This window comes from Vanellus vanellus (genome assembly GCF_965231255.1).
Source record: "Vanellus vanellus genome assembly, chromosome: 1".
In the NCBI taxonomy this organism is placed as follows: domain Eukaryota; kingdom Metazoa; phylum Chordata; class Aves; order Charadriiformes; family Charadriidae; genus Vanellus; species Vanellus vanellus.
The window spans coordinates 219,845,316-219,916,795 of NC_138905.1; the positions used below are offsets into that span (position 1 = coordinate 219,845,316).

At 47.6% G+C, this 71,480-nt stretch overlaps 1 protein-coding gene across 1 annotated transcript; it reads left to right on the forward strand.

The window, feature by feature from the left end:
- Nucleotides 1-14,491: 14,491 nt before the first annotated feature.
- WNT11 (Wnt family member 11) lies at nucleotides 14,492-37,791 on the forward strand (the record flags this gene model as incomplete). Its single annotated transcript, XM_082498569.1, has 5 exons — nucleotides 14,492-14,574; nucleotides 23,974-24,209; nucleotides 24,968-25,245; nucleotides 26,713-27,005; nucleotides 37,414-37,791. 5 exons carry the CDS (start codon nucleotides 14,492-14,494, stop codon nucleotides 37,586-37,588), a joined length of 1,065 nt encoding a protein of 354 aa, XP_082354695.1. The 3' UTR covers nucleotides 37,589-37,791.
- Nucleotides 37,792-71,480: the final 33,689 nt, after the last annotated feature.

A 71,480-nucleotide genomic window follows, 5' to 3' on the forward strand; every position in this document is an offset into this window, starting at 1 on the left:
GGGGAATCTACCTAAAATGGTTACAGCACCGAGCCCTCAGCCTCCGCGTGAGAGCAAGTGCATCCTTTGGGATGGCATCCCGGTTTGGTGGGTTTATAGACAGTGTGGTCCTTCCCGACCATGACTGTTAAAGCACATGCACACGCAGAAGTGGTACCCGCGGCCCTGCAGGATTAGGAAGCTGTCAATCTAACGGCTGGGGATAATGCAAGGAGGCCTGATGCCTTGGTATCCCTGTTTAAAAATAAAGAGTACTATTTATATCGCAGCAGAGGTGTTTGGGAGCCCTGGCTTGCTTTGTGCGAGGCAACTTGTGTGCACATAGTAAGAGGGATTTTGTACTCATGACAGTCCACTGTCCCCAAGAGAAGGACAGGAGAGGAGACAAAAGCAGTGAAAACTGCACACAAACAAGTAGGGAATTGGAGAAGACCTAAATCAACCCACCCATTTCTCTCTGACATCTGTCAGCCACAACATTTCAGAGACAACAAGCCAATGCTGACTCTCAGTACCACCTCCACACCACCACATGCTTCCACCACTTAAACCGGCAGTGGCTCAGTGAACCTCATGGGTTGGCTCTACCAAGCTGGTGTACCATAGTCCTATAGCCCAGTCTACAGGCCAGATTTGGGGACTGCTTGCAGTTTGGTTGCACTATTTCTCACTGAATTTAGGATAACGACCCTCAATTCCAGGGAAAACAGCGTATTAGGCAGATGGGGTGGGATGTCCGCTGTAGGACACAGGCTCCTAAGCCTCTGCGAGCTGATGAAGCAGCAGTACAATCCCAGCTAGGACATGCCAACACAGCCACCCTCTGCCAGGCTCATCCTCTGGAGGTATCCAGAATTCTCCTTAGATCCATCTCACAGGGCTTGGTGGGGACCAGGGATGGGATGGGATCACAAGAGGGGACTTTGCATTGCTGTCTTCAGACTCTTGTGGCTGCTTCGCATACAGTTCAGCATGGGAAAAGTCTGCTGGTATTTTGCCTTCCTTTTATACGCACATCAGCACCGGCGGGCTGCGGGGATGTGCCCAGGTAAGGCGGTTCAAACAAGACCCCATTTCTCTTCCCCACTGCCTCACCTTAATGAACTCCCCGCCAAGCCCTCGACCTTTTGAGCAAAGTGACGAATGCCTTTCAAATCTGCCTTGCGTGTTGCTGAGGAGAGAACGAGCTTCGTGAATATTTACCCTGCAGATTTCCTCAATTAAAATACCTTACTGAGTATTTGTTCTGTGGATTCCATGCAATTAAGTGAATAAGCAATACGTAACAGCCTATGTTTTCCAAGAGCAGAACGGTGTCCAAGCGATAGCGCAGCAATGTTACGAGGAGGCAAAAGGAACAAATGCCTGCCTGTGTTTTTATGCCATCCTGTAATTAACCCCTGGAATGGCTCTGGAATAAAATTCAAGTAATTCAGTGCTAAGTCAGGCCCTGAATCCATACCACAACCACAAAAGCGTGACAACTTGCTCAGCACCTATTTCACAAAGTTTTTACGGTGGACATACTCTATCATGAAAGAGGAACCAAAGCCCATACTCAGGTGTTTGTAGGTAAACAGAAAGCCTAACTGAGCCTTTAAGGTGGAATCAGGGAGAAAACACATCAAGATCAGAGAGAAATCACTCAGGAAAAAAAAAAATAAATCACTGCTAACAACACAAAGGATTAGTCTCCAAAGTTTTCCTGGCAGTTTTATATAAGAACACAACAACCAAGCCGGGGTGTCCCTGGGAAAGGATGAAGGGTTTTCATAGCATCTCCTTGAAGACCATTCTTTAATAAAACCAACTGGAAGGAAAGATAATTCAAGCTGGATGTCTTAAGCATGTCTTAAGAATCATAGAATCATAGAACTGTCTAGGTCGGAAGAGACCCTTGGGATCATCGAGTCCAACCATCTACCCTACTCTACAAAGTTCTCCCCTACACCATATCCCCCAACACCACATCTAAACGTCTCTTAAACACATCCAGGGATGGTGACTCAACCACCTCCCTGGGCAGTCTATTCCAATGCCCGACCACTCTTTCTGTGAAAAATTCTTTCCTAATGCTCAGTCTGAATCTACCCTGTTGGAGCTTGAAGCCATTCCCTCTTGTTCTGTCATAAATTACCTGTGAGAAGAGACCATCACCAACCTCTCTACAGTGTCCTTTCAAATAGTTGTAGAGAGTGATGAGGTCTCCTCTCAGCCTCCTCCTCCTTAAGGATGCCTTAAAAGATGTCTAAGAAAATCAGAGACCAGGCTTTTGGAAACTGGGACCCCAAGCAGACCAAGAAGATGAGCAGCTCTGTGTTCCCACAGCTGTAACCCAGCTGGGCAGGATTTTAGGATAAACTAGCACCCAGAGCTGAGAGAAGAGCCATGTATTAGCAGGGACTAAATGGGGTGTGGATGCTTGAAAATCATCCCCCACCTGAGCTGTCCAGAGGAGCTTCAAATTTACATCTGCAAGCTAGGGAAGGGGTGGGTGGGACAGATGTATGAAATGACTCCTATGAAGTTTTAGGTAAAAATATAAAAGCCTGGTGTTACCTAGGGGTTATGATTACATAGAGGAGAGTGTATCTGCAAGAGGTTTTCCTTGTCCGAATAGTTCCAGACTGAGTTTCAAAGCGTGGTACTTTGTCTGGTACCTTGCCATCTCCTGTCAAGTTAGGTGATAAGATGATTATGCCATTAGTCTCCTTGTTGTCCCAATGTCCATCAAAAACCAGCTTTTCCTCACTGTTGCAAATAGAGATACTTGGCTAAGATGGGGCACTGTGGGTTGCTTTGGGATCCTTCCCCAGTCCGGAGGTTGTATGTTCTCCACTCAAGGCCATGGATTGCAACTAACCAAAGTGACCCATGTCCCATCTTGGTTTTGCTTTGTTTTGCCTTGTCTGAAAGTGGATTCCTTCAGCAGAGCATGTCTGGCTCTCCAGGAATGTTCTGGTCACAGCTGGGTTTGCAGAGGTGCTCAGCTCCCACGTAGGCAGCAGAAATCCTATTTTTGAAGGATGTTTGCACAAAATATCTGCCCAGGAGGTGTGGCAGCAGGGATGGCTGCCTTGAGCCCTGTGAAAAGTCCACCTTCTTTTCTGCAAGGCAATCTTCTCTGAAAACCTCTCTAAAAGCCCTTTGGATAACCTGGTCCCAATGCTGCTTTGCATGAGATGGTCCCCAAGACCCACTGAGTCAGAGCAAAATCTCTCCCCTGCTCCCTGCTTCCCATCGCAGACTCGGAATGAATGTTGGGATCAGGGACTAGATTAAAAATGGGCAGAAATAGGGATGTCTAACAAATATCTTTCTCACAGATGAGGTGTTTTTACTCTCAGACAGCGTTTGCAAAGCCGGGACCATCATGGCAGATGTTCCCCTGAATATTTTACATTATTCCTCCCGTTCCAAAAAGGCTGTTCAGGCATTTTATCCTTTCCAGTTGGTCTACATCTCTCCACTCATGCAAATCGCTGTTATTTACGTACCCACTGCTAAGCCCCCCCTGCGAGGAGGGTTCCAGCTCCGGCACCGCAGCAACGGAGGGGTTACTGGACTTCTTCGTAGGGAAGAGAAAGCGCTACCCCACCCTGAAGGGATCGTTCAGCTTTGGAGAGAGGAGCTGACAGCTGGTTTTTATTAGGATGGAGGCCTTTAAAAGGTAGTGTTGGGGTAGGGGTGGGACCTTTGGTCTGGAGGAGAAGCGTGTTCTGCTCAGTCCCTGGGCTGGAAGGTCAGGCTTGTCTGGTCTGCAGCCAAATGGCACAAAAGTTGAGAAGTTCTGCTTTGATTTTTCTCCGGCTGGTGATGGGAGCTGGACCGGTGCAGTGGGACGAGGGTTGGCCTCTGCTGTGGCTTGGACTGGGCACGGACTGGGCACTCCTGCAGCATAGGTGGTGAGCGATGATAGCAAAGACAAGGTGAGGGAGACAAACCCCACCGAAATTTAGGAACAACGAGCTGTGGCTACAGCTCCAAATCCTGCCCCTTTACAGGCAGGTGAGCAGGATGTTAGTGCGCAAAAGTCTCGGTTATTTAAGAGCAAGGTAGGGGGACAAAAGAGGCGGAATCAAGCAGAGCTGTGAGGCTTCAGGCTGGCATTTCATGATGGAAAATGCTCTGATCTTCTGCAAGATGTCTGGTGGGAGAGAAATCTCGGGTTGCTACAATCTTGCTGCTTTACAAGGATGGCCTTGCATGCCAGAGGAAGGGCAAACGGTGGCCTCATCCCTTTTTAAAGTTGTCCGTGCTATAGGTACAAGGGAGTTTGCATATGGCCTCTGTACGACCTGGACGCCGTCACCAGGGTTTGGGCACTACAAGAAAAACCACAGAGCTTTCACCTCCCTCTGACTGCACCTTCTTGGGACAAAAACCTCTTTTCTGTTACTTGCCTTACAGCTGCCATACACCACCGAGGCATAACCGGAGCTGCATCCCACCCATGCACGTGGCTGTGGGGTGTGATAGATGCTCACATATTGCTCTTCCACACCCCGGTCCCTGCTCCATCCCTGTCAAGGTGTATTCTTCTTTTAACCCCTTGGCTGGCTCCAGAGCAACCTCATGTTAAAAAAAAAACACCAAAACATGTCAGAAGCTGACTTCCTCTTCCTAGAGAGTTGGGCAGAGAGTAACCTAATGAAGTTCAACAAGGGCAAGTGTAGGGTACTGCACCTGGGGAGGAATAACCCCATGCACCGGTACAGGTTAGGGGGTGACCTGCTGGAAAGCAGCTCTGCAGAGAGGGACCTGGGAGTCCTGGTGGAAAAGTTGCCCATGAGCCAGCAATGTGCCCTGGTGGCCAAGAGGGCCAATGGTCTCCTGGGGTGCAATAAAAAGAGCATACCCAACAGGTCAAGGGAGGTCATCATCCCCCTCTACTCTGCCCTGGTGAGGCCACATCTGGAGTACTGTGTCCAGTTATGGGCTCCCCAGTTCAAGAGAGACAAGGAACTGCTGGAGAGAGTCCAGTGGAGGCTATGATGATGCTCAGGGGACTGGAACATCTCTCTTTTATGGGGAAAGGCTGAGAATCCTGGGGCTGTTCAGCCTGAAGAAGAAAAGGCTGAGAGGAGATCTCATCAATGCTTATTAATATCTAAAGGGCGGGTGGCAAGAGGATGGGGCCAGACTCTTTTCAGTGGTGCCCAGCGACAGGACAAGGGGCAACGGGCACAAACTGGAACACGGGAAATACCATCTGAACATGAGGAAAAACTTCTTTACCTTGAGGGTGGCAGAGCACTGGAACTGCCCAGAGCGGTGGTGGAGTCTCCTTCTCTGGAGAGATTCAAAACCCGCCTGGACACATTCCTGTGCAAATGCTGTAGGTGCCCCTGCTCTGGCAGGGGGTTGGACTGGATGATCTCCAAAGGTCCCTTCCAACCCTGACCATTCTGTGAATCTGTGATTCTGTGGTTCCCAGAAATGTGACATTTCTCCCTGGATCCTGTACCGACCAGAACAGGCTGTATCCAGTCTTGTAGCAATGTATTTACCCCTCAGGACCATCAGTGCTTGCTAAGAGGCAGTCTAGAGAAAACACTCCTTAAGTATATGCCCTATTCTTGATTTAATTTGGAGGAACCTCACTTAATGAATCCTTGCTTTTATATATGCTCCTGCCTTTCAGCATTTTGCAGAAGATTTTAGCATCAAATTGTCCTTGTTTGTTCTCCCTGTCAGAAGAAAAAGCACGTGGGTGTATATTCAAAACTTGTACGATAATAATTTGGCTCTTTTTCAGTAGGTGGAGGAGCCTTAAAAAAAAAAAAAAAGTCCCTATTGAAAATCGAAACTGAAACTTTGAGACCCAGTGAAAAACTTGTATCTGCTTAAACTAGTAACCAAACAGGGTCAAGGGCACAAACCTGCTCACTTACCCATAATTTATTATTAATCGGTGTTGTTCATCAGAAAAATACTTTCCAAAGTCTGGGCAGGGCTGGAGGGATTTAGGAGAGATGTTTCCCAACGCAGAATGTGGATGTGGTCACCCTGTTTTGGGTAAAGGAGCTTGGCTTTATGTATCCAGATGTGCGGAGCCAGTTGTGCCTCAGGCCAGTAAATGGCCACTCGTCCAAAGGTATTTGTATTTATAGCTGGAGCCCGTGTCTGAAGATGGCCAGAATACTCGTTTAAAAGGGAAGAAGGCATCTTGTCGCAGGGTGTGCTGTCACATGTCCTGGCACCTTCCAGCCACCAGTCCCAGCTAAATAATGAAAAAAAAAAAAACACAACCAAAAAAAACCAACTCCAGAACATTTATAAAAGGCTCCTTTGACTGTCACACGCAGAACACACACTAATGCTGGGTGAAGTGCTGTCCTAACCCCTCCGCGGGTGTGATGGCTTTCATAGCTCATTCATAGCACACGGCATCTTGGAACTCACTGATAAAACCGTAATACCACACCCCAGAGTATACATAACTATGTCATATTAATAAATATTTGCAGGGTACCATGACTTGGCACAGCGCTTCAGAGATTTTTTTTTAAATAGAAGAGCATGGCCCCCTGCTCCAGGAGAGTTTACACTCGAGTCCTGGTTCTGCATATGTTTAATGTTATCCTGAGTCATCCATGGAGGGTCTTCTCCTCTTGCGGGGGGGATGGAAGAAGAAGAGAGGTTGAAGAGACACATGCATAAAAATAAATGATAAATGATGCTACTGACGGCAGCATGGGTGGGCCTGGGGCATTAGTAATGGAATATGTCTTTGTTGCATCGATGTGGTTGGTTGACATCCAGTTGAGCTCCTCAGAACCTGACTGGTATCCCTCTCTCAACAGCAGCGTGGTGGGTTGTGTAGCGTGAGTCTGATGAGGTCTGTGACGGCATTACGAATTTTGCAAGGGGTTGCAGGACTCATTCCCTCTTGTTATGAGTTACGTCTGAGGTCAGGGACCGATGTAGCTGCAGTCTGGGTGAAGGGAGCCTCACCTGTGCTGCTGTGAAGACTGGTATCTCATCACCGAACGCGCTCCTGGTAAATCCTGCAAGGACTTGCTGGCAGATTTGGGGAGGGGTTCAAGTTTCGGAGGTTACCACACCTGCTGCGACAGAAGACAACAAAACCTTATTTTCCAGACCGGTATGTTTCTGACATGCTAAAAAATTTCTTTATACTGCTCAAAGATATTTCTAAAGATTCACAAGAAGATGATTCACATGAAGATGATCTGAGGGCTGAAGAACAGCCTATGAGAACAGCCTGAGAAAGTTGGGGTTGTTCAGCCTGGAGAAGAGAAGGCATCAGGGACACTATAGTGTGTCCTTCCAGTACCTATAGGGCCTACAGGAGAGCTGGGGAGGGACTTTTTACAAGGGCATGTAGCGATGGGACAGAGAGGAATGGCTTCAAACTGGAAGAGGGGAGTTTTAGATTAGATATTAAGAAGAAATCTTTCACTGTGAGGGTGGTGAGCCCCTGGCACAGGTTGCCCAGAGAAGCTGTGGCTGCCCCATCCCTGGAGGTGTTCAAGGCCAGGCTGGACGGGGCTTGGAGAAGCCTGGGCTGGTGGGAGGTGTCCTTGCCCAGGGCAGGGGGGTTGGAACATGGTGATCTTCAAGGCCCCTTCCAACCCAAACCATTCTATGATTTTCCAAACATTTCTTGGAGTCTAACAATTAGGTCAATTAGGAAATGCAATCCAGAAAATATCATCCCACTTCCTCCACTTCTAAAAATGGACAGATACATCCATACCCTACATAAAGACTGTGTCTTTGCCGGCTGCAATGCCAAAGAGGGTCGTTTGCTCAACAACTGCTTGCTTCCCATGGGGCATAAATGTTTTTGGAAAGTCCCAGCTCTGGTTTATACATTGTCACACTGGTGTGGCTGGTTTCTTTTATGAAAACCTTGTGAAAAACTGTGAATCGGGTTGTCTTCTGCTGATGAAAATGGTAGCAGCTTTGACACACAGAAGCAGCAGCAAAGCTAAAGATTGCTAAACTTTTAGATTTAGGCCCATAGTTCAGCATTCAGGTCCCGTGAAATAAAACTCCATATGCACACCGAGGCAGACCCCGGCTTCCCAGGTGCCCAAAAAGCATCCCCACTTTTCCACCAGACCCACAGCCCAATGTGTGCGTGAGGAGCAGGAGACAAAGACTGGCAACGTTTCAGCAATGGACATGCCCGATGCATCAAAGCACTTAGAGCCCAACGTGTCACATAGAGATTAAGAGGATTTAAACATGTGATGAAATATTTTGACGTATCAGGGCCTGAGGGCTTGTCTGTGCATGAAGTTGTCTCAGATGAAAGGTTTGGGGTGGTTGTAAAGTTCCTAAAGCTCCTCCTGAATAACTCCCTATATGCATGCAGTTAGTCCAGAGCATATTTATCCTATAGCCTGTATGGATACATTCTTTCTCACCAACCTTCTGGTTTCTTTCTCTTTATCCCACCTTTTGACTTCTGTCTCCTGTGTCCTTCTGTCCTGATGAACACCGTGGACAAGCAGCTCTAATCAACGCTATGAGGAGTAGATACTTGCGCTCCCAGTGCTATTTTTTAAATGATTCTCCAGCATGTTGTCCTGTTGTAAGAAACCGTAACACACTCTTTAGGGCTCAAGACAAGCACGCAAACTGGGACCGTCTCCTTCTTTCCATGTTCCTCCTCCACACCATCACTTTTGGCCATTCTACTCTCACCGCTGATATTTAGACCGTGGAGGTCCGGTGGTAGGACTCGCCTTGCTGTGTTGTGTTTGCACAGCTCCAAGCACAGCAGGTGCCTACTGCAAAATCGTGAGTATTACAACTACTGCTACTTACTGCTTCTCCTCCTATTGATTAATAACAACTACATTTTCCCAACAGCCCTTTAAAAATTAAGGTAATTTGGAAAAAAGCTATTCATACAGAAATCAGGGCATTTGCACGGCAAGCTGAGCTGCAATAGATATTCCAGGCAATTTCCTCATGTAAATAAGTCCTCCTTGGAGAACCCTGACAAAACCTCCTCCTCGTAGGTATATGTTTCTGGGGGACAGTGGGGTGGGAGGGGGAGTGGGGAAATGGGAGTCTCGAGCAGATTGAGCACTTATGGGCAACTTTGTCACACAAAGAAAAATGGACACACTGTGCAAAGCTGCTGGCAAAACTGGGCCTTAAACAAATAATATAGTGGCTTTGGGAATTTGGGATTGTGTACACAGAACTCTTTGCAATTCACGTAGGAAAGCCCATTAGCGACCTGTGTGTATGAACATGATCTTTCCGGCACAGGGACACATACATAAAAATATTATCCGATATAAATAGCCGTTCCGAAAATAGACCTTTAGGAAATTTATTCTGAGTCCCGGGACTAAAACATTTATTCTCTTCTTTCTTTTCGCCTGAAACCCACAGCTGAACTGAGTGAGAAAATGGCACAGGTACTTTTGCAACCAGCACCCATTTGTCCACAGTCCATAGATGATATAGGTGGCTTAAATACAGACTCATGAGGCCTGAGGTTTAGAAGCCAGTTGTGCTTTTCGTTCTTAAGGGTTTTTTTATTAAACCTTTTCCTTTCCTTTTCCTTTTCCTTTTCCTTTTCCTTTTCCTTTTCCTTTTCCTTTTCCTTTTCCTTTTCCTTTTCCTTTTCCTTTTCCTTTTCCTTTTCCTTTTCCTTTTCCTTTTCCTTTTCCTTTTCCTTTTCCTTTTCCTTTTCCTTTTCCTTTTCCTTTTCTCTTTTTCTTTCTCTCCTTCTCCTTCTCCTTCTCCTTCTCCTTCTCCTTCTCCTTCTCCTTCTCCTTCTCCTTCTCCTTCTCCTTCTCCTTCTCCTTCTCCTTCTCCTTCTCCTTCTCCTTCTCCTTTTTATCTTCCTTTTTCTTCTTTTTCTTCTTCTTTTTTCTTCTTTTTCCTTTTCCTTTCTTCTCTTTTTCTTTCTCTCCTTCTCCTTCTCCTTCTCCTTCTCCTTCTCCTTCTCCTTCTCCTTCTCCTTCTCCTCTTCTTCTTCTTCTTCTTCTTCTTCTTCTTCTTCTTTTCTTCTTCTTTCTCCTTTTTTCCTTTTATTTTTTTTTCTGGTTCCCTCCCCCCCTTCTTTTCCTCTTTTTCCTTTTTTTTTCTTTTTCTTTTTCTAGCAGGCAACCATCGAGCCTCCATCCCTGCCACTGGCCCGTAACCAAAAATCAGATCTCAACATCTGAACGTTCCACCCATTAAAGAGAGACGGGAGAAAAAGAGGCTGCGGAAGCCGCGGGCTGACAGCGGGACTGCGCGCTCGCAGCCGCCCCGGGACCGCCGGGCAGTGATTTCTGAGCCTCTCAGGAGAGGGAAATCCACCTGACAGCCCCGTGCAATGAAAAGTATCTTTGTCCTTTAATTGGGCAGTCGGTCGCGCAGCCCGGCGAGCGCTAATCACCCTCCGGAGAGCCAACGTTTAAAAGTTTCCGGTGAAAACACGCACTGGCTATTTTTGTTGCTAATCATTAACCGCTCATTAGAATAACGCCCTTCACAGTCGCCGCACCGAGTCCAACCAGGTCCCTGCCATCCCCGGGGGCCGGGCACCCCCCGTCCCCCTTCCTCCCCGTCCCGTCCCTTCCCCCCCCCCCTCGTCAGGGCAGCGCCTCCCCGTGCGCGGAGCCCCCGCGGAGCCCCGGCCCTGCCCGCGGGGGGATGCGCGGGGCGCGGAGCGCTCCTCGCGGAGCCCTTTGTTATGCTAATCCGGGCTGACATCACGCCGCATATCAAAGCCGGAGGGGCCGCATATAAGGCGGCTCCGTGGGCCGCCCCGCCAGAGCAGCTCCGCTCCCCGCGCAGCCCCGGCCCCGCCGCGCCCGCGCAGCACGGGCGGAGGTAAGCGCGGAACCGGAGCGGGGGTGGGATGCGAGACGCTGCCGGGGGCTGCGGGAGGGGAGGGGAGGGGGTAGGGGGCAGTGCCCCGGCGGGAGCCCCCCACAAAACAACGAAGGTGCGAAGGAGGGGGTGGCCAAAAGGAGGAGGCTGAGGGGAGAGGGGAGACCCGGGGGGGATGCAGGGGGAAGGGAGACCCGGGGGGGATGCAGGGGGAAGGGAGACCTGGGGGGTGAAGGGATAGAAGAGGCTTGGAGGCTGCGAGGGAGAGGGGAGTCCTGGGGGGATGCAGGGAGAGGGGAGACCTGGGGGGATGCAGGGAGAGAAAAGGCTTGGAGGCTGCAGGGGAGAGGGGAGACCCTGGGGGATGCAGAGAGAAGGGAGTCCTGGAGGGATGCGGGGAGAGGGGAGACCCGAGGGGGATGCGGGGAGAGAGGAGACCCGGGGGGATGCAGGGAGAGAAGAGGCTTGAAGGCTGGCGAGGGAGAGGGGATTCTCGGTGGGATGCAGGGAGACGGGAGTCCCGGGGGGATGCAGAGAGAAGGGAGACCCGGAGGCTGCAGGAGAGAAGAGAGGATGCAGGGAGACCTGAGACCCGGCAGAGTGCAGGAGAGAGGGTAGACTCGGAAGCTACAAGGGAGGGGGAGACTCAAGGGCTGCAAGGGAGAAGGAGACCCAGAGGGTGTAGAGAGACCTGAGACTCTGAGGCTGCAGGGGAGAGGGGAGACCCAAGAGCTGCAAAAGAGCCTGGACACCTGGGGGCTGAAGTGAAAGGGGAGACCCGGGGGGGGCTAAAAGGGAGAGGGGGGATGGAGGGACACCTTAGGGATACCTAAGATTCGGGGGCTGCAAGGGAGAGGGGGGATGGAGAAGGGTATAGGGACACCTAAGATTCGGGGGCTGCAAGGGAGAGGGGAGTCCGGGAGGCTGCAGGGGAGAGGAGGAGCTGGATGGAGAGGGAAGACCTGGGGGCTGCAAGCAGCCCCACCACCCCTCATCCCCTGTCCCTGCGCCCCATCCTCACTGCAGGTCATTTGGGGATGCGCTACCCCTGTAACCGGCAACTGTGCTCGCGGGGAGAGCTGCGGGCTGGCAGTGGGGTCAGGTGGATGTCTTTCCTCCGTGGGTGGGAAAGCTGGAAAAAATGTGAGATGGATACTCAGACGTTTACATATAGTCCGTATTGCCTGTTCCCACGCCTGGGGACTGGACTCTCGGAGGTGTCGGATGGGAGCGTTTGCTGCGCGGAGGAGCGGGGCTGGCTGCAAACAGCCTTGGGGTGGAGAGATAAGGGAGCTTTGAGTTAAAAACGGAGCCGTTTTTTAGGAGTCTGCAGGCCACTTGCTGCTGGTTTGATCCGTGACCCAGAGCTTTCCCGAGCTGTAAACATCACGTCTGCCCCAAAGACTCTCCCTCCCCTCCCCTCCCCTGGCAAATTCCTCTTGCAAACGTAACCTGTGCTGGACTGAGTGGAAAAAGGCGTTATTACCTCCCCAAATAACAGGGGGGGTGTGGGGGGGTGGGTGGGGGGCGATTGCAGGCAAAGTTTGCAGCTCTTGAGGTGGGGATGGGGGAGTGGGGTAGATAATTTCTATTCCTCCCTCTGGAGGGGAGGGAAAAAAACCCAAACCGTGACTTTTTCAAGGCAGGGGGCAAAACAGAGGACGGTGTTGGCTGGTCAGGAATAGCGAGAGGGTTTTAGACCATCTAAGACATTTTACACCCGACTCGTGTGTTGTTCAGCAATTCATAGGAGGGAGATAAGGGGTCTGAAATATCTAAATGGACACTAAAAGGCATGGGCAGGATTAAGGGTTGAAGGTTTCCAGTGTGCTCGTGGAGAGGAGGGGGGGGAAGCATAGAGCTTCCAAAGATGAAAAGATACAGAAATACCCCGAAAGAAGAAGTGTGCCTGGATGCTCGTGGGAGCACTGCCTTCAAGGGACACATCAAACCCCAAATCTGAGCGGGCATTAAAGAAAAACAACCCGTGGCGATGAAATCCTGCCTCCCTTGTAGTCAGTCGGAGTTTTGTCTCGGACTTCAAGGGAGCCGGGAACTCGCCCCTAGAGGTTATTAAAATCCTTTGTAATAACAACACTTCTCTAGTAACCCTTTACACCAGGCGCTGGGATTGGGATAGCCAAAAAGCAGCCTGAATGGAAAAATACACTGGAGATGGTAGAAAAAACACCCAGAAATAGTGTCGTCCCCCCTTACCCCCCCCCCCCCGACCCATTTGCTCCCCAAATAGGGGTATGGAGGCAGAAAGCTGCAACGGGGACAAATCCAGAGCCGGGGGCCAGGTGGGATGTGCTTTTCCCAGGCTAAGGGTTTCCCTGAAGCGATGCCGACTGCTCCAGCCATTCCCGGTCCCATCCCGAAGCCCTTCGAGGGGGTGGTGTTGGAGGAGGGGGGGGGGAGGGGGGAGGGGGAAGATGTGCGGTCACGGTTTGGGGATGCCAATCGTGCCATGCGCCGGGCTGCGAGACTTCAGAGGCGCAGTGTGGCGGGGGAGGTTTTTCTGTTTATTTTATTATTGGCTTTCTCGTGGGGTGGGAAACCACCGCAAAGACCACAAAAGAGCAGCCCCGGAGCGGTGTCTGAAGTGAATAACTGAAGGGAAACCCATTTACTGCTATTAATACTGCTGCTAAAATAAGCAAGCCGTGCCCCGGAGACAGAGAGGACCCTTCTGAGAATTTAAGTCCTCCACCTGGTTTGTTTATTTGTTTGGACTGAAGAAGGGGAAAAAAACAACAACAAAAAAAGAAAAAAAAGGGGGGGGGGGGGGGGGGAAATCCCTGAGAGCTTTTGTCTCCTCCTGGCTGCTCCTCGGAGACAGAAATGGGATTTTTATGTTGACGAAGTTGCAGCCCCTTTCCGTGAGCTCCAGGTGCCCGAGGACTTGGAAGAAGTGAGAGGCAGAGTTAATGAGGTGAGAAGGAAAGCAGAAGGGAAAGAGCAAAACACATTTGTTGTAGCAGATCAGACCGAAACATCTGCAGGGCACGGGCACCTGCGCGAAGTCGGGAAACGCAGTTTTTATAATTTGTCTTTTCTGTAGAAAAAGAAGTGTGTGTGTGGGGGAAATAAATCTGGAGAGAAGGCAGGCAGAGATGAATAGCTGAAGATTTGGGCTCGTTTAAAGATTTATCTCTTTTTTTTCTTTTTTTTTCTTTTTCCCTTCTTCCCAAGCAGTTACACAAACTTTTTTTTTTTTGGGGGGGGTGGGGGGGTGGAAAGAAAAAAGTGAAGCAGCAAATGAAGTCTTGCCATGTGCAGGGTTAAATGGAAACACACAATCAGACCATAACTCAGGGTGTAATTCAAGCCATACGGTTTGTCTGTCTGTTGACTCGAAAGGTTGTATCAAGGCTTGGCGAGGGAGGGGACTGAGAGGGGATAATCCAAACTTTTTCGTGATTCATAAACCACTCCTTTGCAATTTGGATAATACATCTCTCTCTCTCTCGCTAAACTTCAGAGTTAACCATAGCTCCTGCTCTTTCTTTCTCTCCTTTCAGGTTGTTCATCTCCAAGGAGGAGCAACACCCAAACTGCAGGGAAATACGTCGTGCAGAAAATTAGGAAAACTCCTTTTTTTTTTTTTTTTTTTTTTTTTTTATCCTTTGGAGAAGCTGATTTCCTTCGGCGAGTGGGGGACGGTGGAGGAAAAATGAAGCCGAGCCCGCGATTTTTCTTAGCTGGTTTTCTGTCTTTGATTCTGCAGACGGGGCTTTGCTATGGGATAAAATGGATGTAAGTACCTGGCTATCTCTCTGCATTTTTAAAGTCTTTGTAGGAGTTGCTGGTCTCATACCTGTTTTGTGTTTTTATTTTTTTATTTTTTTATTTTTTTTTGCAACTGCTATGTGAAGCACACTGTAAAGCCATTTAAAGAGCAGCAAGCGCCGCATTTCTCCGGGCATTCATTGATTTCAAGTGTGTGTACTAGGGGCTTGTGCTAACAATACATCTCCATCTTCTTTCCAAAATATGCATGATTTAGGCTCGCTTTTTCTCCTCCTCATTGATACCAAAAAGGAAAGGCACACACTTGAACGCTCACATGAGCCACTTAATGAAGTTTCTAGCGTTAGGTCCTGCCACGCTGGGAAACTCTCCCACCGGGACCGCTGGTCGTGCTGAGTAGGAGCTGAGAGCAGTAGGGACGGCAGCTAAGATAATGCCGCCAATCTCCAACCGCAGGGGATGCTTGACAGATAACATGTTTTTTTCATGGACCTTTTAACCTTTGGATTTCGTAAAGGGTGTTAAAAATGAGGCAGGGGGGTGGAGGGGGGAGGAGGGTGAAGAAATACCAGGGAGTGTGGTCAACTCTGGATCGAGTTTCCTCGGAGGTAATGTCACTGCAAACAAAGTGAAAACATCACTATCTCATTTCTTTGCTTAAGCAAGCAATCAATTAGTTGCTTACTGCAAAAATAAACAAACAAGCCCCGCCAACACCCATCTGGTTTCACGTCCTTGATGAGTGATCTGTCTTTTCTACTCGGGTTTGAAGCCCTGCACAAAATAAATAAGGGGATGTGGGCGAGCCTCAAATGAGCATCTTCCGTAAAAGAAAAGGCACGATAAAATGCAACGCCAGGAAGAATCTGTTGTGTAGGGTGTAGTGCGTCGAGGTGGGGACCTTGGGGTTAGGTGGGGAAATCGAGACAAGAGGTTCCTGGCTCATCCCTCCTTCTGTGCTATGTATAAGTCCCTTTCCACTGTCCCAGTCATTGTCATTTGAGGGTGTCCCTATGCCACCTTGTGTAAAGGCTCTCTTAAATTTGGACATCTTCAAGTTAGATGTTGTCTTGTTGGAGCCGGTGTTTTCACTGCCCTGCATGCGGTCATGGGAAAGAGGACCTTCCAGATGGGGATTCACCCTCTCCAAAGAGAACCATCCAACGCAAATGTCAAGAGATGCCCTCTGGATGTGCCAGATGGGCTGCAGGGAGCTGGTTGAGACCACATATCCACCTTTTATATACGTAAAGAGAAGCAGGGTCAATCCCTCCATAGGGTGTTTAAATGCATATGGTTAGACGTGAAGAATAGTCACCTACTTTAGGGCATCTTTAATTTGCTGTCTCCATACTCGAAAGACCACCTTGGAAGTAGAGGAGAGTCAGGATCTGATTCGCTCTTCACCATCGCTCTTCACCATCTTGGCTTTACACCTTGTAGTAGTCACCACAGCTAAATTTCATAGCCCAGCTATTTCTTTCTGCCAGCTTCCTCGAGTGTTTCGGCTCTCAGCTCGGCACATAACCAATGCCTTTCACAGGGTGGACATCTCCTCTCCGCAGGAGACTTAGCGACATGCCCATGGGCTGGCAGAGCCTGACTCGCTTGCAACCTTAATTTCTATGCAGCACAGAAACAAAGCTGGTTTGTGGCACCCTAATTCAGCAGGGCACTACCTACAGATCGATAACTGAGCGGAGGGGCTCACTTATATGCTCGGTATGAGGGTCCCACTTAAGCAAGGTGCTAAATCCCCCGTGAAGGGCCTGGGTTCCTCCGCAGGGCAGGGGTGAGACGAGCTTCAGAGGGAACCTGGTAGAACATTGACAACCCGTAGATGTGGAAAACAAAGGCTGGAAGGCAGAAAAAGCTGGAAGGCAGGGCAAGGTCCTAATACCTTTGCTGGCAAAAGCAGCCTCTCGGCCGGTAAGTGGTTAAGCCGCGAGGGTTGCTTTTGGGGATGGGTTGGAGGGGAGGCAGTTGGAGGGAAGATGCTCTGTGGTTGCCGCTCCTCCCCTTCCCAGCAGACATCCCCCTATCAAAAAGGCGAGTGGGGAAGATGAAAGCTGGGATTAAAGCGGCATTTGAAGCATGAACTGCATCCAGATGCGCCGCCGGGGGCTCCCCTCACACCTGCTTAAAACCTGGCGGAGACCTGCGCTGCCTGTCCCAGGGCACTTCACAACTGGGATGCTGCCAGCTGGGATTTCACAAAATTATGTTGGGGTTTTGATGTTTTTTTTGTTGTTGTTTGTTTGTTTTGTGTTTGGTTTTTTTTTTTTTTTTTTTCATTTGCATTTTCTCCTCCCTTCCCCACCCTTGTTTTTCTATGGAAACGCAGGCCAGTTTCCCCTCCCACCCCCCTCCCCTCCCCATCGCCCTCTTTCCCCCGCTGCAGCCATGCTGCCATCCTTGGGGTGAGGCGACCGTCCCTGGAAATAGCGTGGGTAAACCCTTGGCGAAGGGAGGTTGATTGATACTACCGAATACCGAGTGATACCTCGGAGCTGCAATCCCAGCCCTAAACTCAGGCGCCGAGTGCTGTACAACCCACCCCTTCCCTCTCGCGCTTGTGGATGGAGAGAGGTGGTGGTGGTGGGGGGGAAAGGACGGGATGAAGAGGGAGGAAAGTGCTACGAGATGTTTTCGGTCGTGAGCTTGTCTCAGCGGTCCGCTCCCTGCGCCGTTGTTGTAGGCACGGAGCCAGAGGCGAGCTTCAAAGAGGATTTGGGAGGGGAGGCTGGGAGCCGGGGCAGGGAGGGGGAAGATAAGGAGGTGGGTTTTGCCAGCCTGGCAGGCTGGGTTTGCAAGGCTGAGGAAGAAGGAGGACTGATACGAAAGGCGATAGGAAATTCAATTTTGATTCGGCACGTGATGTAATTGCAAGGGGAGGGGGAGAAGAAAAACACACTTTTCAGCCGTTTAGGACTTCCCTGTAACACGAATATCCCCTGTAAATTAGTAAAAGCGGGGAGAAGGTAAAAGGGAGCTATTTGTTTTATTTTATTTGGCTTATTTTTATGAGTTCTGTGGTCCACATCCCCAGCTGTTGTAAATCGGCATCGTGCCCTTCCCTGCCGCCGAGGCATGCACCACCGAGCATCCCGTGTGCTGCGTGGAGGGTCAGCATCTCGCAAACCCGCTCTTGCTGCTGGAGAAACTTCTTATTTTGGGCTTTTCCATTCAAGTTCCAGGGAGTTGCTCAGGCGCAAGGTCAGGATATTGACAGATCTTTGTGGGATCAGGGCTGCCATGGAGAGGCAGCCTTTCCATTCAATGCATGTGACTCCCCAGGTCTCAATTTTTGCACACTAATTTTTGCAGTGACTTTCCCATCCTCAGAGCAAGGATTATTTTTTGCTTCGCTTTGTGGTCCCCAGTACCTGTTTTGCATCACAGCAGCTGGGGAGGTGAGGCAGCCATCAGTTTCAATGGGAGATGACTCTTGTAGGAACTCTTATCACCTTACCCATCTGCTTTTGAACCCCCTTTAGCTTTCCTGGGGGTCTTGGGTTTGGCCAAGCTGGTTGCTGAAGCAAATTGTTTGAGTAGAGCTGAAAAAGAGATGAGCACTAGAGGGAGCTGCGGCCAGATGTGAGTGCTGCAGAGGTCTGCAGATGTTGGGATGTTTGGGCACAGAGTGGCTTTTGAGGCACTCCTGCCTCCCTGGGGGTTGGCATCTCCTCTGCCCAGGTGCCAAGACAGAGGTTGGACTGTCCCTCTGTGTCGAGTGTCACCCTCAACATGAGGGTGGTTGCGAAGAGGCCAAATGCAGCAAGTGGGTTTTCTGCATGGCTTGCAGGATCAGCCCATGAGAGCAAGTGGTGGCATTAGGAATCCCATCATTTTTAAGCAGAGCTTGGTCACTTTGGGAAGTCCCCGGATGCCCCCGTTGTGGTGGCCTCGACATGCCCCATGCCCTCTGAAGCCATCCCTAGCTCAGCACTGTCCCCAGCTGTGAGGTCAACTTTGCTGTGCAGTTCCCGTGGTTAAATCACAGCCCTTTGGGAGCAAAAGGTGCCTCAGCCGTGCATTTCGGTGAACCCGGGATGTACCCCAGCTCACCGACCTCGAGCAGCACCGCAGCCGTTCTGCAGCCAGCAGAAAGCAAGGGAGAAAATGGAAAGATTTTGTGCTTCCCGGCAGCTCCTGCTTCTCTCCTTCAACCGGCGGGGGGGAGAGCTGGGACATTGGGGCACGGGCGCCTGCGAGGAGACCGTCTGCCTGGCAAGGGGGCCGCTAGATGAGCTGCCGTGAAAGGACTGCAGGACGGAGACGGCGGGAGGGGAGCGGGCTGGGGGGGAGGAAAGGGGAGGGGGGGACACAACGGCTTTGAAGTTTGCTCTTCGCTCCGTAGGCAGCTCGGGAAAACTTGACAAAGCTCCACGGCCTTCCTCGGCGCGCGGGGAGCCAACTCGCCGCTGGCATCGACTTCAGTCAAGCTTGGGCTGGAAGTCAATGGCCTTGTGCCCACTACTGCCAGCGCTGGATTTGGCACCGTATCTGAAAGCAGCTCTTATTTTAAGCTTTTACTTCAGGGTTGGGTTTTTTTTTCCCCGCTCCTCTCCCTCTTCCTCCTCTTTATTTCAGTTTTTTTTTTCTTCTCTCTCTCTCTCTCTTTTTTTTTTTTTTTTTTTTTACCATATAAATCCCACTTCTCTGTTTGAAAAGGCTTTGCAGAACCACTGGAAGCATTTACCAGGGGACGCGGTGGCTTTCCCAGTGCTTGTGGTCCCCAGACCTGATGCAGGGCACGGGCTGCCTCCGACTACCAGGAGCTTAGACAAGGCATTTGTAACAGTCCTGTGAGCCTTTTCCAGTTGAAAACCTGAGAAAATGAGGCTCCTGCAGATTAAAGACTTTCAATGAGACTGAACGCAAAAAACCTCCAGTCGCTGCCTCTCTTTGTTAAAGTTTACCACACACTTCACTCTGCAAAGAAGTGTCGTTTTGTCTAAATCTTTTTGTTTCGCCCAAATCCCTGCAAGATTAAGGGGTTTAAGAATAGGCATGAAAAAGAGAGTGCCTTCACAAAAAGCAAAGCTGACAATTTGGGGCAGAAGTTCACGGTTTCACCAACAGTCCCTCCGTGAGACCTTCTTGGGTCACATCACACAGGATGCGGAGATGCCCTCCAGAGAGAGCCCACATCAGAAAGACAGGAGATCCTTCCACCCTTTAAGGGTGTTTTAAAGGACACCAATGCTCCACTGCTCGGTTCAAGGAGTTTTTCTCCCTTTGGCTTGACCAGGAGTGGTGTCCTACTCACAGTGGTCCTTGTGAACCAAATAACGTGGCTTTCACTGATGTCTGCTCAGATCTGAAGGTACTTCTCCCAAGCTGCTGTTCCTATGAATAGTCTCATGGAGCCCAGATCTGCAGAAGTGGACCCATACCTCTCAAAGGATCTAAAACTGTAGAGCATTCATGTTTTCAAATTAATTTATTAACTGCCTGAGATAATTAAAAGAGTAAACGAAAGTCATGATCCATCCGTGCATCATATTTCCTCTGTAATTATGTTTATGGTTTTCTGTCAGTATCCATAACTTCAATTGAAAGCCCTTCTATGCTGTATATAAAGCAGGAGATGTTTGGTTTGGGGCATGTTTATTTAAAGGGATGGGTCAAATATGTATAATTGAAAGAAAAGCAAACACCAAACCAAACACCCCTCAGTTGTCTTCAACTTTCTGCAGAATGAAGAATGGGGCAGGAGAGTCAAGGGAGGAGAGCACGGCGTTAGCAGGAGGAAAAAGTGAAAAGCAGCATTTCCAGGGTGGCAGCAGGCAAAATCCCCACGTGCTGCTTCTCAGATGATGGGTGTGAGTCCAAAGATGTCCAAGATAGAAAAACCAGGGACTTTTTCCTCAGATTGAGGACTAAAGGCTGTTCTGCTAACTATGCCCTTGAGGGCTGCTTCATTCAGGCTGCCTGTGCCCCTTGGGCTTCAGTTTCCATCCCAGTGCTGGTGGTCAACGGAGACTGGGTGGACATGGGGTAGAGACCCACCACTAAATCCCACCAGAGACAAAACTCTTATGGGGAAAGTTGATTTCCTTTCTGCTGCACCACAAATGGACTGTATTCCCCAACAGTGTCCTTTGCAGGTGGTGGGCATCCCTCCTTGGTGCTGCCAGAATTTGGGGAGCACGGCTGGGGTTGGTGCCTTTTCATGGGGAGGGTTTAAAGCGACAAGGGGTGGAGAAGACATTTCTGAATGTGGGACAGAGACTGAGCAAACCTGGGCTGTCAGGGCATGGACTAGATGACCTAATGGGCCTCTCACATTCCTGATCTGTGATTTATAAAAGCACTTTTTGGTCTCTGCAAGCGACTCCAGTAACTGTGAGTTTTCTTTTCCATCTCCATTACCCTTTACTTTTTCCTCCTGACGCTTGGAGATGTTTCCAATTATAGGTTCTCACAAGCAAAGGCATGAAGTTCAGGCCTGGGAGATGTTCAGAAATCACCTTCCTGCGTCTTGCATTTTTATTCTTGGTGGGCTCCGTGGAGCTCGGTTCATTCGACGAGAAACAGCCATTGCTGCCACTTACTGAGTTCTCCTCAATGGGGCCACGGTCCTTCCTCTCCTGACAGTCTGGCAGATATTTTTCCCTCTTCCAAGAAGAGAATTTCTTTCTCGATGCCTTATAAATCTGCTTCTCTAAAGGAGATCATTTCAGGCCATCTGTAATAATGTGATCTCGCTGTATCACATCCCCTTTTATCACAATGGGGATGAGTTTCAGTCTGAATTCAATTCTCATCCCGACTTGTAGGTGGTTATTTCTGCTGTTCCTCATCTGTCTGTAACGGTGAGACGCAGATGCCTCAATGTAGGCTTCCAAGTCTTTTAAAAATGCTGAAGGCCTCTATACAGGATTAGAAAAAGTGGTGCAGGACCTAGGAGATATATGCACCCACCTGGAGGGCCAGGTGGAACGTCCCAAGGCCTCCAAAGTGTCACTTGGCACCTCTGATTAGAAAACTGAGTTGGTGCCCCATCAGACAGCACCTCTCAGAGACCTGGAGCATTCCTCATTTGCCCAAAACTCAGGCTGTGAAGCTCTTTCATTTAGTCTGCCTCACCCTGCCTGCTTATTTTGCTGCTTGGACATACTGTGCTGGAGTATTTATCATCTTTACTCTATTAGTGACGAGCTGCTTTGGCCTCTTGCCTGATTTGCGTTTCAGCCCATTCCTGAGAGTTGCTGATAGGCTTTCTGGGATAAGTTTTCACAGGTTTCTGGTGCCAAGTGCTAGGGGTTGGACACATCTCACCCAGCTCTGTGCTTATACAGTCCAGATGTCTGCATCCGAGCTCAGTGCCTGGGCTGCATCTATAGGCAGTGCAGAAAAGGAGCACTTCTAGGGCATGATGTTATCCTACTGTAGATCTCAAAAGCACAGCGGGCTAATTATTCCCTAGACTTGGCTTTTTCTTTCCATGGGCTGAAGAAGGACCCTGAAGGACTCCCATGAGGTCCACGCTGTAGAGCTTTGCAGTCAGGTGACATTCATACTGTCCAAAGACTCATGCCTGTACCTTCAAGGACATGATATATCTGAGATACCTGAGGACCCAGAGTATCACCAACAGGTTTTTGTCTCCACCAGCTCAGGTCCAGCACTGGTTCATGTCCCAGGCGGGATGAGCTGCCTTCTGGAGGTGCCCCTCTCCAGACACAGAGTGTTGCATGAGCAACAGTGTGCAAGGGACGGAGATGAACTGCAAGGCATAATTTCTGATGATTAAATACTCCACTTTTTCCTTTCTCTTGAAATTCACTGGCCAAAACTTCTGTTCGCTGTATATTTAATGGACCTCTTTAAATATATGTATGATGTATATATTTACATTGCTAGCAGAGTGGTGGCTTCCCTTCCAAGTTTACCACTGATTATCTAGTGCCAGAAATGCCAAACTCCAGCCGCCTGGGAATTTGTCAGTGCAGACCTACTCAGCCCTAGCAAGGATCGTAGCTTTTCCCTGCTGGAAGAGCGGTTGGGGTTAGCAGTTATGCGCAGCCCGGAGAGAGGTCCAACATACACAGCAGCTGGTTCAAACCAACCTTGAGGGAGCTGGTGGAACATAGATGTGTTTTCCTGAAAACCGGAGATCAGAGCTAATACCCCTGGTCTTGGTTAGGGCTCAATTTTAGCTCCGTTTCCATCTCATTTAACTTCTGAAGGACGTGGATGTTACAGTAATAAAGTGAAATGCACCCAGAAATGTGTCTGCTAATAAGCCAAACTAACCAAGATGGCTTAGGATGAAACTGGAAGGCAACACATTTAACAAGGAGAGAAGGAAATATGTGTTAAGGCAGTTGTGTTGCCAGGATCAGATGCCAGTTACTGATGCAGCCAGCTAGAAAGTTGTTTTATGGGAATGAATAACATTTATGACTACCCTAAGCAGGTCATAAAGATACAAAGAGAGTTACACACCAGGCTTCTGCTGATCGCTGTGGGTGCTTGGAGAAGAAGAGTGCAGCCACCTACGATGCATGGCACCGTTTGCTTTTCTCTTTTTTAACTGGAAATGTTGGCAATTGCCCAGTACAGAAAACAATGGCGTCTTTGGAGTTTTGTTGGTTTCTTCCACGGTAATATACGTGTTGATGCTAGTGGATCCCTTCTCAGTTTTGACCATGGTACTGTCTTTGCATATACTCTCATTGGGTTTCTGCACTACATTTTCGGAGACTAGAGAAACAGACTTATCTATGTGCAACAGAGATGGAATTGGTGGAGACCCTTGGCATTAACTCTAAGGAAAAGCATCTGTTTTGCAAACTCGGTGGCTTTTCCCTAGGCCTTTCAGGGGATTTTTTCCATAATTAATTACATGACATTTAACATAATCCTTAGAGAGTGTGTGAGACAGATGCTGAATGCAAAACACTGATAACACCAACTTCACTATTTTTTTTTTCATTTTTTTTTTTTTTTCTGAATACCACAGTCTTGGAAGACCCAGCTTTCTGTTATCATGGAACTGATGGGTCATTTTTTACTGTGTTGGGAGGTCTGTCCTCTTCATTCTTCAGCAAAAAACCTTCCCATAAGGATTTACACATTCAGTCAACTTGGCGTATGCCCCAGGACCTTCGTGCAGACTCCCCTAAATGACGGAGAGAAATGTGCGCTTCTAGAGGGTGTTTCTTCCCACCTACCTGAAACACCTACTTTAGATGAGATAAATCCCTCTTAAAAGTTGCCCATCTTCCTCACCAGCTTTAACTAAGCGCTTATTTACAGGTAGCTAAAATTAAGTCGGATGAACACAGGCCAAAGCATTCACTGAACTGGAGGTGGTGGAGAAATTAATATTGACCTGAAGATTAATTTTTTTTGCGGGTGTTAATGCCTTTTTGCATGTGCTTGTCTCCTCAGAGCTCTGTCCAAGACTCCTTCGGCTTTGGCCCTGAATCAAACCCAGCACTGCAAGCAGCTCGAAGGCTTGGTGGTTTCCCAGGTGCAGCTGTGCCGCAGCAACCTGGAGCTAATGCAGACCATCATCCAGGCAGCACGGGAAGTGATAAAGACCTGCCGTAAAACTTTTTCAGACATGCGGTGGAACTGCTCTTCCATTGAGCTGGCTCCTAACTACCTGCTGGACTTAGAGAGAGGTAAACAGCACTGCTGGCTCAGCCGGGGACATGAGTGAGTAGAGTCAGCCAGAGTGTGTGTATGTGTGCTGTGGCTGGGAAGGGGTCTTGCTACCAGGGTAGGGAGGGACTGCGTAGCCTAGTTGTCCTGTTCGCTGAGACCATGTTCATCGTTTTGGTGCCAGTCATGCCTGGGAGCTCTTGGGTCCAAGAGCTGGTCTCCCACAACTCTCACAAAGCATGCCACCAATCTGGTCTGCTCACCCCATTAGGAGTCGTGGTGTGGCTGCGCACAGCCATGGAGCTGCTGTTCAGGGCATGCAGACTTGTCAAGCTGCACACGCCACGTGTGAGGCTGCACAGTCAGCTCTGGTACGGGTCAGAGCATCCTTGCATGCTTGTGCTGCATCTCTACGGCCTCCTACCACCTCCCTCACCTCCATGCACACCAGCTCCATGACCTGCTGGCAAGCAGCATCCAGCGCAGGGCAATAGGGGGCAGGAGAGTCCATGAGGTGGCTTCTTCACATGCTCCAAGAGCAGATCACGCTACAATGGACAAGTTGCATAAGTCCATGGGCCTCTTTGCCCTGCTGGGATGTTGTCTCACGTTGAAGTGCTCACTTAGGAGATGTTTCCAAGCTGGTGATGGCATGGGAGGTCTCAGCTGCAGTAAGTTGGTGTGTTTGCTGTTCTGTGGGGTACAGATTGTGTGGGTCTCTCTTTGGGGAACATTTAGCTGTCCCAGGAGGCTGAGCTGGAGTTCTTGTCTCTTCCAGGCACAAGGGAGTCAGCATTTGTGTATGCCCTTTCTGCTGCTGCCATCAGCCACACCATTGCCAGAGCCTGCACCACCGGGGACCTCCCTGGCTGTTCCTGTGGTCCCATCCCAGGTGAGACACCTGGACCTGGGTATCGATGGGGAGGATGTGCAGACAACCTCAACTATGGTCTTATCATGGGGTCCAAATTTTCAGATGCTCCCATGAAGATGAAAAAATCAGGATCACAAGCCAATAAACTGATGCATCTGCACAACAGTGAAGTAGGGAGACAGGTAACAAATCCACGAGAGTTATTGTAATTGTACAATCATCTGTAGTGGTCGGTCGCTCTGTGAGGTTCAGTGTCTCTATCAGCTAGCGAAAGGAGCAGGTTTCTCCCAGATTGCTCTGAACTCCTTTGGCCTGCTGAAGACGGTGGCTATATAACTCACGCCGGGACTCAGGAGGTCCTGAATGCTATTATCAGCCCTATATAACCGTGGGTGGGATGCCTCATTGCCGCCCTTTCCGCAGCCAGGGACGGCTCTGGCTTGCTTACCCCAGGAGGTGTGTGGTGGGGATGGGTCCCGTCGTGCTCTGCCAAGGGCGTTGCGCTGGCGAAGTGCTGTGTAAGCGCGGAGGATTATCATCTAGCAGACGCGTCCAGCAGCGGCTGCCTCCCAGCCATCCCCGCAGCCAGGAGGGCTGATTTTTCCTTCTCAAACCGCTTCGCTAGTGATTATTCCCATATCTGGCAGAAGCCGCTTTTAACAGCTTGCACCTCGTGGAGGGATAATGCTTACCACGCGCAGCACTTGGTGTGCGCCCGAGGTGCAAATCCCCATCTTGGCCCTCCGTGCAGCTGGATAAATGGGTGGGGGACTGCAAAGCTGACCCCTGAAACCCATCTGTGGGGCTGCAGCGGTTCCCTAGGCTGGTCCTACCACGCAGCTTGGTCCTTCCAGGGCTTCCTGTGCTCCGGCGCTGGAGCAGATAAAACTCGGAGCGTGTTGAGCTCATTGGCAGCTTACTGTGTAGCTACGGGCTGAACTCACCTTTGCAGAGCACAACCATGCTGATCTTGCCTCCCATGGGTGTTTTTCTCCACCGATCCCACTCTATCTGTTTGGGTTTTTTTTATTATTATCTTTAATTTTAGTAACGTCCTCAGGTTTTGTTTTAATTGCAATGGGCACATTTTTGTTTGGGACATAGTGTTGCCATGACTGATGGATTCATCCCTTCCTGGCAGTGTCCTGCCGTGTCCCACAGAAATGAGACGAGTACAGAACCAAAGTAAAAGGCTCTTTTGGCCCCATGGCCAGCAGAAAGGCAGGGTGAGGGTGCCCTGAATTCATCAGAGCCTTGACATCTCTGTTACCCAAAGCCCAAAGCTGCCGGAGGCAGAAATGAATGTTAATTATCTATTTATGGATTGCTTTGGTTTTCAGCTCCTTAGGAATTCAGCGGGTGGGAATGCAGCCCTGTGTAGATATCTGATCAAAATTCAAAATACTTTTCTGTCTGCTGGCTGCAAAGGCGCCTTGGTGAAAGTAGTCCTGGGCTGATAGTGATCACCAAGGAGCCGTGGGATCTCATTCCCTTTGCACAGTAGCTACTCTAGAGTGACTGTGGAGAAATCAGAGCAGCAGTTCTTTACCATGGCAGTCCCTGATAAGAAAGTGCCTTCTTTAGCAAGCTTGTGGGATGTTTGGAGGTAAAAGAAGGGCATTTCCTAACTCCTGCATTCCTTTTTGCAGGTCTTGAAAGCCTCTCTTGAAATGAAATGTAAGTGCCACGGAGTTTCTGGGTCATGCTCTATCAAGACCTGTTGGAAAGGCCTTCAAGAGCTGCGAGACATTGCATTGGACCTCAAAAACAAGTATTTATCAGCCACCAAGGTTGTTCACAGGCCCATGGGCACACGCAAATACCTCGTGCCAAAGGATATCGATATCAGGCCGGTTAAAGAGACAGAGCTGATTTACCTGCAGAGCTCGCCCGATTTCTGCATGAAGAATGAAAAAGTGGGGTCGCACGGGACCCAGGACAGGTGAGGGTTTCTGCAGCGGGTTCTGACTGCACTCTGAGCCCCAAAGAGGGAAAGGCAAGAGGGGCAAGGGAAAAGAGGCAAATAACTGGGGAGGTAGCACATGCATTCAATTAAGGGACATCTCTAACATATGCTATGGTCTACAGGTGCCCAAGTGTATAGTGGTGGCTGTGGCCAAGACAAGGCAGCAGATGCCTTTTGCGTTATACAGGCAGGCACGAGATAGCTTTTGAAATCCCCTAAGTGGCTCAACCCTGTAGGAACTTGTAATGATCGAGCAGCTGTTTTTTACTGCATTGAGTCTCTCTAAGTCACTTCTTGCAGTCACTGATGATGTGATGAGTTGTTACTCTACTGTGAGGCTCCTCTAAGTAGGCAAGTGTTAAACCAATTAGGACCAGTGCTCCTAGGCAGCCTTAAAAAAAGCCCTGCGAACTACAAAGGTGAATTTTTATGATTATTCTTCCACTGCATTTTAAAAATACAGGTGTGTTTGTGTTTCTCATGTCTCTGCAGAGGAATTTCTTTATCCTATTAATATTAGTGATTTGGGGTCATCATACTCAAACCTCCACTGGGCACAGTGCTGTCCCTTTCACAGGCCACAGACATCCTTCCCAGGATCTGTTTAATTCCCTCCAAGACAAACCAGTTCCACATTTCAGCAGTCTGAACATCTCTAGGAGGGCAGCAGACCCTTCGGCAGCCAAATAATTGTGTGTTTCTAGAATTTTGCAGAATTTCCGGGATTTTTCTTAAGTGGCCACAACGGCTGGATTTCAAGCTGGCTCATTAGTTGCTATCTACCAACTTGGCTTTCTTCAGATAGTTCTCATAATTCTTCTTTGCAATTTGTGTTACTTTGTGGTGGAGACTCAGACAGTCAAGCTGCAAAGAGCACATGCCTGCCCTTTTGTGGGGTGTCTTTATTTAAACTCTTGTTGGATGTAGTGGTCCTTGCATCACTGTGCTTCAATGGAGAGAAGGTTTTGCTGTAATGGAAATGAAGTAAATGACTGAAATGCTGAAAAGATACTCTTTGTATACCTTTGATTCATATGAAGTGTTTGGTGAGTGGACTTTAGAAGATTTCCTTTGGCAACGGCCATTTAATCTGGAACTGCAACTCTGTTTGACTAGTGGAGCTGATCAGGAGATGATGACAGTTGAGTGAGACAAATGTGTCCTTTTTGTCTTCTGATGTTTTGTGGCAGTTACTTACAGTTTTGTATTCTCCATTAGGATCAAAACCAATGGCTGGACTGCTCTACAAGAGCACTTATCTGGCAGCTCTGTGGTGGGAGTATCAGGCTGACGTTCATCGCCAGCCTGGTGGTAGAGCAGTAAAAGTGAAGATGTTTACGGGTCACTGAGGACTGAAGGAAAAAACGCATATATTGAAACTGGTTTCTGAGGGAAAATGTCATTTGAGTGGAAGTGATATTTTTGTGGACTTGTATGGATTTTGACAGATCTGTGTCTTGAAAAAGACCTCTTTGTTGTGCCACTCCATTTTGAAATGAAAAAAAAAATTGTGGAGGTTATTTGGAAATTAGTTTTATAGGAGTTGCATGAAATCAACAGGTTGTGTCAAAACCAAACCAAATCTGTTACAGATTTGCCAAGCAAAACATTTTCCATGAGCTGAAATCTTTTCAAGGGAGAGGGAGGGGTGACTTCTTCTTCATCTAATTTCATTTTACAGAAGATTTTGCCTTTTTATCCCAGCTAGGGATGAAAAATATGTCAAGGTCTTGAAAGATATTTTTTTTTCTTCTGAGTATAGGAAAATGTGTATTGCAGGCGTCCGTTTATCCCAAGCTGGGCGACAGCAGTGATTGTGAGCCTGCCAGGCGAGGGTCCATGGGAAGTGAGATTGAGTGAGGATTTAGAGGACCGAGATATTAAGGCAGGAGGGGATGACTTTCAAAAGGAACCTGTCAAGAAATACTCCTTACTCTCAGATTTGCAAGATGGTGATGGCCGTGGGAGGGGAGGAGGGAGAGATAGTCCCATGTTGAGCTGCAGGCGTCTCTCAGGCCAAGTTTTAAGGTCATGTGTAGTTACGCTCCTTTTCATCGCAATCCATCCGCCAGCTCTTGAGAAGATGCCTGGTGTCTCAAAACTGGCACGTGTAACACAAGACTTAGCAGCCCCTTTTCTGCATTAAATTAGCAGCGGACATATGTGTAAAATGCACTCAGTGTGTTTGCAGATGGGTCTGTTATTCCTGGGGGGAGCAGGGAAAAGGAGGGGAGCTTCCCTGACCTCCTCTTCCCATGGATGCCTTTTTCCCTTCTTAATTTTTCTCTTACGGAGAGGACATCTAAATGTATTTTAAACGCAGTGGCTCTGTTCCAGCCAGCCCTGGGGCTGCAGAGATAGCGCCTAATGACAGGGATGAGGGAGGAGGAACACAAAAGGGATGCTGTTAGAGAGGGCAGGGAAAAATGTGGTTCATGCTTACTCCGCAAAGATGTAAAAGCGCTTCCACAGATATATCCCAAACAGGTTTTTATTTTATAAGTCAAGTCCTGGAGGCGCTTGAGCATTTTATCCTTGTGCACGTCAAAATTTTCCAGAGGGGGGGGAGATCCTGCTGTTTCCTACTAGGCTAATTTTTAAGGTCTTTTATGGTAAATGCAATCAAAAAGGGATTTTTAGTGGTCCCTCAGTTTGTTTTCTCTATTCTCTTCCTCACCACCTGCCTAGTCCCTCTGTGGCCTTTTTCTGGCCATGAACGTGGGTGCGGGGATCAGCACGCAGGATGTTACAGTGCGGAACCCCCTCACCACGCTCCAGGAGACATCTGGGCATCTTCAGCCGCTTCCCAGCCCCACTTTCTACCTCCAAAGGGGTGCAGAGGGGAGGGGACCCCATTAACAACCCATTATCCTGTTACGGGGTAAAGAAACTCAGATTGCTGCATTGTCCTTACAAAACATGAGTAGTTTTGCATCATAAGCAGAAAAAGTCCTTTCCCCCCTCCCGCTCCCCCAGGTCTGGTGCTTGCCCAGAGCACGCTGGAAGCAGGACAGAGGATGATGGCTCAGTTGCAACACCTTGGACGTATTGAGTTTCAGCATATGCTGTAGGGAACAATAATCCTACACGGGCAGGTGGGTGGAAGGGATAATCTAATCGGTCGCTTCCATCTCTCTAATTATCCCTCACATTATGGGGACTTATTGTGTGTTTTTCAGGCAGGAAAGGGAATTGAATTACCTTGTAGTGGAACCGCGTGAAAATCCACTCGGAAAACGCGCAACCGTTTACTCAAAAGCCTTTCAGAGCTCTTCGCTGAAAGGATTTCAAAGCCTTATTTTGACCAAGCCCGAAATGTTTTCTAAGACACCTTGGCCTTCCTTGGTTTCATGTTGAAATTAGAAATGGTTAGGAAATCTGCATGCCTCCAAGCGCTTGGGGTGTATCCAGGTTTCAAAGCCGGGGAGCTGAGCCTGAACCTGAGATTTGAAGCCTCTTTGAAGTGGCTCAAAATCTGATTAAGGCGCTGAGTTTTGCAACCGGTGTCCAAGGCTCCTGCAAACAGGTTTGCTGCAGCCGCAGCCCTCACCGGCTCCAGCCAAACTCCGTGTGCTCACAGGCCGCCCTCACACTTCCATAGCCAATAAAAAAAACAGTCTGGAGAAAAACCTAAAGCAGCTCATCTGCGGAGCAGCAAGTGGATTTTAAATACAATACTTTAAATACAACAAACTAACCACTGGGAAAAAATGTATATATTACCACGTCAGAGCTTTCTTGGGCAGAAGCACCCTATAACTCATCTTTTAAAAAGGTAGTTCAGCTTCTCCTGCCTGAAAAATTCTTTATCAGCTTTGAGTAAATGATAAATAATAGCAGATTATAAAATTGAGACCTCTTTTGTGAGAAAAGAAGCAAAAGTATTAACCTTCTTTATCAGTAGGGTGCAATGTATCGTATTTCAAAGCCTGTTTAAGGTCCCTTAAGGAATCCGAGGAAAGGGAAATTCTGCCATGCATGCAAAAGCCTCCAGCTCCCGAAGCCTTGCAGAGATAACTGAGCTGTTTATTACTGATTTTTCCCAGAGCAGTCTTGGAGCCACGCAAACGCAGCTCCCTCCCTGACGGGGATGGGAAGGAACCCTCTTGCGCCGCAGAAATCGGGCTGCGACGTTGCTCTGCAGCTGAGTTGGGTTGACCAGCCACCCCTCCTTAGCTGACTCACGCGTGGCCATCATTTGGTGGTTGCTCCTTGCTCACGTCTTCATTCTTTTCTGCAATATAAACCATTAATCTTAAGTGTCTCCCAAGGTGTCTTTGGCTGGTATGTTTTCTTGGGTAGGAACGTGCACAAAGTTAGCTGAGCATCCGTTTGCTCCTCAGTGGTGACTGCAAAGACGTAGTGGCTGGTGGTTACCTCTTTGGCATCTTGGTGGGGTCAACAGCAGAGCTTATCAAATGCTGCAAAGAAAGGATGCAGTGGTTTTCAGTGTTCAGTTGCAACCCTTTGCTTTCATGCCACTTGTTTCTTGCCAACCCCAGAAAATGCTTTGCCTCGCGTGATTATATGGGCAATGAGATTTCTTAGCAGAAGCACTCATATTTCTATGGGGAAGAGGGGTAGTTATGGGTAGACAACAGCATTTGGTGTTTGTTTTTTGTTACAGCCTCTTTTAGCTTCTCCCACTCGTTGAGGGCACCAGAAGCGATATGGTGCTTTGACTTGGTTATAATGTGTATCGTGATTTAGTCATTTTTGGAACCGTTATCAGATGTGCCACCCTCTTTTAATGGGATCCAACAAATGATGAATAACGAATAGCAAATAATTCTTCTGTGAGTGCCCCAGAAGTTTAAACTGAAGGAAAGTCAGGAAAATAGCATCTTTCTGTTCTTCCCACCTGCAGTGGAGGAACTTTCCTAGGGAAATGTGCTTGTAGCTGGTGGCCGTTTCAGCAGTTGGGCCAGCCGTGCTTTCTTCGGCTTTTTCTCGGTTCATCCCTGGGGATGTTTGACTCCTTCCCACTTTGAGAGACACAAATTTGACCGTAAGGGTTCCTGAACAGATCTGTGAATAATGAATTTATTGGTGGAAAGAGTAATTTCATACAGTAAAATTGTAGCAGATAGTCAATTCAGGGGATAAAAAAATGCAGCCAACTCTCCTAAACGTACTAAGTCCCTCTGCATCAAAACACCATTGGAGTTAGGGAACATCAGTGTTGGGAATGACTTTCCATGGAGCCTGATCTTTTCAGGAGTGAGACTGAACTGAGACCACCTGGGCCGTTACTAAAGATGTTTGTCTACTCTGATCCTAAAACTGTTTCCCTAAATAACCTGTTCCAGGGCTTTACTATCCTCAGAGTTATGTTTTTTCTTAATCTGAATTTACCTTTTTTTTTTTCTTTTTTTTTTTTTTTGCAAATCAACTTGGTCATTTCTTGTCCTCTTTTCTCTGCATATAAAGACCATTTCTTCTCTCTCCCATTTGCAATGATCTTTTATAGATGGGAAGACAGCTCTTCTTACAAACTTCTGTAAATCAGCTCTTTCAACCTTTTCTACTTTCTGAACTGCTCCTCTGACTCTTCTGGGAACATTCCCACATTTATCTGGATCTTTCTCAAAGTGTGTTGCTTACTTTGCATTTTAATCCACTCTTGCAAAACGCTCTCAGCTCCTTTTACTCCAGCGTTATCCACAAATTTTAAAGCTCACTCTCTACTCCTCATTAATGAAAATACAGGCTGGTTCCAGGCTCTCCCTTGACGTCTCCTCGCTGACATACGCTATTGATAACTCTCTTTCGTACAGTTGTTCAGTGTCAGTCTCCAGTCGTTCCTTGTGGATGAGAAAGCAATTTAAAAGTAGTTAAGATCCTGCCCTTAAAATCTTATGTGAAGTTGTGCACTGTGATGTATTTTTAGCCAAGGCCCATTGTGTTACATACCTCTTGGGGGATTTGAATTATTTTTTCTCCTTCTTTTATATACTGCTGTACAACTTGACATTACTGGAGCAAAGGGCACTAAAGAAATGAATAGGAACTTGATTTAAAAGAGAAAAAATAAATTACTTCTTTACACAGCAGTACTGTCTTCTGGGACTTGTGGCTGCCAGAGGCACAGTATCACAGTATCACAGTATGCTAGGGATTGGAAGGGACCTCAAAAGATCATCTAGTCCAGTCCCCCTGTCGGAGCAGGAACACCTAGATGAGGTTGCACAGGAAGGTGTCAAGGCGAGTTTTGAATGTCTCCAGAGAAGGAGACTCCACAACCTCCCTGGGCAGCCTGTTCCAGTGCTCTGTCACCCTCACTGAGAAGAAGTTTCTTCTCAAATTTAAGTGGAACCTCTTGTGTTCCAGCTTGAATCCATTACCCCTTGTCCTATCATTGGTTGCTACTGAGAAGAGCCTGGCTCCATCCTCATGACATTCCCCCTTTATATATTTATAAACGCTAATAAGATCACCCCTCAGTCTCCTCTTCTCCAAACTAAAGAGACCCAGCTCCCTCAGTCTTTCCTCATAAGGGAGATGCTCCACTCCCTTAATCATCTTAGTTGCTCTAAGTGTCCATGGAGGCAGACTGAGACCACCTGGGCAGACGGTTTCCCTGAGGTCAGAAGGGGATGAGACAAATCCACGGCCAAGATGCCCACAACGGGAAAATGAGATGTAAATTTAGAATAGATATTAGTAAGAAATTCTTGACTGTGAGGGTGTTGAGCCCCTGGCCCAGGTTGCCCAGAGAAGCTGTGGCTGCCCCATCCCTGGAGGTGTCCCTGCCCAGGGCAGGGGAGTTGGAACTGGATGATCTTTAAGGTCCTTTCCAACCTAAACCATTCTATGATTCTATGATTCTATGTCTTGGCAGGAACATACCTTCTATCATCTCTAATACAATAGCCCAGGTGCTGGTGTTGTATCAGGAAAAGGACTAGAGAAAGTGGACAGATTTGTGTTCTCCTTCCTGAACAGCCTCTCCCACAGCCATTTGGAGATGTACTGGGCCAGGCAGGCAGTTGCTGTGACCCAGATGGACTTTTCTAATGTACTTATAAGCAGCTTCCACTTGTTAATAGGACTGATGGAGTGAGTTCCCAGTGGACATCTGGCCCATACCTGTCGTCATATGTCATTATTGTGGGTGACACAGTACAGCATTGGCCTCAGTTTTGCTCTCAGATGCCAGCTGGGCAACCAAAAAAATCTATCCTCATATCTGCCAATGGGACAGAAGCGCAATGGGATCCACAATGAAATTAAACGTGACATCTCCCCATAGCTTTTAAAATTAAAATCCCCCAGGAGCTAACTGATATGGCTTAGCCTCTCCCTCTGGGGGAAGACTCTTAGAAGTGATGGGAGGTCCTTCACCATCTCTGCTGAGGAGCCACCCCCGTGATGAGGCTGTTTGGGCTCAGGGAGCCACGTACCACAATGTTTCCGCAAATGAGGGCTGGAAGGGGAAGGTTTTGGACAGGCATATTGAGCGGGATTTGTCCAGTCAGCAGGGCTGACCTCCTCCCTTCTTGCATAAAGAAGGAAAAAGCCCCGTGACAATGTGAACGCCTGTTCCTGAGACAGGACCTTGGCGCGGATTACGGCTGAAGCATTGTTTTTCACCCGTCTTCCAAGTGCTTCTAGAGGTTACGGTGTTGTGTTAAGATGCAATCATCTGCCTTCGTATTTTCTCTCCGAGGCTCGGGAGGAGGGCATTTCTCTGAGTTGCTGGAATCGCGCTGGACCAGGCCCAAAACAAATGAGATTGAACTTAACCCATCAGCAGGGAGCCCGGTGAGATCGCAGCCGTGGGCTCTGAAAGCAGATGCTCGGGGGCAGCTTCTGTGGGTAAACGCTGGTCTTGGGGCTCCTTTGTCTTCCCCCACTTGCTTTTTGTGTGCACAGATACAGCTGACAGGCTACCTCTGTTTCAGCTTGTTTAAAGAAAAAGAAAGTTAATTCATCCAGGCCTGGGCTTTAAAGCAGAAAACAAAATCTCTGGTTAGTGGCATTGTCAGGAAAGTTTTCTAGAAGCCCGTCTAGGTTCGGGATGGGATCAAAAGCTTTGTTTTGGCTCTTCAACCCATCCATGCAGAACGTTTTTGTTCCTTTATCCAAAACTGAGGAGAGCTTGGATATTTTTTAATAAAATTTTGGGCTTTTTGTTTCTTTATTTCAGCCTGGGTGACATAGGGACAGCTATGGAAAGGTAGACAGGTATGGAAAGGTTCTCCTAGTAGATCCGCTTCTTTTTTTTTGCCAGCCACAGGAGTGGGTGAAAGGAAAGGGAGATTCCCGGGTTTCAATGCAGCAGGTAAAAGAGTTTTGCTCTGTGAATGGGGTAAATTTGACTGTTGGGTGCCTTGTAGGTTTGAAGAGTGAATGTCCTCAATGGTGAACTGGAGTCGGAGTGGACTCCTATTCCTTTTCTTGGCCATTTATTGAGCTCTCAGCACAGATGCAGGGCACATCCATCACTATGCTTCTTGTAGACTCCCCATCCTCTCTAGGTGAACCTCCGGGCAGCAACCTTTCCATCCACCGGTAAAGCTGAGTAAGGTTGTCAAATACACTCCCCTCTTCTAATGTCAACACGCCTATATTTGAACCTTTGCTCTGAATATTTAATGCGTTTACTAATACATTTATGAGGAGTCATTCGGAGGTTTCCTGGCGGAGGGGCCCCGGCTCGCAGGGGCAATAACAACGCCTTTGGTTCAGCGTTAGGCAAACACGCTCAGTGTGGTTGCAGACTTCGGCTTTGGTAGAGGCTTTCAAAGGTTTGTAAATATTTACACACACTCCCGAATGAGGGGGAGGATGGGGGGGAGGCTTTAAACACTGAACCTGGAGAGGAATGTGAGTCAGAAATAACAAACAGTGGGTCTGCCTGAGCCGGAAAAAAATAAAGGAAGAACAAGAACAAAATCTCAACACCTCATTAATCCTGTAACTTCTCCTAAAGCATTACCTCATGAGGAATTCCTATAAATCTCATGGATTTGTTTTCATCTATTAATGGAGTGCTCAGCTCAAGAGTCCGACTCATGCTCCTCTCTCCTTTCCCTGCCCCAAACCAGCCTTAGAGTGTTTCTGTTCAAAATAGCCATGCAGAAGAAGATTTAGGAGAGATGTCAGCAACTCCCCCACTCTCCAAAGGGCCTTTCCTATGGTAGGTTCAAGAATCCATCAAGTTCACAGCCCCATGTTGTTGGGTGCATCATGAGATCTGAGTGCTAATGTCCAGTCAAGCATCTGACCAAACATGGACACTTCCACCCTGGGCTATCTTTACAGCCCATGGAGAAATGACACCTCTAGGACATTGGTCATCTCATCCAAAAGTCAATGAATGTTGTGCTGTCATGTTCAGTGACCCAACTTGGCATATTTTAAGAGATAGCTGGTTGTCCTGGTTTTTGAGAATAGCTGTGGATCCATGATCAATGGATCAATGAAAGAGATTCCCCAGTTCCTGAGTTACTTCTGAAAACCTCAAACCAGCCGCTTGCAAGCAGACAAAGCGAGGGAACCCCTACACAATGTCCGACCTATCCCAGCAAGTCTGGCTTTAATTAAAAGCAGAAGCAAAACAAAAGGTGGAAGTCCATGTGATATTTGGTGACTTGTCATCCTACACTGTGCTCCTGCCGTGCTGTCCGCTCCTGAGTCAGGGCTCGGGGTGGTACAGGATCAGCTCCTCGGCTGCTTGTGCTGGGCTGGGGGACACTCAGGGAGGTGGTGGGGGGGGAAAGTGCAGAGTCTGGCCCTGCTACTATCGGTTGTGATTTCCCTGGTAGGGTCAGGGCTGCATTGTGGCTGTAACAGCCTGCTCGGGAGCTTTCCCAGCCCAGGATCGTTGGCACGGAGCCTGTGCAAATACTCTGCGGCTGCAGGGGTCCTCCTCCATCCTTTTCAGGTGAGGTAGTGTTGGACAAACACCGGTGTTTGTTCTTGAGGGTATCATCTTCTCCCACCTCCTTTCAGACAGCTTTGGAGCCTGCCCGGGGAATACAGATTGCGAGGGATTAGGAGTTTTTGTTGTGGTGGAGGTATCACAATAGCTTTGCTTGTCTGCCTGTATGGGAGCTAAGTCCTGCCTGCCCCGACTGACGGCAGCCTGAATGCCGCTGAGCCCGAACAGAGAGTCAGAAGAGGAGTTTAATGTTATTTTGGGTGCCAGAGCAGGTGATGTGAGTCCGATCCTGGGGTTCTCCTGCCTCCCTTGCAGGTGTGGAGGGCCGCTTGGCTGGGTCCTCACCCCTGCCATGTGCTTGCTGCAGCTGAGATGCAACCGTGCCGGCTTCCCCCAGCGCCTTGCAGAGCTGCCAGGCCCCAGCCACCACTGCAGGGCAGAGGTTTGGAAAGCCCTGCAAGGGATTTGTGCTTGCTCACCGCGTTTTCTTTCTTCCAGGCAATGCAACAAGACCTCCAACGGGAGCGACAGCTGCGACCTGATGTGCTGCGGCAGAGGCTACAACCCCTACATGGACAAAGTGGTGGAGCGATGCCACTGCAAGTACCACTGGTGCTGCTACGTGACCTGTAAAAAGTGCGAGAGGACTGTCGAGAGATATGTGTGCAAATGAACCCCCTCCTCTCTCCACCCGGGAGCTGAGACACCAGCGGCACCCCAGCACTATCCGGAGAAGAGAAAACATTTTCCCCAACTAGACGTCGTTTATCTTGTAAAGACACAGACTTGAAGAAAGATGATAGGAGGGAAAAAAAAAAAAAAGCAATCACACCAGTAAAAATAAGACCCTTAAAAAAAAAGAAAACCGCAAATGTTTTCCCCCACCAATAAAACACTCTCTGAGAAGACAAAAACTCATTTGGGATGGTATCTTCTTCCAAAGTATTTCCCATGGTTGCCAATGATGTCCAGCCATCAAGTGCCTTAGTATTTTGAGAAACAAAAGTAGAAACTATCCCCGGGGAAGAAGAGCGACTCTTGTTTCAAAATAACTAAGGCTCACACCTGCCTATGCCTCCTAGCACAGGTACTGAGTCTGCATTAGGACCATCCCAGAAGGGAAAACGCTACCACTTTTCAGCAATAACTGCCTTTGGCTGCCGAAGACTTAATTTTTAACACGGAAGCATCCATTCCGGATGATAAAGGTGGAAAGATTTCAGGTCAATGCCCTGAAACGAACAGCTCATTTTAACTTTTCTTTTACGCAGGTCTGCAACTTTGAAGTTCCTGCTGCAGGAAAAGCTGTCCATGATTTTCACAGGCTGGATGGGGTCTCAAATGGGTGCAAGAACCCCCATGCGATCCCAGAGGCAGTGAGAACAGGGTACCCTGAGAAGGGCTTTATGTGATCGTAGTGGAGCCGTTAGGATAAAATGAAGTCAAAATCCAGTGGGAAAAGTAAAAAAACAACAGCTCCTGCTGTCTTTGTCTCTTGCCCTTTGGGTGTGATGCCCTTAGTCACCGATGTTCTGCCACGTTGGGCCATCAAGTCCTTAGGGAAATGTGCCGCTGCCTCTTTTCCCCCCTGCAAAACTACCGACCCAGCCCCAAGAAACTGCAGAGAGCGGAGCGGGTCCGGTCCCGGCCGTAGGGAGTGCAGCCGTGCAGGGCAGCAGCTATTCCCAGCAAAAAGGAGTGGGAACGTGCCAGTCCTTCACGTGGCCCTGCCCTGACACAGCAGAGAACCACTATCTGTGGCTGTACATATTTTCTTTTGTATGCGGACATACGGAAATATTTATAAGATATATCTCGCGCTTTCGTCTATTCTACTTCCCACATAAATATATCTATAAATATATTATAAAGGAGCATTAACAATAGTATGAAATAAATGCTGAAGTTACTGGTGCAACAGCAAAATTTTAGATTATTATGTTTCACTCTCCTACTTGGAAAGCAACCCTGCTTTCCCTCCCAAGGATGGGAGAAGAGCGTGGCTCGAGGCACTTGCTGGCGTGGGATAGATAAGTTCCTTTATTCCCTGTCTCCCCAGCCTCTGCATTTTGAGCAGAATTAGCCAAGATACAGTCAAGACAATGAAACAGAGCACACGGAGGAAGGAAGAGTCACCGTTCTTGTTTTGCTTTTTATACCAATGATAACTCTCATCGGTAAAATATCCCAGTACCCCCAAGGAGTGTAATAACAAACATGACTAACGCCTCTCATGGGTGGTTTGCTCCTCGCTCCTGCATGTTGCATTGGAAGTTTTAGCTAAGGTTAGCTTCCCCTTCTTGCTCTTTTTTTTTTTTTTCTTTTTTGCAATGGCTGTCCAGCTCTGTGTCGGGAAAGGCGACTTTGGAGAAGGATGTCTGCTCCAGGAGCAGAAGGCAACAGAGCCTGTGGGGTCCTTCAGATCATTTTTGGGCATGCCATTCCCCAGGCAAAGTGCTGTAAGCAGCCAAAAAAATCACTCCTACACAAATGGAGGAGGACAGTGACACTTTCCTAGGGGGAAATTTGTCTGTAACACCACAGTCTTCTTCCAAATCCGTTTTTTTTCCCCACCCGGTTGCTCTCTAGGAGGCAACTGCCTCTGATATGTCTCTAAGCGTCCCTGGGCAGCGGGAGGAGAAAAGCACTGCGGGGTCCAGAGCAAAATTAGAGATATTTTGTGCTCCTCAGCTACTTTGCTTTGCTGTAAGGAGTTTGGTTTCCTCGCCTCCTTCCCTCCCCCAGCCACGAGCAGTCAAAAAGAGGCCTTTGGTAGTTTGTCAGTGTTTTGTGTTATTGTCACCCCATAAAAGCTGGTGGACTAAAACGTCTCCGCAGTGCGGTGTGATGAGCGGTGGGTGTCTTTAGGCTGACATGCAGACAGGCTGGTGGCACAAATCCCACTGCTCTCCAAACCCAGAATTTGGCTTCATTTGATATGTAAAGAAATGGTCTACTTTCATTCTTTTAAGGAATTTTATTTTTATTTCCAGTTTCTGATGAAGCCAACAAGGCAGTGATGCTCTGACCAAAGAAAAATTTGAGCATTTCAATGCTATTCTGTAATGACTCTTTTTCTTGCTCCCTTGCTGATGTCCTGAGTCTTTCTGCTTGGCGAAAAAATAGCGAGATGGAAGAAATTCTCTACATGTACATTGTTTTCATCTGCGTGTCACTCCTCCAGTGTAAGGCCCATGTTCCTCAGCTGCTTTTTCCATGTCAGAAGAAACCATAACATTTCAGAGCATGCAAAGATGTGAGTAAGCCTCCCAGAAGTCTGCAGGTTCATCAGGTGGGAAATGACCCATCAGCAGACCTTTAGCCACCGTGGTACCTCATGCTTTGTGGCTGCCTCTACTCACAGCTCTCTGTTACTGAAGATGCTGAACTTAAATGACTGCAGCATTTGGACGTTTGCGTTTTGGGGCATCCAGGCTCAAAATCATAGAATCATAGAATAGTTTAGTTTGGAAGCAACCATAAAGATCATCGAGTTCCAACCACCCTGCCATGGGTAGGGACACCTCCCACCACACCAGGTTGCTCCAAGCCCCGTCCAACCTGGCCTTGAACACCTCCAGGGATGGGGCAGCCACAGCTTCTCGGGGCAACCTGGGCCAGGGGCTCACCACCCCAGAGTGAAACATTTCTTCCTAACATTTAATCTAAATCTCCCCTCTTACAGTTTGAAGCCATTCCCCCTTGTCCTATCACTCCATGCCCTTGTAAAAAGTTCCTCTCCAGCTTTCTTGTGGGTACCCTTCAGACACTGGAAAGCTGCTCCAAGGTCTCCCTGGAGCCTTGTCTTCTCCAGGCTGAACAATCCCAACTCTCTCAGCCTGTCCTAAAATCTCTGCTGGCTCCTCTAGATAATCCATCATGGGCTTCATCTGAATTTTGCTTCTTGGAGCTAAGAGTCTGTGTGGCCCCAGCCCATGTCGTGGGCTGTTGGTCTATGAATTCACACAGTTACACCAGTTTTTCTATAACTCTTGGGTTTCAGGGTCCTTCTCCAGAGCGGCTGCACGCTGCATTAGCAATGTGCCCAGGGTGATGTGCCTTACCGAGACGAGAGTCATGCACAGAGCGAGGTCCGATAAACTGCAGCCTCCCTTGTTACACAGCCCTGCTTCATCCAGCTAATTGTTGTCATCTCCCTCCTGATGGTGTGGCCTTTTCTAATTTTTCAGAAAATGGCTTTCTATGAGAGGAAGGCAGTGCTTTCTGTATTCTTTTCCTTTTAATACAAACTAGGAACAAAAATGAGAGTCTATAACACGGGACCGTACTGGTGGAACCGCTCATGGTGCATCTTGCGACCTGGCTCTGATGCTTTTCTCCTGGCATCAGCAGCAAAGCACAGAAAGGCAAGAAAAGAGAAGTGTCCTTGCTCTCAGCTGCAATGCTCGGTGCAACACAAGTCCCAAATGTAACTGCCAAATGATTTTCTGCGTGTGTGTGGCCTGAGAGATATTTGGGAGAACATTTGCCACAAGCCAGTTTTGCAAGGAAAATATATCATTAATGGCAGGGCAAGACCTCCACGTACCAGTATCCTTCTCTGCCCGGCCCCTCAGCAACCAGTTTTCAAGGCTTTGCTTCGAAACACTGAGGTCTTTCAGCTTCTGAATGAAATAGCTTTCATTATGGTGAATGTCTCTGTCGGGTGATGCTCCAGTTCCCTCTCTCATAACATGCTCTGCCACATCCTAACAGCTGGTATAGTTTGGCCCATCTCCATGTCCTACTGCACAGCTCTGTTGATTTACGCTAGCTGGGAAAATACAGCTGATATATTCCCATAAAGACTATTATTTCAAAATATTACAGTATTACCCCGGAGGGAAAAGGGCAAGCTATCCTGAAAAGTATTATGTCGGTGGCTTTGTAGCATTTATTCATTTGAAAAAAAAATATCCGTGATTTAATAAAACAGTTTTGACTTAATGCTATTTCCAAATCTGAGGATTTAGACCTTGCGTGCATCCAGATGGCTTTATATTTTTTGATGAATTCCCCCCCACATCCTCACCCCCTTCCAGTTTTGTATCAATTATGTTGCTCCCCAAGGTAGGCAAACGACATTCATTATAGAAAATTCCCATCCGATTGTTTAGTTTCGTCCGCAAAACAGAAAGTATCTTAATCATGCTAAAGCAGGCAGCCCACGAGTGTTTCATGTACAGCTACAAAAGCCCTTGTTGAGGGGAAGGGAGGTGGGGAAAGGAGGCAAAAATCTGAATACAATTAACAGTGCCCTTGTCAGGAAAGTGATAAAAGAGTCCCTGAGGGACCATCCCTTTTCCTGCTAGAAAACAGATCCCTGCGGACAACTATTAGCATCCTCAAAGTGAGCCGGGCTTGCGCTGACCAGCTCCGGGCTACCTGCTGGGGGAAGATCACAGAATCACACTTCTGGAGCTCCCCCAGTCCCACCCCTCCCCGCCGACAGAGCAGGGGCACCTCCAGCAGTGGCACAGGACACATCCAGGCGGGTTTGGAATGGCTCCAGAGTGGGAGACTCCCCCACCTCTCTGGGCAGCTGTGCCAGTGCTCTGCCGCCCTCACAGGAAAGAAGTCCCTCCTCATGTTGAGATGGAATTTCCCGTGTTCCAGTTTGTGCCCGTTGCCCCCTGTCCTACCACTGGGCATCCCTAAAAAGTGTCTGTCCCCATCCTCTTGCCACCCACCCTTTAGATATTGCTCAGCATTGATGAGATCCCCTCTCAGCCTTCTCTTCTCCAGGCTGAACATCCCCAGGGCTCTCAGCCTTTCCTCATCAGAGAGATGCTCCAGTCCCCTGAGCATCTTCATAGCCCTCCGCTGCACTCTCTCCAGCAGTTCCCTGTCTCTCTTGAACTGGGGAGCCCAGAACTGGACACGCCTTTCTGTTGGGAGGCTCTGGTTGTACTCAGGGACGTGGGGAGCAAGAGGAAAATTCAACCCTGCTTTTGCTTGTTCTTAACACTCTCACCCCACCATGAAGGATTTGCCATCCCTGCATCGGGCAGAGGGTCGTGAAACACCGTTGTTTTGCTCCCCAGAGCAGAGGGGACCCAGCACAGGCACGACTTTGTCCTCTACAGGGGGGAGACGGAGCAGAAAGCAAGATTTGGGAGAGGGGGAGAGAGAACAGGAAACTTAAAATCCACCTGAGATTAATGACTTTAACATGTACAACATGTTTTGTTGTGTTTTGTTTTCCCCTCAGGACCAGTTTCATCAGTCAGACAGAGTTTGATTAAATATCTCAGCAGAGCAGTGGTTTATTCATCTAGAGCAAAAGTTACCCCCTGTTCAAGGAAGCAGCATTAGCTTTGTGTTCTGATTATAAAAGCAACAATAATAATAAAAATAATAACAATGGTATGCATTGTGGATCGTTTTTATTTGCTTTTTGTTAAGAGTAAGTGGACTGCATTTTGTCCGTATTGTAAAGACGAAATGAGTTATTTTAAAGATCCTTTCTGGATTGTGTGGAGGTTGGTTGTTTTTTTTTTTTTTCTCTTTTAAGTGGAATTTCTCAAGGTATTCACCAGAACCACATGGCCTCAAAATTTCTCTTAAGAAAATAAAAATGCAGAAGAAGGTATCGTGTAATTGCACGACTGCAGGAGCCTGGGCTTGAAGGGAAACGCAGCTGCAGAGCTTATGAGAAAGCCACCGGACCTCAAACGTGGCACGGGGGGTGGGGGAGGTTGTGCTGCCATCCGTGCAGGGATGAGCTTCAGACCTAAAAATGGTCGTGGGTTGAGTTACTTTGAGAGTTTGCCCACTCGTACGAGACGGCGACAACTCAAATCGGGATGGCCCGCACTCTTCAAGCTGAACATGTGTATAAGCGTTCTTCTGGATCCGGGCCAAAGCGCTGAAAACCTTGGAGAACTGAATCCTATAAATGCCAGTTATGGCTATCTCAGATCTCGCTCAGGGGTAACTGCTGACAAACACGGGCTTTTTAAAGCGGAGACCCGCGTTTCTTTCAAATTTTCTAACCCCGGGCCCCAAATTCACTCAGTCTGGGGTCGGGTCTGTAGTGTTGCTCAATGGTGATGAACGGTGGACCCAGGCTGGAGCAAAGGTGGAACTGCAAAATAATTATAGTACAATTATAAGCATAATCTCATCCTAAATTTCAAGCTATTTAGGATAATCTTAATTGTCTGAAGCTCTAGGGATGTGTGACAGCTCAACTTCAACAACCCCGAGGATCTCTCTCAAAATTCATACTGAATTTCAGAGGAAAGAGAGATTTTAAGTCCATCATTCTAGGGGACTTCCTTCCTTCCCCATGGTTTCTCACCCTAAAGTTCAAGATATTTAGGATTATCCCAGATTATAGCATCTCATCCTAAATTTCAAGCTATTTAGGATTATCCTAAATAATGATGGTCTTAAAATCACTCTTTTCTCTGAAAACCAGTGAGAATTTTAAGAAAGCAGTTGATCCTCGAGGAGGTTGAAGTTGAGCTGCCACACATTCCTAGAGCTTCAGATGATTAGGATTATTGTAAATGGCTTGAAATTTAAGATGAGATGCTATCATCTGGGTCATTATAAAAAAAATAATTCAGTAATAGCAGCAACAGCGTCGCCAAAGAAAACCAGCCGGTGGGCACATCTCAGATCAAATGCCCCCCAGGTCCAGGAGGTTGATCATGCAAAGGAGGATCCAGACCTTTCTCTGTTGGGTGCAGACGCAGAAAACACGCACCACCTGCAGCTACTTTCCACCCTGCTACCTGCTCAATATGCAATTTATTTTACAAAGTGCTGCACATGTTGACCAGGGCCAGGCACAGGCAGGAAAACTGTTTTCTTTTCTGAGCTCCTGCTCCGTCCAGGGCTGCTCTCCTCATCTGGCTTGGACAGATTAAAATACCACCTCGGTGCTCACCTCTGCAGGTGCTTCCTTCCTTGCTGCAGGCAGCGCGCAAGCTGCGAGGGGTGCGAGCTGGAAGTATCCTTGCGTTTGGGGAAAGTGGGAAATGACGGCTAGCAATTCCCTGCACATCCACGCTTGAGGAGCAGCCCTCGGCACGGCATAAAAGCGTCAAGCTGACAGTTGCAAAGAATTGGCTGATTTAAGGCAGCCGCAACTCCCCAGCTCGCCCTGACCCCCACACATAACTCTTCCTCCCCTGGACGTCGGGCTCCTCTCAGCAGTGAAACATCTGGTGCTGTTCAAGGCTTTGCCTTGACCTTGGCCCTGCGGGAGACCCCTGGCCATCAGGGCTTGGAAGAGGAACGTCAAGGGGGCACCCAAGGGCATTTCAAATAGTATTGACATTTAAGCAATTGAATTTCACCCCTGCATCTGGTGATGCAAGGACTCAAGGACACTTTCTTCCCTCCATAGCATTGATCCCAAGGGCTCTTCTAGGACCACCAAGGACCATCAAACTGGGTGACACTCAAAAATGAGCTCTTCAAAGCCATGGGGCTGATCCTGCATCATAATTGCCACTGATACACGTAGGCCAGGTCAGACCTCCAGAGCTGGTCCTTGCAGCCCCAAATCACCAAAAGGCGCTTCTGAGTTAAAGACGACCTTAGTGAACAGTCCCAAGCTGTTGAATTAATTCCCTCAGGAGGAATTCACCTCCTCTGACACTGCACAGATCGTGGAGCAAGCTGTCCTCAGCTCCCTGCGCTGTCAATAAAGATATTTCTAGAGTGCTAGAAACTTGGCGTGCCTCCAAAGAGGGGATGAGGATAAGACGAATTGTGTCCATTGGGAGTCTGCGTGACCCTTTTCATGTAGACATGCACAGAGCAGATGTCAGGTGACATTTACCCTTAGCCTGGTGCTTGTTGTAGAGGTCCTTCTGTTTTGATGTTTGGTCTTGTTATAAACCAAGCTAATTAGTTGTTGAGCATAGCTGGACAATTAGCATCAGAGCATGATGCTGTATAACTCCTAAGCCCAAAATCATTACAGCTGGCATCTATTATTTGACATAAATTGCTTAAAGACACTTCCAAATAAAACAACGAAACTCAGTGGGTGAAATCAAGCATTGTAAACATGTAAATGTAGATGGTTAGACTTACTTTTTCCTCTTCTCTCCATTAGAGGGAACATTTTCATCTTGGGATTTGCACATAATTCCAAGGAAACGAGAAAAAGTTACTTTTTTTGTGGAGTTTATAAAGAAAATCAAACCATTCAAGAGCACTGTCCACTTTGCAGTTGCAATCAAATGTCAGACTCATGGCCCCTGAACTTGACTCCTATTGTTAATTGCTCTGGTACAAAGTAACTTTTTCCCCCAACCATTAAAGAGGCTATTCCAGATAATAAAATGTAAACAAAGAAACTTCAAAGAACGAAATGAATGCCATGGAGTAACTGTCTTTTACATGAACACTGAATTGCTGGTAGAGGATTTCTCCTTGTGAAATATTTTCCATTACTCTGTGTAGTCTGGTTAATAGCCTAAGTGCCCTGGTTTACCTTTAGGAGACTTAGATTAGCCGAGAGATCTTCCTGTGTAGAAACACACCGATCATCCTTTCAACGTCTTCCTTTCTCCTCAAAACGATCTTGGCCAGTCTAATGAGATTGACCTTCTTTCTTGTTGCTAATATCGTGCTGGTACTTTTGAACACTTCTCTCAACCTTATGTGTACTGGATGAAATATATGAGAATAATGGAATCATGGACAATGAGTTGAAATGCTCCAAAGCAAAAAAGTCAGCATTCAAGGGGAAGATGCTCCAAAGCGCCTTTTAGACACCCAAATGCAAGAGTGAGACTCGAGTGCCTCAGTGACTAATATATTATTGTATGTTTTGTCCTTTTTTAGTCCAGACCAATTTTTCCTCCCCAGCTTGACAACTGCTGTGGGTGTATAAATAAGATAGGAATAAAAGAATTGAGTCTGGGAATTCACCAAATTTTTTGTTAAATAAAGCTCCCACCCTCCTCTAGCACAACCAAATGCAACTCCATAGATCTCGAATCTCATCCAAGGTTTCCTTCTGCACCATATCCCACGTTTTTTCAGGTGCTCTCAAGCAGAGAGGCACCTGGGGTGAGAATCATCTCACACAGCTTCAGGTGACAGCGATGGAGACACCTCCATCTGAGCTGACCCAGCACAGTCTTCATGATGGATGGGCACAAGGTAGGGATGAACTGTTTGTGTCCTCTCTGTTATTCTGCCTTCTGGCCTGGTAGGAATGTATGTTTTGTGTTTTACCTGGTTTACCTCTGAGATACGGCCAGTCTCACCTAATTCTGGATTATAATTAAATCCAGGACGGGTTCTGCTGGGTTGCATGCTAAGGGACTTTTCACCCCTCTAGCTGGGGCTAGGTAATGGAGTTATGTTAGAAATCCAGTGGAGGTGGGTTTACATTTATCGTCACTCTGTAACTGGGGCTGACACAAAAAAGATTAAAGCAATAAAACTCAAAATAGAACATCTTCTTGCAGGGGTTTGGGTTTGGGTTTGGTTTTTTTTTTTTTGAAGGCACAAAGTTTTCAACTAGGATTTGGCTTGACAGGATAAAGTACATTTTCAGACTCGGCTTCTTAATGGGCTACATCTGCTTAATGTAATTTTGCATCTGAGCTGTGTGTCTTGTCAGACGCAAGCACAGTCAGAGCTGCACTCAGCAGTGCTCACTTTCCCTGGAATCAGATAAACTCAGCCCAATAAATTAGTTTTACTGCTCTCGGTATCACCCTGTTATCATTGTGAGTGATTTAGTCCGGGCTTCCCAAACTGCCCCATTCTTTCCCAATGAAAGGAATTGTTCTCCCAAAACAAATATAAACAAATGATTCCTTCTTTCTCTTTTTATTTCTCTTTCCCTTTCCTTTCCTTTGCTTTCTTCTGCTCTCTCTTGCTCCTTCTCCCTTTTTATTTTGTTTTCTTTCACACTTTCTTCCTCGCGCTCGCTCTCTTTCTAATGATGGGCTATATAAAGTAATTCACAGTTACACTTTTTAAAAGTATAGCTTTTTGCTCAAAGAGAAGCTATTTAATTAGGCAATTGTGACCTGGTTCTCAGCTGGTGTAAATCAGCAGCAATGATTTATACCAGCTGAACATATGAATTCTGGTGTTTGGTAGCAGGTTTTAGAGGGCCTGCCTTGTAAAGTGCATTCGACTGCGTATTATATTAGCTACAAGAACATTTTGTAAAACTACAGTCCTGTTTTATGCCATATTTTTTCCATATCCTTTATATTCCCACGTTGTTTGCATGATTAAACAAGAGGAAAGATGGACTTGTTGTTGCAGAACAGACCGGGAGCTGGGTGATAATGGTCTAAGCTCCCTCTTACATCATGGGCAAGTCACTTGAAGCTGAGGTGCTGAATATCCCATACGAGGTACTGACAGCTCTCAAGCCCCGCCGGAGCCCACAGTGCTTTACGGGGATCTAAGGGGCCTCCCGAGGCATCTGGAGCTGTGATGGATGCAGCCCACAGGTTGGATGTGCAGGAGGGAAGGAGGTGGGAATAGGTGTCCACCAACCGTGACGATGGAAGGGAAGGACAGTGCGGTACGAGGGGAAATAGGAAGCAGGATTTGTGGTTTTTTTTGAGAGGAATTTTGTTTTCTCAGAAAGACTGACAGATCTGTTCCCGAAGCAAATGAATTCAGAGTGACAATTGATGTGCGGACCTCTGATTAGGGACGTCTGAGAACCTGGTGAGCATCATCTACTCCTCTCACAGGGTTAGCTATGCTTGGCTGAGGGTTAGGAAAGGAATGAATGCTTGGGAGTGGCAGTGTCTTAAATCGCCTTGCACGCTTGGCCAGAGTTTGTCTGTCAGAGCTGAGAGCTGTGGGAGAGGTGGCAAGTTCTGGTAAGCTGGAGGGACTGTGGTTTGTTCCCTGATTTGTTAAGGATATAACCCTTTTGGGACGTTCTTCTTATGCCTTCACAAACGTCTGTATGCCCATCCCCCCCTCCGTCCTTTCAGATGCCTTCTGCTCTCAATGGCCAGCTCCAGCAAACTTTGGCAGGGGGTTGAGTTTTCAAGAGCATCAAAGGTGGATGACATCCCATCTGCCTAGACATGCCAAATCTGCTGCTGAGCTAGTTCATCCTGGACTCCCTCTATAAGCTGTGATTAGAAATTGGCATCAGGGATCCCTTTCATCCTTATGTAAAGTAGCCCAGAACTTCTCTGATAAAGGTAGCACACTGCCAGGGTAGTTCAGCGTTAGTCTCCCAAATGATCAATTATACTTGGTGTACTTAGGGGAACAAATGAAGTAACTGTACTCCTTGTAGAGCTAGGTAAATTAATTTAGTGATAATTATCCCAAACTCTTGGAGCTGAGTTCCTGTCTCTATTCTGGCTAAATTGCCTTTGGAACGTGCTAGATCTATGGGCATAATAAGTCAAAGAAAAGCATTTCTCTATGAAACACCAATTCATTTTCCTCCTCTCCTTTGTGCTCGGTTACAACCAGGATTCCATAAGAGTGTGCTTGAGAATGGAAAACTGTATTATCCTTTAAATATGGTGTCCCGGCTACAGCTGAACTTTCTGTTTGGACTTTGACCAAGCTGCTGGGCTTAAATCCCAACTCTGGAGCTACCAGGTGGACCACGTTATTCTCACTTGCAGAAACCCTATCAGACAAACTGTTTCGACCAGAACAGGTCTGCTACTCATGGAAGGCGCGAGGTACTGATGGGATGTTGTGTTCCTGCCGTGGGTGCATGCTCCTTCTGGTGCCCATCCCAGCTTGCATTGTTCTTGTTTTTTAAAATTCCCTGAATCGGAGGAATGGGGAAGGGTCTAGTGGAGACACAGCCCTGCTAGCAGATGGGGCATGGCTAGATGGACATGTCTAAATGAGGACCACTGGCACCTCAGCATCACAGCAGCCTGAAGTGCTTCACAGGGGAATGTCTCAGCCCAGCCAGAAGGCACTGCCAAAGAGAGAGACGTGTTGGAAATCACACTTCTTTCTTGGACTCAAGCGCCTGCATACAGCCCCGAGATACCTGCATCTTTGGCTGCGTTTGACTAGTAAATAAACCAGGCTGGAGCCTGTTCGCTGGCTGCCCAGGGCAAGTGGCACAGCAGAACTTGCAACCAGATGGTTTTTATCCCCAAAACAGATGACTTCACCCCTACTGAGTTTTGTCAATGATCCTTGCCCTATGTGAGGATGACCATGCCTGGATGTTGTCTAGACTCACTAGGCTGGTGTGGGCCTCAGACACGATGGGGAGTAAGCTAAGATTTAAGCAGTGTGGATGATCATGGAAAAGAGTTGGTGCCATTGCTCTGGCTCTAGCTGGCTCTTTAATACAGACATAGCCTTGGAGGCTTAAAGCATTTTGTAACCCTTTGGTTTTCCTTTCCTGAAATTGTACACAGAGTCCTGCAGTTCACTTCTCTGTCGGCTGAAGAGCTAACTCCCTTGTTTGTTGTGAGTCTGGTTCCTAACAGCTTCATTTGGTGTCCCCTAGTCCTCCTTCTGTAAGAGAAGGTTCTTGCACTGAAAGAGATCCCACTTCATCCCTCCTGGATGTCCTTCCAGGACTTCCTTGCATTTTTACATAGCTATCATAGAATCATAGAATTATAGAATGGTTTAGGTTGGAAGGGACCTTGAAGATCATCAAGTTCCAACCCCCCTGACATAGACAGGGACACCTCCCACTAGACCAGGTTGCCCAAGGCCATGTCCAGCCTGGCCTTAAACACCTCCAGGGATGGGGCCTCCACAACCTCTCTGGGCAACCTCTTCCAGTGCCTCACCACCCTCACAGCGAAAAAATTCTTCCTAGTGTTCAATCTGAACCTGCCTTCTTCCAGTTTAAAGCCATTCCCCCTCGTCCTATCACAACATGCACGAGTAAAAAGTCCTTCCCCAGCTCTCCTGTAGGCCTCCTTTAGGTATTAGAAGGCCACAAAAAGATCTCCCCAGAGCCTTCTCTTCTCCAGGCTGAACAGCCCCAACTCTTTCAGCCTCTCCTCATAGGAGAGGTGCTCCAGCCCTCTGATCATCCTCGTGGCCTTCCTCTGGACACACTTCAGCAGGTCCATGTCCTTCTTCTGTTGGGGACTCCAGAGCTGGATACAGTACTCCAGGTGGGGTGTCACGAGAGCAGAGTAGAGGGGCAGAATCACCTCCTTTGACCTGCTGGCCACACTTCTTTTGATGCAGCCCAGGATACGGTTGGCCTTCTGGGCTGCGGCCATCATCCTCATGGTCCTCAAGGATGCATAACGGAGGCATAAGAGAGATATCCTCCTGTAGCTATAGACGGTAGTCAAGCAACACACAGGTTATAGACCTCTCTTTTTATTTCATTCAGAAATGAGTCCTTGCAGATTTTTGATTGTGAGGAGGAGTCGTCGCTGTGATGTTCATCCAAGCTTGGAAATTCCTACTGTAGATAGCCAGGGTAGGGCTGGGCCACATTTGCTTATTTTTCTCGTCCCATTGCCTCCCAGGAGATTTCATACACAAAGGAGAGAGCTCAGAGAGTGCTCCTGGGCCACAACACAGTGAAGGTCCAGGAGCAAAAGACATACCCTTTTTCATATAAACACCACCAATCTCTCAACCACAAGAAATGAACCAGTCATCCTCTCCAGTGATACCAGGTCAAGTTTAGATTTATTTATTTACCTTCTTGCTTAATAAATTGGATGCTGAGGGAGGAGACTGAAAAAGAAGTGGTGGGTCCCTTACTGCCTTCTGGTTCTCCCAAGCTACTGCTTTTTCTCCATAGCCGTTTGCAGTTAGGCGGAGAGGATGGAGGTGCTGGCAAGCCCTAACGCCCCCATGGCAGGCTAGAAACAATGATTTGGTCTCATCCTGCATGTAGGTGAGACGTGGCTGGAAAGGCTGCCCAGCCAAATGTTCTTCTGGAGTAAAACAAGCATGTATCACCCCGGGGGGTACTAACAGAGGTCACAAGACCCCCTTCTTCCATATCTCCCAATGGGACAGGAGAATAGGACAGCTAGCCTGGAAGGACTAGCAACAAACTGCTCTTTTCCTCATCTCTCAGGTGTGGCAGGAAATTTCTGTACTTCTCTTAAACTTGTTATCCCTTTATTAGATCCCTTCATATGCTGCTTAGAGAGAGGAGCACACTGCTTCAGGAGTGGGTAGCTTCCCTGTCTCCCCAGTTTTGGGCACAAGGGGTTCAAGAACAAACTCCTGGGAATTTGATTGCATGGGGTTCACCTGGGTCACAGAGGTCTGTGCCTCAGCTGGAGGCCTTAGCATCATCCCTGACGTTGTGGAGACACGTTCATGTATCTCAAGATAAGGTCTGCAGGGGAAGTAGAGGTCTCCCTGTCTCGAGAATCTAGGCAGGGGGCTGGTGAACCAGTCCACAAGATCTTCATGGGACCAGCAAACCTCACCAGTGTCCAGCATCCTCCATTCCTAGTGGACAGATAGGAGGGTGAAGAGCTGAGCTCCACAAGCATCTGGGGAAATGAAAAACCAGCTGTTTTTTCTGGCTTCATGTCAAGATGGAAAACAGATGGGATCCTTGCACTGTGGCTTTCTTCCTCCCTGGCAAGCAGATGTTGTAACCTTTTCTAGAGCAGGCTGGAGAAACGTGCCCTCTTCTCCAAAAGCTGGCCAAGCTCCCCACCAGGAGAAGGGAAATTAGGAGATACAGACCTTTTCTTGGCCCAACTCACAGCCTGAAGCCTGACTGGCCTGCAAAGAGGGTGCAAAAGAGTGTGTATGGGGGCACTGACACCCACTTCATCATTGCTTTGCATCCCTGGGAAAGGATCTGCAAAGAGAATCAGGAGTGTTGGTTGGCTCAAGGCGGAGTTCCTTGCACAGCCTGTGTGGGTATTTTTTAAGCATATGTAGTCAATTGTGACCTGGTTGTAGAAATGAGTGGGAAGTCTGGGTCCTTTGTGTGCACGAAAAGGCAGGTAGTAGGTTTAAGGGTGGGCTGAGAGGCAGAGGGTTGGGAGAAAGGAGAGCGCAACAACCAAGGAAAAGAAGGGAATGAAGTCACTGATTGCTTCTCAAGGCTGTATTTTAAAATGTCACCTGATTGGTTTTCAAGCCAGAAAGGTTTCAGGTCCAGTGGGTTTCCAGTAATGATGGTAAAATAAGGAGGAGCATTGAAAGGAATTTGTAAACTTTGTATTTCTTTCCCAGTTTTTTAAAGTTTCATGAAAAGGACTTTTGTCCTTCCTGGCTTGAAATCAAACTTGGGAGTAAAAACCTGTCTATGTTCACCAAGAGAAAAGACTTTTTCTCAGCAAGGTTTCCAATACTTGGATTTGTGACATTGGAAGCTTTTTTTTTATTTTATTTTTTAGGAAGAAATGTTTCTCTGTGTCTATGTTTTGCAAAATTTCATGTTGTACTCCCTTATCTGTGTGGAAGCAGCCTTTTTGTAGCCAAAGTCCCCAAAGCTGCAGGTTCCCAGCCCCAGGAGGGGATTGAGACATTTACAAGGAAAATATCATGCTGTCACCTCGATCATTTGAAGATAGCATTGCAAAGTGCATGGCCATCTTCCAGTGGATCTGTGCTCCATCAGCTGGAGCAGGGCGACCACAGGCCAAGGGCTCTTCTGTATCTGCTCTTCTCCATCCACAGCTAGAGGTAGAGCAGCCCACAAGATGTGCAGTAGTGAGTTTCTGGAGCCCCCATTAAACCATATCATTGCAGAATCATCATAGAATCATAGAATGGTTTAGGTTGGAAGGGACCTTAAAGATCATTTAGCTCCAACCCCCCCTGCCCTGGGCAGGGACACCTCCCACCTGACCAGGTTGCCCAAGGCCACGTCCAGCCTGGCCTTAAACACCTCCAGGGATGGGGCCTCAACAACCTCTCTGGGCAACCTGTTCCAGTGCCTCACCACCCTCACGGTGAAAAACTTCTTCCTAATGTTCAATCTGAACCCGCCCTTTTCCAGTTTAAAGCCATTCCCCCTCGTCCTATCGCTACATGCCGGAGTAAAAAGTGCTTCCCCAGCTCTCCTGTAGGCCCCCTTTAGGTACTGGAAGGCAGCAATAAGACCTCCCCGGAGCCTTCTCTTCTCCAGGCTGAACAGCCCCAACTCTTTCAGCCTCTCCTCATAGGAGAGGTGCTCCAGCCCTCAGATCATCCTCCCACTAGACCAGGTTGCTCCAAGCCCCATCCAGCCTGGCCTTAAACACCTCCAGGGATGGAACTTCCACAACTTCTCTGGACAACCTGTTATCAGACCATGGGCAACTCACTGCAGCCTTTATACCATGCCATAGCGTGCAGGCAACAAGAAAACAAGAAGATGAGTTAGTAGGCATCTCAGCTCACAGATAAGTAGGGAGCAGCCAGTCCTTACTAGCACCGCAACAAACATTGGGACTGTGTCCTGGCCTAAGCCACTTGTTAAACAAGTCATAGTCAAGCCTGGGGTTTCTACAAAGGTCTCTTTCAAGAGAAGGAAATACAACTAGAGGTATCAGAGAAGGAATCACGCACCAGGGTCACAGAGGCATTCAGGAATCCAAAATGAGCAGAGCCAGCGTCGGGGACAGGATCGCTGCAATAGGGAAAGTTGCCTAGCTCTAGCCTGGGCAGCTTCATCCAACACTAGTCCTGGAGCCTCACCTGCAAACCAAGCTGAGCACCACCAGCTTGCGCAGACCCCATAACAGAGGGAATGAGCTCTTACGTGCTTAGCGTGGAATGGCTTGCAAGGGATTTGGTGAATCCAGTTTAATTTCCATGTGTCTTCTGATGAAATCTGTATTGGAGTCATTATGATAGCGCGGGCTTTTCCAGATGTGACAGTAAATGTCTGCAGGCACACTTTTTAACAGTCTGCAGGGTTAGGAAGACATTTTATGATCTAGGTGGATGAGGCTGTTTAATGTCTGAGCAAAAAAAATTAATGGCAAAGAGCTGCCTAACAAGCCTTTTTCTGAGTGATTGCTAGCCAGGCTAATGTCTATTTGGTCATAAACCATCTGGGACATTTGGGATGTATTAGCCAACTTTTGCATAACATATGCAGGAAGATGCTGAGAAGATATAACCGGTATGTTACGATGTTGTAAGAAACTATTGAGTTACACGGTACAGAATTTGAGTCTCTTTAACAAGATGGCCATTGTCACTGGTGTGGCCGTGGTTCACATGAAAGGCATAGGATTTTTTGGTGTGACATTTTCTTATGTCTTATGTTTCCCTTTTTTTTCCCCTATCTGCAAGATAAGTTTTTTTTACTTTCCTACCAGCCTGAGGATCATTCAGATATGACAGTAATGAGAGACAGACACTTACCTCCAAGAAAGTGGGTCCACTTCATTTTAGTGGCAGGAGACCAGTGACTGTTTTCTCATCATCTGGGAAGTGCTAAGTCTGCTACTCCCATGTGAGATTACACTTTTTAATAATGGCCGTGTTCAGTAATGGTGTTGCCTGTGTGAACGGCCATTGGAAAGGGCAACCAGAAGACATGGTGGTCTTGTCTTCTGGGGTGTCCTTATACTTGAAGGTGGACAGTGTTGCTACTGTTGTGTTTGATGAAGGAGAGCTGGGCAACCATCTGATTTCAGATCGTATTACAAAATACAAACTGAAGTCTTCTAGCAGTCCCCATAAGAAGGCCCTTGCTGCTTCAAAGCCATAGAGGAGCTGATTTAAAGATCCCTGAAAACATTCCTGGGATCTCAGGGAATATCTTCACTGCTGAGTAAGAGAGGTCCAGGGTGCAAGCTCAGGTCTTGGAGCACCAGTTGTCCACGCTGCTTCGCCGTGAGCTCACTCCCAAACCCTGCTCTCAGGCAGAGGAGAGCCGAGGTGTTTGGACACAAGCCATGCTGTGACACTTGGCCTCAGGGCCAGCGAACCAGCCCCGGCCGGCTTTATTTAGTAGAGTAGGTGTTGCTGATGAGACTGCACCGCTTTTGGCTCCCTCTGCCCTGCGTAGTCCTTCAATACTGTCCCGGCAGGCTTTGCACCTTCAAACACCCCCACAAGTCTTTATGCCACATCTCAGAGCTCATAACACCTACCCTCGGTTTCTTACTATAAAAACATTACTCTGGCAGGCTGCGGCGCAGCCCACTTAATATTTCAGACACTTTGAACTGAATTCCCCCCCCCCCCCTCCCCATCCCTCCTCCAATAATTAATATGAACTAGGGCCGTGGGGCATCACACAGGGCCCAGAGGAGGCTGAAGGCCAAATGCCATGTGCTGTGGACCAGGCAGTCTGCTGGCAACCCCAAGCTGTGTGCAGCGATACAAACCAGGCTGCGCGACTGGACTTCAAGGCTAGATGGGAGCACAAGCCTCAGGGTTTTGTTTTTGTTTTTTTTTTTTTTTTTTTATCACTACAGAGGAAATCGTTGTGGATTTAGAGGAACCATGCCCTTAGAAAACAAGACAGACTTTTGCCAGTGCAGACATTGGAAATAGTTTGTGAGATGTACATACATGTGACTGACTGACCAGCTCACCTTCATGGGATGAAAATCACGGCTCAGAGAAATCTTCCTTTGGTATGACACGTGGCAACACTCAAAACCCTGCAAGTCTCCATAAATACACCTAGTTAAGGCCACAGCACAACAGAGCAGTTTAATAGGGTTATCAAATGTAAGGTAATCCATGGCAGCCAAATGTGAGGTCATTCACATCAACTCAACTTACCATGGAGATGTGTCCAGCTCCTGCTCGCCTTGCATAGAGAATGTGCACTGGGACAGTTACTGCATCTCAGCCAACATGGGGCGATGCCGTATGGGCTGCCACAACTGGGTTGTGGGTTTTAGCCCCAGTATCCAGCTGTTCACAGAGGATGGGTTGCATCTCCACAAAGGGGCGGCAGATGTGGACTTGCTCTGTGAGAATGAAAACCCAGCTTGTCTTTAATCCAGAATGCATGGGTTTGACGTTCCAGGCATAACTTGATGTTGCTGCAGATATTACAGCAAACCTCTAGGTCCCCACACAGCATGAGCACGGATATGGTGTTATATGTACAGGAGGATCTTGTACCAAAATACTCGCGGTCTAAATATGTACGATAGCCTGGATGTGGTCTACAGGAACAGGTGACTTGACTGTGTAGGAAGCAATAGGTAGGTAGGTGCTCAGGCAACGACTTAGCATAAAATCATGGACAGATTTTGGGCTCTGTTTGCTCAATGAGACAAATGACTGAAAGGTCACTACTGAAAAAGCCTTCCTGGCTTTGGTTTGAGGAATTTGCATCTCTTGACACAATGACCTTGCTGTTGGCCTGGAAGAGTCAGCCTGCGGAGGTGTGAAAGCCAGCAGCTCATCTCCCAACCAGTAAACCTCATGAACCTTTTCCTTCACTCCTTCACTCACATGGACACTGTTGTCCCATTTCTGTAGGTGTTTGTGGAAGATTCCTTAAACCTTGCATCTGGCCCACCTCGAAGGAGATAGCTGTCCCCATATTTTATCTTCAGGCATCATTGCGTAAAGTTGCTCTGGAGATCTCAGGTCAGCTAGGACAAACGAGGCAGGCTTGCCAGCTGAGACGCCAGTTCATCTGCAAGGGTGGAAGTGGTGTGCTTCGGTCAAACAAAATGAGAGGCTTGATAGGTCTTCAGAGGTAACAGGGAAGGGTAACTGTCTGTCTTCCATTGAGCCTAAAGAAGAGGAGTCTCCTTCAGCACCCACCTCTCTGCTGACAAGGACATCACAGGGGACAACTGTGGCTTTTATAAGACGGGCACACGTCTACTTGCAGACTTCAGGCAGTGAGGAGATGGCAGTTTTTCACCACTATCAAAGCAGGCTGGATTTGAACTAACATCCAAAACATACCCCAGCAGGCGTACAAGCCCCTGGATGTCTCCCGTCTGTACAGCACTCAGCTCTCAGAGGCCGTGGGTGTTATCGCTATAATAAACATTGACGTTAGCTCTCTCTGTCTGCCAGGTATGTTGCACTTTAGAAATGCCACACGTATTCCCAGCCTTTAGGAATTTCCCCAAATCCTACCCATTCAAAACAGATCCCGCAGCTGCTTCCCCTGCAAAAATCCAGCTGCATCTTCTGTTGTGCCTTTACAGTGATTATCTGAAGATTTTCCTCCAGTTTAGCAGAGCTGCAGCTTATACAATCTTGACCTCTCAAGCACGAAGAGAAAGAAGAAAATAACAGGGCACAACGTCTTCTTTAGCTATTATTCCACCAGGGCCAGCCATGCTACTGAAAGGGAAATCCCTGCACAAATTAAGGAAATTCAGATATTTCTTTCATTCTAAGAGGCATTCCCGGCAGAGCCAGGGCTTGTTTCCAAAGACATGGCTGCATTCCAGCATCAGAGAAACTTTATTATGCAAATATTGACCGGTGTTGAAGGAAACAGAAATAAAAAACTGTCAGAGGCGACAAAAGCTATTGTGCTTGGGCGGTAACTACCGAAGCCAAATTTTGGGAGCATTGTTTCACTGGTGAGATGTCTTTTGCAAGTAGAGGGTAGCAGTAGATGGTAGATGGGCTGTTTCTTCTTCTTTTTTTTTTTTTTTTTTTCTTTTTCTTTTCTTCTTACTTTGTTTTAATTGGGGAAATTTTAGTCCTGGAAATGATGACGGAAACACTAGCGAATGCACAGAATCCTGTTATTGTCCAGGACTTAGTCGTTCAACGATCCAAACAATGATCCAATATGTAGACCAAAACTAATAAAGACCTACCTGGCAGGAACATGAAGAGGAACATTATGTGTTATGGACCGGCCCCAGGAATGAGAGCGCTGGGTGGAAGAATATTGGAAAAAGATGGGAACTCCACCTCCAGTGAAGCTGATGGAAAAGTCCAAAGGAGGCCCAGGAATGATGGGGCAGGAACTCAGTAATGATATACAAGTTGCAAGGTTTGAGGCAAAAGTCAGGGGTCACACAGATGAGGGTTTATGTTACGCATTGGCAAGGGAGAGCCAAGAAGTCTAAATATTTGCAGCTTATGTGCAGAGGGGCTGGAGAAGACATGAGGATACAGCACAGCCCCGCAGGGTCTGTAGGTGTGAGTAGGGGCAACATCTTGCCCTTAAAATGACTTCATCTGCCTCCACAGCATAAATGAATTAAATATTCGCAAGCTGGGGAGAGACACTTTAAAAAGTCATCTCTACCCCTTTCTTGGCTTTAAAAAGTAACGAAAAAAAGAATGACTACATTAGACCAGGTCACATATAGTGTCCCCTGCCCAGATGTAGTTAGAAACAAATGTTTGAAAAAGTATTTTTAAAAGCATGTTATTTTAAAAAGCGAGTAAGGACTCTTCTTTCCTTTGCAATACCCTCCTAACTTCTGACATGGGTGAGTTCAGGATACAGTTTTATCGTAATCAGATGCACATACACCAGACTCACATTTCGTCCTCAGGAACTCCTGCTGAAGCTGAAGGAGAATTTCGCCCTGAGATAAGGGCTACTTTGACTGATTTTCTCTTTTCTGCTACTTCTTTCCTTCTGTTAGACATGCCAGCTCTGAGCCATGTTTACGTCATCAGTTTACAGGAGCTTCCCAATGGCTCTGTAGGTTATCCTCATTTATTCAAGAACGACCTCTTCCTTTTCCCTCCAGTCTCCCCTCATCATATATGTTATCAGCAGCATGGACAGTGTGAAAAATAGTTTATACCCCATCCCTGAGCTGGCGTATGAATCAGAAGCCAAGGATGGGCATTGCTTCTCAATGCTGGCATCTAGACAAAGTTTGTTGTTCATATTCCCTTAATATCTCATCCTCCCAAGTAAAGTAAGAAGCTATAGGACAAGAGGAAATGGCCTCAAGTTACACCAGGGGAAGTTTAGATTGGATATTAGGAAAAATTTTTTCACCGAAAGGGTTATCAAGCATTGGAACAGGCTGCCCAGGGAACTGGTGTGGTCACCATCCCTGGAGGTATTTAAAAGACGTGTAGACATGGTGCTGAGGGACATGGTTTAGTGGTGGACTTGGCAGTGTTAGGTTGATGGTTGGACTTAATGATCTTAAAGGTCTTTTCCAACCTAGACGATTCTATGATTCAACATCTGACCACGGTGAATAAACTGTACTCTTTCATCGCCTGTCTCCTTCCATTGACTATAGAGACAGTGTAGTTGGTGCCGCACCAAATGCTAATTTGTCATGACGATTAGAAAATTGGTCCAAAAGTTCACAGAAGGCATGAGCTTTCCATGACCCCCCTTCTCCCTGTGTGTGCACGGGATCAAGTGCTTGTTCAGCCACGTGATGCCACCTTGATCTACATATGATATTGCTCTTTGGGTTTGACATCTGGGAGTGGTTTAAGTGAAAAAATGTTAATTGGGACCTTTGGGAATGTCACAGGTCCTTCAAAAGCAGCCTGGCGTTCACGGGATCAGGCTGAGGCCCACAAAACGGGGCGCCGCATTTGTTGTCCCTGCCCAAAAGCCCTATTAAGGTGTAAAACAGGAGTTTGCCCCTGGAAAATCCTGATCTCAGGCTGTGCTGCTGCTATCTGTACAAGTTGCTTACCAAAGAAAACGTTGCTCTGTCTGAGCTGGTAGCGATCACCGTATCTCCGCGCAGGAGAGATCTGTTGCTTACAGAACTGGTTACCTCATAGTTCAGGGAAATGGGGTGAAAAGGTCTAACGCTGAGTCTCTGCAAGCGCAGTGAAAGAAAATAGATGCTGGTGCTTCTTTCGCGACTACTCCGCGTTTCTCAGCGCGGCACCTTCAGAGCCGGCGAGGGGAGAGAGCACGGCAGCCCACCTCCCCAGGGCTCTCTCTCCCCTTCCCCACCTTTTTTATTTAGGTGTAGGAGGCTGACCTGGCTCTGAGGAGGACTCTGTCTAGCCCGGCGTGGTCTCAGCACAAGCAGAGAGGGGCAAATTATTTGCCTGTACGTTTGATGAGAGGCGGGCATTAAACAAAACCCCACCAGATGACACCTTCTCCAAATGGTCTGCAATGAGGGCACCCCCCCAGATCTGCCAGCGTGCCCCCAGGAGGATGGGATTCAGAGGGGAGATGGTAGCGGTATGGGGATTGCTTCTTCCTATGCACCAGGCACTCAGCGGTCCACAGAGCTTTGACAGTCAGAATAACACACATACACACACACATGGAAAAAAACAAAGATGCAGAGGAATCCAGACTTGTTAAAGCCTTTTCCTTGCTGGCCCTGTCTGGCAGAGCTTGAGTTTTAAAATACCAATGCCTTTTCTTGTCATTCTCGGCTTTAATTTATTATTTTTTTAAATCAATAAATATCCCTCCACTCCTCCATCTGGAGGATCCCTCCTTCATCCCACCCCTGCCAAGCTGATCAGAGCCACCTATGCAATGCCATTTGATCCAGAACATATTTCAATCTTGGCCCGTTCTCAGCCTCATAAATTCCTGACATGATTCGGGAGGCGTTTCTGTTGGAAATAGCTCTCCGCTCCGCTGTCGTATTTATAGAGATTGCTGCTGCCTCTGATCTGAGGCCAAACATTAGGAATAATTGCAGCAGGAAGCAGGACAGAGCTCGACATATTGTTTGTCTGGATTGTTTTAATTTCAAGATCATGGAAGTACCCCCACTTACTGATGTTAGGAGTGGAAAAAAAAAAAAAAAGGCAAAGAAAAGAAAAGCATTGTTCAGGAATTTTCTATTTTAAATTTTTTTTTCTTTTTATTGCTTTTGTTAGAGGCAAAGAGGGAATCATTACGCTTGCTGCTGAGGACAGGGAGGTGAATTAGATGTTGGTGACTTACTAATTCAGGAATCCTGTCCCTGCAGATTGGACTAGAGGTTCCCACTTTTTTATTTTCTGCTTGTTGAAACAAAGCCAGGAAATGCACATGGCTCTGCGTACGCGCGTGTGTGCATCTATGTGTGCATGACAGGAGGGAGGGGGGTGCAGAGCTGTAGGTGGGCCCCCAGAAACATCAGCCACACCACCGCACCGGTCAGGGCTGAAGCTGCACATGGACAAGGTGCTAAAGCTGGCAATTTGGAAGGAGCCACACGTCCCGCCAGGCGATGGCCAGTACTCAAGGCGTGAAGTCCTTGGCCATGTGGCTCAGAGCTGAGAAAGAAAGCTGTGGGACGTGGATGCCAGGAGCCTTCAGACACGCCGCGTCTGAACTGGGGTAGCTGTGTTTGGAAGTGAGAGACACATGCACGCGCTGGAAGCCTGAGCTGAAGCCCGTTGAAGTCGACAGAAAAACATTTTTCACTCCAGTAGGCTTTGGGTGACACTGGAGGTGCCGCTAAGAGGGAGGATGGGGAAAAGGACAGAGCAAAGTTTCCTCAGTACAGGGATGCCAGGCGGTCTATGAGGTGGAACCATGGGGCTCCTGTTGCCCAGAAACCCCATCATAAACATCTCCCACCCCTGTCCGACCATGGACAAAATTGCCAGGTTGTCTGGCACATCGCTGAAGCACAGAGTGAGCTGATGAAGTGGGACCTCACTGCAGAGAGGCACCAGGGTTGCCTTCTCCTCCCACTGCTGTGATTTCTGGGTAGCATTGCTCTGACACAACGGGGATTTAGCCTTGCCCCAATCTTAGTGCCTTCAGAAGAGAGTGCTTAAAGACTTGCTTAAGTACTCATTGTTTTGGTGAAACCCTTAGAGTCGCTCTCAGGTACATGTTGAAATATGTTCATGAGTAGGGATCCTGAATTTGAGCTATTAGCTCTTGAGAAAGAAACCTGACTGCAATTTAATTGCTGGGTAATAGCTTTGGGAAAAGAGGAGACGTCTTCTGCCAAATCCTGGGCTGCGTTGGTTCAAGCCTACCCCTTTTGCTGGTTACCGAGAGCTCTTAATTGAGCATAGATATGGGGTAAGAGCTGCTGTAAGTTCAGAGGAGAAAACCATCCATGCTTCCAGCAAGAGCTACAATCATATTAGCCTAACACAAGGGAATAATAAAGGGCTCTACTCAGGGAAAAAAAAAAAAATAGCAAGAGCCAACATCTGGGAGCTGAAGCCAAAAAAACTGGTTACGAGCAAGTGAGCCTTGTAAATTGAAGGGGGCGGTTGACAGCCTGGGGCGATCTGTCAAAGAATGGTTCAAGGGTTGGCCAATCGTTAGGGTGCCTTCAGGAAAAGATACTTTAAACAAATCCAGGTCACTGGGCTCAGTCCAGTTTCGAGGCGAAAACGTCTGCTCGGTGCTACGCAGGAGATCAAATTAGGGGTTCGACGGTTTCTGCCATCCTTAACACAGAATAGAGACATGTCAGGAAGCACTCGTGCACTTCTTAAGCCGATAGAGAAAATGAAAATGAAGCCATCTACGTTGCTTCTTGGATTGTCAGTGAAATTGTACATTTGCATTTTACCCCCAGCAATCTGCGAGATAGTTCAGACAGAGTTTTGAAAAATATTGCAGCGGTGGAAAAAGAAATAAGGAACGAAGTGTGCTGTGTATGCGGCTCGGTTGGGGCAGAAAACAACTGCCCCATCTGGCTGCTGGCATGAAGGTACCTTTGGTATCTTCCATTACGTTTCTAACAGCAGCACTGCTGTTGCCTCAGATGTTGAGTCTGCTGCCTCAATAAAAAATGCCAGCAGCTGAAGGAAGATGGAAAATAAATGTCTTTTAAGGTCCTGGAACAAAATGAGGGCAGAACCAAAATAGATCTTGCTGTGTTCAAGCTTGATCATTCTTTCCTGAGCTCCTGCACCTTCGCAGAGGTAGGACGCAGAGGTTAACCCAGTGCAGCCTTTCCTACTTTATTATATGGGGGAAAACTCATAGACATGCAGTAAGAAGTGCAGATGAAAGGGTGGAAAAAATGATGGATTAATTCCGTTTTTCATCCAGGGAGCTGAGGCAGCGAACGCTATAAAGGAAGACTATAGCAAAATGGGGGATTAAGCAATTATTTAGAGTCTGTCCACATCTCTGTCATTCCAGTAGCACCTTCCCATGGAGCTGACCACCTCAACCCAAAACTGTGGCTGGCATTTATGTTACTCGGGAGTCTTTGCCACAGTTAAGTCACAATAATCTCCCTCTGGGAAAAGAAGTAGCCCTGAAAAAATTAACAAGCTCAGCATCTCCCTGAGTCTTTCAAGTGACCCCTGACCTTCTTCAGGCTCCCTCAAAATCTGATGCTAGTAAAAAACATTCCTTTTATTTGCAAAAAAATTAAGGGTAATAGAAAAAGGGAGAACATAAAATAGACAGAGAAGACGACTGGGACAGATGCCAGAAGATCTGATGCTAATCAGCTCCAGATAATGTCCAAGTCCAACATCTCCTTCCCTGGGGACGGTACCCAGGACACAGCGCCAGGAGGATGTCAGTGCTGAGACTCCAGCGCTTGCCTGCACCACCGGGGAAAGGGAATCTGCAAATATTTAGTCTGCCAGAAAGACTATTCCAATTAGCGGATGTCAGATCAAGGCCCGAATGATTCTGAAACATGTAAGGGTTTGGACAGGGCTTACCCAAGTCACAGAAGGGTCGTCACTTACTTAAAACTATTAGTATCTGACAAGCATGTGCATCGCCAGGCACTTAAACCAGAACTGCTTAATTTACACTAACAGTCGTGGGATGGATCCCATTTAGCGTGAATTCCTGCGTCCCCAGAAAGCTGAGGCTGGGCTGATTTCATTGTTTCTCATCCCCTGGAAATTCGCTTATTCATAAATAAAAAAGACCATCTGACATTATCTGGGATGAGGGAAGGAGCCTTTGTCACAGAAGACAGGGTGTCATCACCCAGCTGTGTTACTGCTAGCTTCGGTCTGACCGTTGGTCCTAATATGGTTGTGGTTAATGCTTACACCAACAGTCGCGGACAAGCGAGGACTTTTTTGGAAATGAAGGGAGAGGGACCGCAGAGCCCCACGTGAACATTCAAGTGAAGAGAGTCGTGTCAGCAGATGCAGCAACGCCGGCATCGCGCTGGTTGTGGGCAGAGGGCTGCTCTCGCCCACCTTCATTTTTCCACACTGCAGTTATTTTTTTTTTTTTTTCTTTCTTCAAATAAGGGCAGGAAAATCTTCAGGTCAAGACAACGAACAACAAAGAGACCGAGAGCGACTGACAGAGCGGAATTTAAGGCTCAGCTTTAAGAGCAGACACTGGTTTAAATTCCTGTCCCAGCTCCAAAAACAGTCAGGATGTCCTCAGTGTGGTGATGCCTGGCCATCCCCTCCCAGAAAGGCACCAACACCCCAACAGCAAGTCCAGCAAATTCTTCAATTTGGGTGGTGACTGAGAGTGCAGAAGATGCATTTTCATCTCCCTCGACCCCTCCTGTGCAGCAAAGTTGGTTGTGAGGGTCCACATGCTCCTCTCCCAACTGTCTGAGCTCAATCTCTGGCCAGCACTGACCATTGAGGCTACATCTGAACGGGTAAGGAAAGCAGGCCAGGTTTGATCTCAGATCATGACTCACATTCACACAGCTCAAAACTCTTTTTTTCTGCCCCAAAACTGTGCATGGTGAATAGTGTCAGGCTATGTTGACAAAACCATCCAAGGAGTATGCTAACACTCAGCCACCCTCTACAGGTGAGTCCATGCACTGGGTCTGTTGGCTGTGTACATCCCAAAAGCTTCTGGAGAGAGAGGAGAGAGGCAGGCAGCCTCTCTCCATCCCAACAGGATGGGGTAGGGTATTCAGGAGACGAAGGCTGGTGGGATGAACCAAGTTTTGCATGTGCAGTGGACAGTCACAGGGTCCTACTCTGGATGTTTCAGGGGTGAGATGAACCCCTGCCACCCTTACCTGCTGCCTTAGGTCCTTTATCTGGAGGGATATGGGGTAACAAGAGATGAGGGAGAGCAACTCTGCCAATACTCACAGAGCTGCAGAATTTGCACTCTAAAAACAGTGGGCAGTGGAGCCGTGTTCCTGAGAACTTCTGTGATCCCACCTCTGCAGATATCAAATGTTTTGTTTTCTTACCTGCTGTAGGTGACCCTGCTCTGGCAGGGAGGTTGGACTAGATGATCTCCAGAGGTCCCTTCCAACCCTGACCATTCTGTAATTTGTGACATCAGCCCCTACTTTTACTTTTATTGCCCTTGAAGGGGAACTGAGACGAAGTATTTTGGCCAAGGTCACCCTTGAAGTGAGTGGAAGGGTGAGATGCTGAGCCCGGGTCTTTGAAATACCAGGCTGGTCCTCATGCCATCCTAGATGCAGGAGGAGAGCACTGGGGAGCCGGAAGCAACCCTCTTTTTGTTAGTGATGTTCTGTGCAGGCTGCGGACAAGCACAGTGAAGTACAGTGTCTGCTGAGCTTGCTTTCCAGTGACTGCATTTCAGGCAGCTCCTAGCTACGCGTTTTAAAATAAAAGTTTTAAAGAGGTTTATAGCAAATGCCTGCTATGAAATAGACTTTTTGTAGCCAAGACTGGAATAAAACCATCCAAAAGTGACAGGAGAAACTGTTCATACAGGACCAGGCCAGGGTGTAGCTCCAGGACCGTACCTGGCTGTAGATATCTCCAGGGTACAGCTCCATAGGCAGCCATGCCACTTTCCTGCTTTATATCAGCTGGGATTATGGCCCATCTACAGACCTCTGCAGGTGGCCACAGCCAACTTCTCCCAGCTAAGAGCTCCCAAGAGGTATTGTCTTAAATATCAATAGGGGCAAAAATGGACCACAAAGGTGTAACGTAATTTCTGCCTGTGTCTGTGTGGTGTTTAAGTCAACATTTGGTGTATGTGTACTTCTCACATCCTCTTAGAGTAACTCTCTGGCTTTGGAAAATTTATTTTATGAAATTTATACACTAAAGCCCACCGGTTTCAGAAAAAAAAACCACCCAGAACTCAGTGGATCCTTTGTGCCAGATGATGTTTCAAAATATTGTAGTCAATATATCTGCCCAAAGTAAGTGTTGAAGTGTCACACATGGTTGTCATTTGAGATGATCTGGGGACTCTTAGATGCACAAGGCTGGCAGGTACAATCCCTTGTACCTGGCAAGTATGAGGAACACCCAAAAGCATCACAGGAAACCTTGCTCTACAAAGTCCAGCTAGACAAAACCAAGAAGAGAAGGAGGACAACCAAGAGATGCGGTTTTACCCAAGATCAGTGCATGAGCAGCACGTAGGAAACAGTTTAAGCCCTCGTTCCACTAAAGACAAATCAGTTTTTGCAGGTATCTGCTGTATGACCAGGGCTTCATCAGTGCCTGCTGCCCTTGAGTGTATCTTGCCTGTCTGAAAAAAGAAGGTCCTTTTCAGAAGAGTGGTTTTAGGTGCACGGTTGCTTAATTATTATAGAACCATAGAATGGTTTAGGTTGGAAAGGACCTTGAAGATCATCAAGTTCCAACCCCCCTGCCATGGGCAGGGACACCTCCCACCTGACCAGGTTGCCCAAGGCCATCTCCAGCCTGGCCTTGAACACCTCCAGGGATGGGGCCTCAACAACCTCTCTGGGCAACCTGTGCCAGTGCCTCACCACCCTCAAAGTAAAAAACTTCTTTCTAATACCTAATCTATATCTCCCTTTTCCAGTTTAAAGCCATTCCCCCTCGTCCTATCGCTACATGCCCGAGTAAAAAGTCCTTCCCCAGCTCTCCTGTAGGCCCCCTTTAGGTACTGGAAGGCTGCAAGAAGATCTCCCCGGAGCCTTCTCTTCTCCAGGCTGAACAGCCCCAACTCTTTCAGCCTCTCCTCATAGGAGAGGTGCTCCAGCCCTTGGATCATCCTCGTGGCCCTCCTCTGGACACGCTCCAGCAGGTCCATGTCCTTCTTATGTTGGGGACTATGTGGATTTAGTTGAATGAGACAGACAGGGCCAAAGTAGAGGAACAAAAATGCTGCTGATTTAAGATGCATCAAGTTTCACAGGTTAAAACTTCAACTTTGTGCCTTGTGAAAATCAAAGTGTCTCAAATGAGCATGTGAAATCGTAACTCGCAGTTTTGCAGCCCTTTGCCTCTGTGCTCTCCTGGTAAAGCATACACAGTCCAACAGAAGAGGACTTTCTGAACACGATGTTTATTAATGGAGCCCATCCCAGCTGTGCAATCCTCATGCTGAGTAACAGCGGGAGTTTCTTCAGGTGTCCTCACCACGCAGGGTTTTGGTGTTTGTGAAAATGAGACATCCTGAAGGGGAACTTTCATCTGAATTTCTCAACAGGTGAGCTCCAAATGTGTTTTACGTTCCATTACCACTAAACACACACAGCCACAGGCCTGATGGATTCGATACACTTTCTGGTCCATCAATCTGACGGATTGGAAGGGAGAGGGTTTTTTTTTTTTTTCAATGCCATGTGAGCTTTCAGTGCTTTGCAGATGATCACTTTCCTGGTGCACCCTGTCCTCCGACTGAATAAGGAAATAATGTTTAGATATAAAGACTGTGATTGACAGTCAGGCAGAGAGGTGCCTTTTCTAGTAACAAAAGCCAGACAGAGAACTGGACTATTTTTCTACACCAGCCTCCAACAACCTGCGCTTGGTGTAAAGAAACTCGGGGAAGGAATCTGTCAAATCTCCTCAATCTTAAAACGCCAGCACGAAATTACTCCCAGCCCATACATTTATCCTCCGCTTTTGTGCTGTAACCCTATTCACTTACCCTCCAGCAAATCTGCCGTACCAAATGCCAGAGTTCAATCATAAACAGGGAGTTTCAATACTCAGACCTGATCCTTTCCTTTCCCATTGCAGTCCTCCCCTATTGACCATTTCCCATAATTTGGGGTCACTCCATTCCCAAAACTGCTTTAACTATAAGTATGCTATCATCTTACCTTCCCCTGGGCAGATGCTACCTTTGGTAAAGTCTCCTTTTCCATGTGTTTTTTTTTGGTTTTCCTTTTCTGTTTGGTTTTTTTTGTTGTTGTTGTTGTGTTTTTTTTTTTTTTAAGAGGAAAATTGAAAATACAAATAGGTAATAGCAATAAATCTCTTCCCATAGTTCATGTTCCACCACGCTTCCTTTAATATCTCTGTTTATGTTATGCATTGTTTAGCACCATTTCGCAGCAACACCTTTTAGAGGAAGATCGGCCAAAAATTTATTGGTTTTGAAGATTTCAAGACCAAATGTTGAGTTCAGAGAGATTTCTCCATTTCACCTTAGTCTATAGATTAGCTATGGAATGTATAGGTAATGTAGGGCCCATAGCTGACCCACAGAGCAACAAAAGACAGAGATAAGGTCTAGCAGCAGGCTGGACCAGAGATCTCACCCCTTGATGCAAAGACCTTGACTATTTTCAAACTCTCATGTACGTCTTGCAGTGAACTGGGGCTGACCTTTGTTTTTAGAACAGGAAACTCTCCAGAATGTATTTCTTCTGGGGGTATGTGATATTTTGCATATATTTCTGTATCTGCTGCTAGCTCATGGCCCATGTTCCTTCTGTGTCCCTCCGGTCAAGTCTCAGTGGATCCGTAATCTCTTACATCTGCATCTGTAGCTCGTATGTGCAACGGGCAAATACACTTGTGGCTTCAAAGAACTGCTTTCTCTTATACGCCCTTTCCTTCTCAGTACATGGAGTGCTCTTACACATTCACATTTTGTTCCAAGAAAATAGTCTGGTCCTGGAAAAGGCCCCAGAAAGGTGTTCTACAGGGTCTCCAGCCTGTGAGGAAGGTAAGCTTTGGTCTTTGGCTGTCTTCCTTCCCATCTTGTATTTTTTTCCACTTCTCTTGGTTCTTTCGTGCTGCGCAAGTATTTGGACTTTGGTGCTTTAATCGGAGCTCATGCTGATCTTCAATGAGACCATTTCTCCCCTAGAGAATGACTCACCAGGCACTGTCTTTGCTTCCTTCCGTACAGTCTTAGCAAATAAAGCTGCTGGTTCAGCTTTGCTGTTCGGTCACGGTCAGAGGGCGACGTGCTGGGACAGGGTTTCTCTTCCTGGGTAAATCATGCAAAATTACTGCAAGTCAAACAAGGTGCCTGCTGAAATGCCTCTTTGCTTTATTGCATTTCATATGACAGTTCATCTACCTCCCCTCGGTCTGAACACTTGTCTGCAACGATGAGGTAGTTTGTGTGGTTTGTGATGAAAAGGTCCTTTCCTAGTTTGTTCCAAAATCTACTGGGGATGCTGTATATTTTCGTTGTCTCTGTTTGTTGCTTGGCCAGCATTTCCTTGCCTGTATAACATCTGCTCACCAGACCTCAGATATCCTTGATCACATTTGGCCAGTATGAGGCACCTCTAGTTTTCTGGTGTGTTCTTGAGACTGCATCTGTTCCCAAAATTCTGGGTGTTGTGATTCAGCTGCATTTCTGTCTGATGCATCTATCCCACGCAACTAGCTCGTCTCTGTATTTCCAGCTAGTAGTCTTTCTCTGTCTTCTTTTCCATGGCTTTTTGTGCACCTTGTTGGTATCTGATGAACTTAATGTCTGTTCGGCACTTTCACATATGTGGCAGTTCACTTTTCCTACGCTCACAGCTCTCGGTAGAGTTCTTGTGGGAGCATGAGGGTTGACAATTGGTTTGGACAAATGGTGATGGCTGTGAAGAATTGCTCTCCTCTTCATCCAATAATCCACTAAAGGAGCTTTATCTCCTGCCACCTTCACTCCCCAGCCCCATTATCTTCCTGCCTTTGACTTCTACCCTATCTTTCCACTTAGGATCTCCACTTCTTCCAGCCGCCCAGTGCCCTCCTCCACCTCCTTTGCTCAACTTCCACTCCTCCTCTAGCCTCTTAATGTGCACATCTGTAGATTTTAGACTTCATTTCACCCAACCTCAGATAGCCGACTGGGGTCAGGAACACCCTTAACTAGTTGCAACCAATGGAGAAAACCAGAGGGCACTCAGCATGCTTCTTCTCTAAGTGCCTCTTTCTTTCCATCGACAATACATGGAAATCTCGAGGGAATGCACTCCTATGTGCTTAGCATCACCCAGGACAAATCCAGCCTATATGCTGTAGTGACTGTCGGATTGCCTGGCGCTCAAGGCAACTTCTTTCGGTGTCTCTCGGGCAATGTCCTCAGCTGTTTCACCTCTTATTTGTATTTCAGAAAAACCCTTCCTTCCCCATTTTACATGCTGGGGAGCAATAATAAAATCTGCACGGGACGGAGAAAAACCTGACAGTTGGTAAGTCTACTGAGCCTTTTCATTCAGAGTCCCACGCCTTTCATTCCTGTCACAAATTTGGTGTAATTTGGCAGTGGTCCGATCTATTGTTTCTCCAGATTTTTGACCTCTGTCACAAATCTTTCATACATGACATTTTTCATGGGTTGACAGTGATTTTTAGAGTACAATTAACATATATTTGGGTCCTCCGGTGAGTTGTGGGTGCATCCAGATGAGGGGTGAGCATGTGACAGCCATTGCCTGCTACAGCTAGTAGCGCAGCAGCTTGTATTTAGCTTTATTTTTTAACCATTGCAATACCAGGGCAAAGACCATCAAGCTACTAAGCAGGGTTTGGTGCGGGTCAGGGCTGCAATTTAGTGCCGGGGACGTGACTTGTCTTTGAGTTTTGTTCCTTTTTCCTGTAGTCTCCACTTTGGATTTGCTAGATTTGCTCCTAAGATCACAGTCATAATCTAAGTAGAAAAACAGCAACCCCAAACCCTGATACAGACCTATTTTATTCCTCGTGCCTCAAACACAGACCCATCTCATGAAACACTTCCTCCAAAGCAGAGC